At 38.0% G+C, this 59,134-nt stretch overlaps 2 protein-coding genes across 6 annotated transcripts; one reads left to right on the top strand and one right to left on the bottom strand.

Moving 5' to 3' along the window:
* Window positions 1-1,888: 1,888 nt before the first annotated feature.
* ZRSR2 (zinc finger CCCH-type, RNA binding motif and serine/arginine rich 2) lies at window positions 1,889-24,977 on the top strand. Of its 2 annotated transcripts, XM_081125651.1 has the most exons (11): window positions 1,889-2,296; window positions 2,680-2,759; window positions 6,201-6,279; window positions 9,058-9,166; window positions 9,372-9,458; window positions 12,247-12,285; window positions 12,892-13,010; window positions 17,094-17,307; window positions 20,105-20,160; window positions 20,919-21,028; window positions 23,160-24,977. In XM_081125651.1, exons 1-11 carry the CDS (start codon window positions 2,256-2,258, stop codon window positions 23,714-23,716), a joined length of 1,491 nt encoding a protein of 496 aa, XP_080981777.1. In that variant the 5' UTR covers window positions 1,889-2,255; the 3' UTR covers window positions 23,717-24,977. The 2 variants fall into 2 exon arrangements, with proteins under 2 accessions (XP_080981777.1, XP_080981778.1); XM_081125652.1 differs by lacking the exons at window positions 1,889-2,296; window positions 2,680-2,759 and adding an exon at window positions 6,868-7,018 and having other exon boundaries at window positions 6,214-6,279; window positions 23,160-23,807.
* A 1,049-nt stretch (window positions 24,978-26,026) lies between these two features.
* AP1S2 (adaptor related protein complex 1 subunit sigma 2) lies at window positions 26,027-54,678 on the bottom strand. 4 transcript variants are annotated; one of them, XR_013998059.1, is made up of 6 exons: window positions 54,377-54,678; window positions 52,018-52,196; window positions 44,992-45,100; window positions 44,268-44,405; window positions 39,735-39,829; window positions 26,027-27,526 (listed from the first exon to the last, which is right to left on the bottom strand). XR_013998059.1 is itself a non-coding variant. In XM_081126298.1 (5 exons), exons 2-5 carry the CDS (start codon window positions 52,194-52,196, stop codon window positions 27,479-27,481), a joined length of 474 nt encoding a protein of 157 aa, XP_080982424.1. In that variant the 5' UTR covers window positions 54,377-54,678; the 3' UTR covers window positions 26,027-27,478. The 4 variants fall into 4 exon arrangements, 3 of the variants coding, with proteins under 3 accessions (XP_080982424.1, XP_080982425.1, XP_080982426.1); XM_081126298.1 differs by lacking the exon at window positions 39,735-39,829; XM_081126299.1 differs by lacking the exons at window positions 26,027-27,526; window positions 39,735-39,829 and adding an exon at window positions 30,576-31,962.
* Window positions 54,679-59,134: the final 4,456 nt, after the last annotated feature.

The raw sequence follows: 59,134 nt of genomic DNA, 5'->3' as shown, positions 1-59,134 counted from the left end.
GCACCTTGGTCTTAGACTTTCCGGCCTCTAGAATTGTGAGAAATAAATTTTGGTTATTTATAAGCCACTCAGTCTCTGGTATATTGTTATGGCAGCCAGAATTTACTAAGACATTGTCATTATATGTACATTTTTATTCCTGTGTTTTGTTTTTTTAATTCAACCAGTCTTCAGAAGTGGTAGTACTTTGGTTTGGGTTTTAAGTGGGGAGATCAACTCTGCCACCATTCATTCTCAAACCACCAGTAGTTGTGATGCTTTGACCTAATCACTAGACAAAAGAATCAAGTTCACCAGATAGTTCTCTCCTCCAAAGAAAACTTTTAATCAGCATTTTTTATATTAATATGCATTCATAAGTATTTTATCTTGCTCTTTTAAGTTATAACTGTAATCTGGAATATACATAGGCCCTTGGCATAGCAATGAGGGTTGGAGAGATGAGACCCCATTGTATATCCTTGAATAAATCTAATACTGAAATTAATAGTAAATAAAAAACAAAATTTTCTTCCTGAGGATTTCTGCTTTGACCATTGAGTGACTCTTAATACCACTGTTCTACTAGAGCAAGAAAAAAAACTAATTGAAAGAGTCCAAACCTGGCATTCAGAGAGTAGACATTTTTTTTCCTTGCTGTCCTTTTATGTTTGCAGTAAACAAAAAATACATTTATGGATTATCCTTTTGTCACTTTATAATAACTAAGACTCATATTTAGTAATAACACTACATCATTTATATAAGTAAAATATTTTCTTTTTTAGATAATCAGCTATTTTCTACTGACAATTTAAAATAAAAATTTAGGCATTTTCCTATAGAAGGGGGATAAACTGAAATATACATACTTGAAAATAAGTAGATGTATTCAGGCATCAAGAAAAATAGGAAATATATGTTATATTGCAGAATAAAGATAACTTTTATTTATTGGAATATCATAGCAGAATGTATCTTTGCATTAATTTTTACATAACATTTTTATCTTATTAAATGATAAAATTAATTCTTATCAATTTAAATGATGGTAACTATAGTTTAGAAATGGAATTAGCTTTTTAAATTAGGAGTATCTTCCTAGAAGACATTCTTATTGTTATTATCTGGTGCAATTTATAAGAAATGTTACAGCAACCCAAACAGTGCTCTTTCAGAATGGCAGTAATTCTCAGCACAAGTCCTGGTCACAGGAAATAGCAAAATGCTGATTTGCATAGCTACATTCTGCGTCACTCAGGGCGTTCTGTAGTTTGGGAATATAACTTCCAAGTTCTCTACCTTCAAGGAGTTTAAGTGCAAGAAGCAGACTTGTGAAAGCAACAAAGTGCAATGTAGTGTGATGTTATGAAAGGTGAAATACCTATGCTGGGAGCGCAGGCAGGGCAAATACTAACCCACTCCTGAGGGGGTCGGATAGTTTTCACACGGATGGTGATATAGCAACAAGTTTGTCGGGAACAGGAACTGTTGCCAGGCAGTATGCCAACATGTAGCATATCTTTGGAAACTATTGTTACTATCTCGATTTTTACAGATGAGAAAACTGAGGACTAGACATTAAGGAATTTACTGAAGATCAGAGAGCCAAGGCTTGAGTTTCGTAGTCCATCCAGCTCCACAGCATGTATCTAGTTACTGATGCACTGAGCTGGACAAGATCAACTTGGAGGCGTGTTACTCCGAGTGTCTCTGTAAGGGGGAGTAGGGACAGGCTTCCTGTAGAGTTTGGGCTTCTGTTGAATGATTCCGAGGAGGAACTAGGGAAGCCGGGGCGGTTTAGTAATTGGATAGCTCAGTTAAGCTCACCTCGAGCTGGCAGGTGCGTGGAGGGGGAGAGACTGGAGCTTCGTCGGAGGCGCTGATAGGTGGGATCGCGGAGGGAGGCGGGGCCAGGGGGAGTCCGACTGGGAGGCCGAGCGAGCTGCTGCGGGTGGATGAGCAGGGCAGAGGGAGAAGGGGGTCTTTAACCTCCTGCCCGCGAGCCCTGCCACTGTGGGCTAGAGGGTGGCAGGAGGGAAGGAATACCTGGAGGGCGCGGTAGGGATTTCCGAGAAGGAGACAGTTATTTGTGCAGGGTTTTGGAAGACAAGCCACCTACGGAAACCTCCCGTTTTCTGTCTTGGGTCCGCCCGGGCAGAGGCTCGTCCCGCCTTCCGAGAGCCCGAAGGCACGTGGTTCTGTAGGCGCCTGCGCGCTGCGTCCCGAGCCCACCTTTCCCGGCAGGCCCTTGTGGGCGTGGTGGCGCTGGCAACATGGCGGCGCCCCAGGCGGTGATGCTTCCGGACAAACTGAGGTAAGTTGGACTGAGGCAGGTAAGCTGGCCGGAAGAGGGGACGGAGCGGGCCGATCCTGGGCCGGGGGGGGGTGGGGCATGTGCAAGCAGGAAGGAAAGCGGAGCTAGTTCAAGCAAGCGAGCCCCGCGGCCGCTCGGGAGGGCGCGATCCGAACTGTCACGGACACCCGTGGGCTCAGGGAGACGAGGAGGGGAACAGGTGGCGGGGTGGGGGATACCTGCGGTGCGGGCGTGCAAGGGCGAGGGATGGCCAGTGCACGTTCTGTAATCAAAACACGGGGAGCAGGATTTCACTCCCGAGCACCCGAGCAATTTCCTGTCATCGGGCGGGGAGGAGAGGGGAGCCCCACTGACGCCAGACTGTGCTTTTCTCCCTTTTCCAGCCACAAAAAGTACAGGGCTGCCCTGAAGAAGGAGAAACGAAAGAAACGTCGGCAGGAACTCGCTCGATTGAGAGACTCAGGTAACCGGCGTCTTATCCCGTTTTGTGTGTATGAATGAAATTGCTTTCCCCACTCCCGCCCTAACTGCCACAGTGTCAGAAGGATGCCAAGAACTGTGTCTGGTAAGAATCGCCGTGGCTACTGCCTCCTAGGTCAAGTCATGTTAGACCCCTGTGGGAAACAGTGCTACCTGCGGCACTGCAGAGGGGGAGAGGTCTTGGCGAGTCGTCATTCACTGATTATGTGTAAGTACCTGTGGACTGCGCAATATTACAGATGCACGCGTCATGAGTTGCAGCAGCTAGCGCAGCGCTTGCACGTACGAAGTATTCGGTGAATCTTTTTCTTTGCAAAACCAGCAGGAGTTGAGAATTTTAGACATTTTGCAAGTGTCTCACAAACTTGAGTAACATAAGAGACCCTTTGTTGACTCAAGTTATTATTAATACATTATTGAAATATATAAGCATAAAACTAGTTATGAAACTTTTACTTAACTATAAAACAATATATATACAAGTTACAAAACCAAGTGAAATTACACATCCAGTAAAAACCACATCTGCATTAATGTGATGTTATGGATGATGGGAGACAGACACAACATGAATATGGCACTGATTGGAGTTTGAAATACTACTACTAATGCTGTTGCCCTGTGGTTATTTACCATGTTTTTTTCCTGTTAAAGTACTGTGGAACATTCATCTGTACTGGCCATGTTGTCATTTGGCCTTCACATGACAGAATCACTTACATATTAAACCTGCCTGTTTAATATAATGAAATTAGTACTACTAACTGAGTTATAAAATTATATGGTAGTTATAAATGCTTATGGAAGCACTGAAATTACACTGGAGTACTGGGCTCTAATGGTTGCCATCCAGATTATCCAAAATATGCTTATTAACTTATCCTGACGATTCTTGAAGTTCACAGACTATGGCCTCAAGTAACCAGGATTCTTGGGCCTTGAGAAACATAGCCATAGAAGTTTTATTTACCATTGGAGTTGCCTAGTAATTATTTTAATGCTTGGAATATTTAGAATGGAAAGAGCAGTGTGTTTAACTGCAACTTTTGTTACCACCTCCTTTTTTTATTCATTCAAAACTGCCCCACTAGAGGCACGATAAAGCATCAGGGATAAAAAGAAAAACAGGGTAGGCTGGAGTTATTGATGCTCTTAGTGATCCCCCACCCCCTTAAAGTTCTCAGCTACCTTTGTTCATTAACCTGTTTTCTTCTAACACTTTTTTAAAACCTCTTATTTTTTCTTTCCATTTTAAACCCTATAGCTATTGTTTGTATTGCATTGATTTTTTCCCCTCCTTTGACTTTGCGGAGTGCTTTCAGAGTGAGCCTTTGTGGAGAGGCTGTGCATTGTAGCACACATTGGCTGGGTAAACAGTACCCAGAAGGCTAGAATATAGAGGTGTTCTAAAAAATTGCTATAAGAATGAGTTGACAAATGATTGATAGAAATTTCTGGAATGTTAACCTCTCAATGACAGGTAGCCTCTTTAGCACTCAGTTCTACTTAAAAAAAAAAACCTGAAATGAGCTGCCTTGTCAGCAAGTTGTAAAACTGGCATGATTCTATACATAGTTGCTTGTATAATACAATTAGATACATTTTACATGTATGATGAAATGTATGCAAGAATACACTTATGTAGAGAAAATGCTACACCCAAAACTCAGCAATCAATCACCTCTTGGTTTGAGGCATGATGGGTGATTAAGTCAGGCCACAGATGTTTTTGCATATTGGCTGTGCCCAAGCAGTGTCTAGTCTGTGGACATACCTCTGTAAGTCAGTCAGTCATAGCCTCTGTGCCAGGTTGTCTGGAGGCTCTTTATGTACATTAGTTCATTTAATTATCTGAATTATTAGATACTATTCTATGTGAGTTAGAACTTAACCTAATTTTTTTACCGACTTTCTTTTAAATTTCAGGTGTTGAGAAAAAATAAAATTTACTTGCTTAAGAAAAGTAAATGATCTAGGATGAGGTGAACCTTTGGTTAGACCTAAACTCAGTATATGTGACAGACACAAAATCTTTTTCCTTTACGCCTGAGATCTCCTGTTACATTTCCTTAAGATTGCTTTAGTTTTCCTCATTTTTCCCCTCAAATTTAATTCCGAATAGAAAAGGATATGTGTTTATTATATTAAAATTTGTTTTCCCATGTTTTTATTTTGAAAGTGTGCCAGTGTAGAGAAAGTTGAAAAAAATACTACCATAAACATACACGAACCCTTCAGATTTGCCCATTGTTAACATTAGATACATACGCACACATTTTTCCTGAACCCTTTGCATGTCAGTTGCAGGTATCATGACCGCTCACCGCTAAATAGTTCAGCCTGCATCTCCTAAGAATAAGGACCGCAATACTACACTTGCACTCAAGTAAAAGAATAAGAATTCAATGATATGACATATAGGCCATATTTAAACTTTTTCAAACCAAGATTGATTATTTTGAAAAGCCCTGCATCTGGAGTAGTCTGTCTTCTGATTAGCTTCAGGTTACACTCTTTATGCGTAATTACTACAAAGCTGATGCTGTATACCTCTTATTGCATACATTGAGGTCCTATAATGTCAGGTGGTTCCACTCCTTGTGATGCTATATGTGGTCATTGTTGCCAATCATATGGCTCCATTGTAAAGAATGTTTCCGCCTTGTAATTAGTACTTTTTTATGGGCTAGTATTTTGAGATGGTGTAAATAAATATCCTTTTCCCAGCAGGGTTTCATCCAATGTTTTTAGCATCTTTGTCTAAAGTAGTTCTTACAGGGGGGGTTGCAAAAGTGATGCCTTTTCAAATTAAGTCTTTTTTAGTCACCATTCTTCTGCAAAAATGGATGTTTTCTCCCATACCCCCACCACCTTTTTGAGTATCAGTATGGAACCATCTATTAACTTTCTAAATTTAATGTGTTATCAACAACTAATATTATTCTTTTTGATGCTCAGATTGTACTAAATTTGGGCAGTTGGAGCCTTATTATTAGAAAGTTTTAAAAATCTTGCCCTAGCCAATTTTTCTCAGTGGTTAGAGCATTGGCCCATGAACTGAAGGGTCCTGGGTTTGATTCCAGCCAAGGGCATGTGCCTCAGTTGCAGGTTCAATCTCTGACCCTGGTCGGGCGCATGTGGGAGGCAACCAATCGATGTTTCTCTCTCACATCGATGTCTCTCTCCCCCTCTCCCTCTCCCCCTCTCCCCCTCCCTCTCCCCCTCCCTTTCCCTCTCCTTCCCCCTCTCCCTCCCTCTCTTCCTCCTTTCCATGCTCTGAAAAGCAATGGAAAAAGTATCCTCGAATGAGGATTAAAATAAATAAATAAAAAATAAAGATTAAAGAATCTATATTTTTTCCTGAATTATTGACTAAGGTTTTGTTGTACTCAGATAGTTTAATAAAACATTTCAATCCCCCCAGGACTCTCACAGAAGAAGCAGGAGGAAGAGGAGGAATCTTTGATTGAACAACAAGAAGAGAAGCTGTTGGAGATAGAGAGGTCAGCACTTCTCGTGAAGCCAGTGATTTCATTTGAATATTATGTCTTTACTGATGAGTATGGGTCTTTATAACACCTTGTCCAAAATAGGTCTTATAAAATACCTGACAGGCTAAAACTAGGTGTTGTCATTTTTTTAAAATGGAAATATTTTTCACTGTTTTTACTAATTCATAAATGTTTTAGAAACAAAAACACACAACCCAAATAATTGAGAAGTGTAAAAAGTGAAAGGGCTTTAATGAACTCAACACACCCAAAGATAGTCACTGTTAAAAATGTAAGAAAGAGCCCTGGCCGGTTTGGCTCAGTTGGTTGGAGAGTTGTCCCATATACCTAAAGGTCATGGGTTCCACTCCCGGTCAGGGCACATACCTAGGTTTCAGGTTTGATCCCGGTCGGGGCACATATGGAAGCAACCAATGGATGTTTCTCTCTCACATGGATGTTTCTCCCTTTCTCTCCTTCCCCCTCCCTCCCCTTTCCTATCTCTCTGAAATCAATGAAAAACATGTCTTCCGGTGACGATTAAAATAAAAGTTGCAGTGACCATATATATCCTTAGTAATTGTCCTATTATTTCCTTAGGAAAATGCCTGGAAATGAAATGGTTGCGATCAAAGGATAAATACACATACAATGTAGATGGGCAGGTAGGAAGGGCATCCCAGTTTGCAGTCTGCAGCCCCTCCAACAGTGAATCAAGGTGCCCATCTCCCCATACCTTCACTTGCACTAGGTATTATCAATTTTATGAACTCCTATAGTCAAAAGTTGTATTTCATTGTTTCAAATGTACATTTCTTAATTAGTAGGGTTGCGTATCTTTTTATATATTTTATTACCTATTTGTAGATTGCTTGCTTAAGTCTTGCATCTTTCTCTTTTGGTATATATTTTTTAAGTTTGTTGTGTAAGCAATGTTATTACCTGATTAAGGATATTAATTCTTTATCTGTCATATCTGTTATGTATATTTTTTTCAGATTTGTCATCAGTCCTAACTTGGCTTATAGCACTAATTACCATAATTTGATTTTCATGCTGTCAACTTTTATCATTGTATCTGGCCTTGGTGTCTGACTTAAAAAGGCCTCCCCATCCCAAGATGACAAAAATATTCTGTTTTTCTCTCTCAGTATTTTTCAGGGGGCAGGTTTTTTTGTTTGTTTTGTTTTAAGTTAACCACAATAATGTGAATGTACTCATTGCTACTCACTTGTACACTTAAAAATAGTTAAAATGGTAAATTTTATGGTATATTTTGCCACAATAAAAGATAAAAAATTTTTAAAAGAAGAAAAAACTTTATAGACACTCTCTAGCTATTTAGTGTGTTCACTGGAAATGATGCTTCTTTTCTTATAATTAATTCCTGTTATCTACCTAAGCACATAAATAGGCAAAATGATCAAAATACCAAAAAGAAAATATATAATAGTGATTGGGAATATTCAGTGGATTCAGCCAGATCTGCATTCCAGTCCTGGCCCTGCTACTTACTAGCTGTGTTTAAGTTGCTTAATCTCTCTAAGCTTCAGCTTCCTTTCCTTAATTGTGGAGATAAAGTCAATCTTAGTACCTACCTCATAGAATCAGAACAATTAGATGAAGTGGTAAGTGCATAGTGCTTAACATAGTGTTAGCAGATAGGAGGGGCTGTGATAACTCTGGTTCTTATTATAGATTTCTGTTATGATGACGTTACACAGTTGTTCCTTCAACACCATGAGGATTGGGGCACCGCCTCCCTGCGCAGTTAAAAATCCATGCATAACTTTTAACATTTGCAGTATGCCAGTCTCCACCATGGCTAAAAGGCATGTTCCTAGAATCTGCAGTTGGAAATGGAATATATTTTCCCCATAGAGTATTTGAAATTGTGGTTAGGTCCCCAGGCTGGACATAAAACCTTATTTAACTCCTAATGTCACTAAAGAGATATAGAACAATTTCTTATATTTCATTTTCTGTTTCTAGATTCCATGGGGGAGTGCAATCTAGGTTCTAAACACCTGATTGGCTGATACATTTTTGAGACATAACCCATCTTTAAATTAGAAACTTGTGCTATTTGATGTCCGAGACACCATTTGAAGATAGCATCACTCTTTATAATTGGTCATTTTTAAAAATAGACTAGACACCTGCTAATTTATTTTTATAACTCCTTGTCATCTTTTCTTAAAACCTGTAGCTTTCTTCATTTTAAAGACATGATTATGATGTAGGTCCCTCCCCCCCCCCCTTCTTTCAGCAGTTTCAGTGCTTGGGGCAAACAACAGGAGTCTCTTAACTGCATAGAGTAGCAGTCCAAAGGTTTATGGTAGACGATGCCAGTTTTCCCTAGTGCTGCAATCCTGCAATTGCCACTTTTAAAATTCACAGAATAGGAAGGGTAATATTTTCTGAATGTGAAAAGCTAGATGTGGCTTTGAAACTTGTTACTTACTTTATTGGCATCTAAACATCACTGTGGTCAACCTACAGGGAAAGTTGTAATGTCATTGTTTTATGTAAGAGATGTCACAGATATGAAATGTAGGAGTAGTGATTTTAAGCTGTTAACCCTCTAGGAAGATAGTTGCTGAAATGTTGTGCTTTTCTAAGATTGTTACTCATGTCTTATGACCCTCTTGCTTCCATTTAACTGCTTTCTAGAAATGTCTTTCATGATAGTTTAATCACTCCCAAACATGTCATTTTTACTATTGTGTTTGTGTGTATTTGTAGGTTAATGACCATTTCTTCTATTTGATTACATTATCACATTGATAGGCTAAAATTACATGAGGAGTGGTTGCTGCGGGAGCAGAAGGCACAAGAAGAATTCAGAATAAAGAAGGAAAAGGAAGAGGCAGCTAGAAAACGGCAGGAAGAACAGGAGGTACAGTATTAATCAGATAACCAGTTGACTAATTAATTGGTTAACCAAAACTCATTAAGAATTATATATCTTGAACTTAAAAAACATGGATATTATCCATTTTACCAATGTTAAAAGTTTTTCATTTATTTGCCCTGTATGTTAAATGGTTTAAAAAGTGAGTCTGAAAAAATATTACTTTTCCTTCTTTTTTCCCCTCGTAAAGAGAAAGTTAAAGGAAGAATGGGAAGAACAGCAGAGAAAAGAGAAAGAAGAGGAGGAGCAGAAGCTACAGGAGAAGAGAGAAAGAGAGGTGATTCCTGTTACAGGAGGGTAAACACACTGCGTATCCTCTTAGTGAGCAGTTGTGGCAAGTGATGGGGTTGAAGACTAAGGTATAGGCATAGGAGAGCTTGGGCTCTGGGTTTTTGTTTATTTTTAGTAAAGAATACTACTATAGTTTCCTTCTGGTACTCAAATTCTTTTCATCTGTGCAGTGGTGGATACTATAATTAAGGTTTTTCTTCAGCTCTACCCATCTTACCCATTACACTAGGGATTGGCAAACTGTTTCTCTAAAGGGCCAGAGCAAAAACATTTTAGGCTTTATGGTCCATATGGTCTTTGTTGCAAATACCCAGCTTTGCCAGTGTGCTGTGAAAGCAGCCATAGATATCTGTAAATGAATGGTTGTGGCTGTGTTCCAATAAAACTTTATTGTTTTATTTACAAAAACAGGCAGTGGGCCTCTGCTTTATACTATGTACCACTCTAGAGCAAATGGTGTTTTTCTGAGGTTCTGCTGTATATGGGTTCACTTAGAAAATAGTATTTTGTATAGTTTCCACATTTATTTAATTTATAAGAGAGTTAACTGTTTATAACATCAGCAATAGTTGATTGAAAGAAATCAGGAACTCAAATATTGAGGAATTTGGAAAGTTTTCTATTATTAAGTCTTGACTTCCTTTCCAACTTGGGCTATAATACAATCACAGTTAACACACAGTTGCTCATTAAAAATATATATATATAAGGGTATATGTACATATCTCCTGTATCTTTAGGATTCTTCTTAAAGATTGATTTGGTATATTTTGTTGCTGTTCCTTAACAGTGTATTTATTTCAAAGATATCACAGCTCCTCTTTCCTTGAGTCATTCATCAGGATGTATCTTTTCTGTAATATTGCTGGGTTTGAATTGGGTAGTTAATCACTATATCATGGGGAAAAATGCATTTATTTGCACCCTAGTCGTGATGGGGTAGAAGCAGCCTCTTTGACCTTTGTTTTTTGTGTCTCAGGCTATCAGTTAATTCCAGTGCAAGTTTTTTAGACACCCTTATTTGGGCACTGCTTTCCAGATAAGGCAAGACCACACTAGGTTTTTAGGGGCAGGACAATTGTTTGGAACCTGTCATTTTTTAATAGAGAGTAATCAATTCCCATTTTAGCAGTAGGATGTTCTTCAGTTGAAGTCTATCTGGCATTAGATAAAAGCTAAGGATTCTTTTCAAAAAGCTAAGGCTTTTGTTTCAAAGGAAATTTGATGAGACATGAAGGAGAAGTGGATAAATGAAGTAGATTCTAAGCATATGTAAAGGGATATGCAATCTGTGTTTCTGCTCTGTGTTAGATACTTCTCTAGTGGACGGAGATAAAGCATCAAAAAAGAGAGTCTCTGCTCTCACTGAATTAGTTTTCTAGAGGGGAGAGCTGGATGATAAGTACGCAAAAAAGCTCATTTTAAGATCATGTGCTATAAAGAAAAACAGTGCTATAAAGAAAAACAGTCTTGTGGTAGAGTGACTGGGGTACGGAAGTACTTCTTTAGATTGCCTGGTCAAGCTTCCTTCTCCAAGGAGCAAATGTGTGAGCTGACACCTGAGTGTAGAGATCTCAGGGAGAAAAGGGGTCCAGGCAGAGGGAAGAGGCCTGAGCATGGAGCCAAAAGAAGGTCAGTGTGCCTTAATCCTAGAGACCAAAGAAGAGAGCGGGAGGGGAGGAGGTCAGGAGGGGGAGCCAGGATCAGATCGTGTAAGGCCTCCTGGACTGGAAGGAAGAATTTGGATTTTATGTGAAAAGTAATGGGAAGCCATTGAAGGGTTTTGAAGCAAGGAGTGACTTCATCTAATTTATATCTTTACCTTTAACAGGTTATTCTAACTTTTGTATAAAGAAGGGAGGTTGGGTGGGGGTGGGAACGGTGAACAAGGAGGCAAAAGTGGAAATACGTTGACCAGTTGGAAGGGAGCTGTTCTCGATAGGACATGGTGGTGGTTTGGATGAGGGCAGTGCTTAATACAGAGAAGTACACAGATATGGGGTGTGTTGAGGCAGAGTTAACAGGGCTCTAGCTGGTAGACCGAATATACAGGGAGGGGAAAGGAAGGGAGGGGAGTTTAAATCATACACTTGTAGGTTTTTAGTTTGAACTGAAATGGAGCATTTAGAGGAGTGAGAGGTAGGGGAAAAGTAGAGTTTTATTTTGAGCATTTAAGTTACTGAGAACCCTTACGTGACCAGGTAGAGTTATAAAGCAGGCAGCTAGACAGACGAGCCGTTTATGTAACACATTAAGGGGCTAGGGAAGAGAAGTCTGTTGACCATAATTTCAGAAACATGTTTAAATGCCAATGAGGTCAAATCTACTGGCATATTGCAGGACTTCCTTTGCCTTATCAAAAAGTTTGAGATTTTCCATCAATCCTAATTACTACTGTTCATATTTTTAGCATCTGTTAAATGTTTATGGTGTTTCTTCTACCATTGTGTTTTATAATACCCATAATACCTCATCTTAAAAACTAGTACGGGATATATATGCTCAAATATACTAAATATGACTGTTACTATTATAAGATATTTTCAGTATTTTGCAATCTGAGCCATTAAATGCCCTGTTTGAATAAAAACTCAATGATATACTTTGAAATCTTTTCAGAAGGTCTGTGCTGTAGAAAGCAAATTAGAAACTGAAGCTTTTTGTATGGGTGGGTTGTTAAAAATTGTTACACACGAGATTCTTAACCAGAGAAACCAGATGTGACTTACCTGACTTCCAGGTTTTCATTAGTCCTATGTTTGCACCATTTGTAGGAGGCTGTGCAGAAGATGCGGGAGCGGGCTGAAAATGAGGTATTTTCAAAACCTTTTGTTAAGAATTTGAGACTGATTTCTTTAAAAACAATACTACCAGCAATGTTAATTTTGCAGTTGGCTCTTTAAATCATGTCTGAAATATCTGGGATCACTTTTGCTACTCTGTGATTTATGCAACAAGAACCACAAAAGTTATCGATGAACAAAAGCAAATGGTATCGAATCATCCCTGTGTGCTATACTTGTTTATAGTGCTTAATGTACAGATAAGAAACAGCGCACACTCTTACCCCCGATGGACCATTTAACCTACTTCAGAGTAACCTTGATTTCTCTCAGTGAAGGTTTCCTAAGAAGTCCTTCGACCATTTTCAGAATGTATGGACAAAGGGAAACCTTGGTGACTGTTCTTAGTCGCTGCAGTGATGCCTTATAATGGGCAATGACTGGGAGCCAAGAGAGGGACACAGCTTGTGTCTCAGCCCAATTATTTGTAAAGTCTCAATTGCATGTTACAACTTAAGTGTGTATATTATTAAAAGAATTCGTCTTTATTTTTGACCAAGATATTTTAATACATTTTAAACATTTAATCTTAATGAATTTTTACACCACCAGTAAAGTCATATTTATTTTCAACAGTTGGAAAATAATGCCACATGGCAAAACCCAGAACCACCCACGGACTTAAGAATAATGGAGAAAGATCGAGCTAATTGTCCATTCTACAGTAAAACAGGAGCTTGCAGATTTGGAGATAGGTAAATTTGTTTTATCATGTCAGAATTAAGTGCCTGAAAATGAGGTTTTTGAGTTCTGTTTTTGGGGGTGACTTGGGTTTGAGCTTGAGGTGTTCGCATTCAGGCATCTGCTGTGTTCTTGCTGCTTCTCCAGTTCCCCAGCTGTCTGTCCTCTGCTTCCCCCACCACCCCTCACCCCTTCCCCCTTATAAGGGGGTTGTGAGGCTGGAATGAGTGAATGCAGGAAAGCAGGTAGAATAGTGCTGGGAAAATGGCAAGCACTCTTGAGTGTTTTTGTTATCATTGCCCTTATTCTCTGAGACACTTGTTCCCTGCTTCTTTTGCATCAGTGTTTTTGAAACAAGACATTCATGTGGAAAATTAAATGTTGATATCTTCATTCATTTAGCTAATGTTTATTTATACCTACTATATGCCAGGCAATGGTGATTTTTATAATTTGGCCTGTTTATGAATGAATAATTCAAAGTTGGTAAATAATTCATAGTGGTGAATGAGTCCATTCGAGGCAAAATCTAATTATTACTATGCATTCTGCAGAAGAAAAGATCTAATCATATCTTAGTGTCCTATTCCAGAAAGGGATATGAATAGGCAATTTCGTATGTATTCAACAAGAAACTATATGTTGTCTCTTGTGTTTATCTTATTCATAAAATTATCCATGCCATGAGTTTATTAAATAGGAACCTTCTCTCTTTCTCTTCTATTTCTTTTTAAATTTAAGCCGTAATACCATTTTACATTTTTAAGAACAGTGGTCCTCAACCCTGGATGCACATTAGAATCACCTATAAAGCTGTAAAAAAATTGTGTCCTATTTCATATGAAGTAAATCAAAGTCTTTGACACTTGGGCAGCCTTAGTTTTGAAATGTCCTCAGGTGTTTCTAATGTGCCTCAGGATTGAGAGTCCCTAATGTAGTGGGTGTAACTCCTTTTATATTTTATAGTAGGATTATATTGCCCAGAAGATCTTTGAAAGTATTCACAGGATCTGGTCAATAGTGAAAGTTTCCTCTTGAGGAACTGGGAACTAATGAAACTATTTCCCTTTGTACCTTTACAAGTATTTTCCAAATGTGTGTTCAGTCTCATCAAGAAATAGTAATGTTGATATAAAACACCCCCCCCCACCAAAGGAAAAATGTACAGTGAATTACCTTTGAAAGATAATTGAGACTCAGTATGAGTTCATATTTGTGTGGATAGTTGAACCAGATTGCATTTAAAGTCTTCCAGCTGCAGGATTCCTCACTGATGATATATTTCTAACATTTCCTTGAATTTTAAGACTTGTGGTCATCTGATTCTGGATTCTCCTTCTGTTGGGCATAAGACAGAAGGGGAGATGTCCTAAATGATTTCAAGAAATCAGTTGACAGTGCTTATTTGCGGAAAGGGGAATGGCTTGTTAGGCTTTCAAAACTCACCCCAGAGAGTCATTTCAAGGAAGCACTGACAGTAGTCAGATTAGTTTGTGAACATTTCTTAATATTTTGATAGGCACATGAAATTTCACCATCACAACTATTTTTAAAAAGTAGGAGAGCGAGTTGGATATTTTCATTGTTCAAATGATGAGTTGTGAAATCCAATTCTAAGAAATTGGCAGTTACAAAATCCAGCACCATCCCTTCAGACTAAAACACTGTGCCCCTTTTACAGGGAGCCATAGGGACTTGCTCTGGATCTCACAACTGTTCCTTTCTGTTGAGGTTTGTCACATCATCAGACGAACACTTCCATAGCCTAAGCATTTCTTTGGTTTTGTTTTTGTAATTAGTAGAGTTCAATTCTAGAACCTTTCTAGAGTTGATATTTTTTAGAGTCAGAGCTTTGAGCGGGGGTTATTTCTTTCCTCGTAAAATAACATATTACTGATGAAAAATAAAGCTTAGTTATTGGAGTAGTTATTTATACCTCACCCATTTCCAGAAGCAATTTAAAGAAAGCTCACAATCTCCTGCACTAAGTTTAATAAAATAAATCGAAATCAAAGAAAGCAGGAGAAAGTGGATTGTGAATGTGCAGTACATTTGGCCCTGGATTTGAATACATCCTAGGCAGATAACAAGCAGTATCTCTGGAAAGACAGAAATTTTCATGGTATTGGATTCTAAATGTTTCTCCCATGAAATATTATATAAAGACATTGAATAGGAAGGGGAATAATAACTTTGATAGGTGTTTTGTTAACAGTTGCATACGTAATTTTCACAAGAATATTTCTTACGGAGACCTTCAATAAATTACTACAGTTTAACTGCAATATATATATATATATGAGGACGATGGTAGTGGATACCTGGAGTGTTCCCTTGAAAAGAGAAAAAGAGGCACAGTCAGTTAGCTTTACCCAAGGGTGCATTTGGAGACCCACACCGTTTATTGGCTGTCCTTAGGGTAAGGTCATGTTTCAGTATGTGATTTTGTGCCGGTCTTACTTGACTCAAGTATCCAAATAATGGCTAAATAGTATGTCGTAAACAAGGGGTTCTTAAACATGGCTGACCTTCAGGACCAGGTGGGGAGTTACTTTGAAAAGATGGATCCTCTCTCTTCGAGGTCTGAACAGATGGTCTGGAGCAGGACCTAAGAAATCTCAGTTTTCCCCAGGTGATTCTTAGAATCACACAGGCTTGGTACCACAGCGTTAGACTGCCTTCCCAAATCTCTTTTGTCTCAGCTGACTTCGGTAGGAGCTGTAGGGCCTATGGAGATAGACCATACTCGGATTGTATGACTTATCTTCAGGCCAAGGGGACATTTTCCCTAGATGGGGACTTTGGCTCTGTTCCAGGACTCAAATGCTCATTTGACACCCTGCATCTGAATGAACTAGGGCCAAGTTCATTCAGATGCAGTAAGCCCATGAGCAGGATGTCAACCTTGTTAAATTGGTTTCTTGTTTAATTCTGCATGTGCTTCATACTTGTACAATTCTGATTCACTGCTAACACTGCCAGCCAGGTTGAATCCTTGCTCTCTGTTCTGTCGGTAGCTGTACTTGGGAAGATGGATCTCATCACAAGGTCCCTAACTGAATAATCTAGGAGCATCCTTTAGAAAAAAGGAAATTTCACATTAATGAACACTGATTGCACATTTCTGAGCTGGGCACAGTGTGTGCGGGGCATTCTGTGTGCAGTATCTCACATGGAAAGCGAGTATGAGCTAAACAGTCATTTTAGGGCCATTATTTTTTCCAACATGTGTGTAGTTCTTCAACTTTTTCCCCCCCTAAGTTCTGGGGATTTTTTTCCTAAAAATTTTGTCCTAATCAGGAAAATTTTTATGATTTGGAATCTTGAACTACATTGCCCCCACCCCCCATTTTATTTTAGGAGAAGAAAGAAAATAAACTCATATAAAAGATCCTTAAAAAATTGCTCAGCTATGGGCTGGTCCAGTTTACAAAATGAAAAGAAAATTGTTCTTCATAATGGTTAGCCTCCTTCAATGAAATAAAAATTAATTACATTTACCATACTATATAATGAACAGACTGTAGTAGACTGTGGGTTAACTCAGATCTTTTGGATCCTCTCTGACCTACCAGCCATGCAACTTGGTTAAGTGTGCTTCTCTAGGTCTCAGCTTCCTTCTTTGCAAAGTACAGGGAAATACTAGCCCCAAATGTCCTAACAGGTTGCAAGGATCAGAGGAAAAAATGTAAAAAATGCCATGAAAACTATGAAATGCTGTACATGTATGAGATTGCAATACTCCTTAGCTGACAACTCTTAGATTACCCTATTCTGTAAGCATGGGGTTAGTTGAGATTGTATAGAACCAGGGTTGTATTGTTCTCACCTTCCTCCTAAGTCCCACACAGGGTATCTGAATGGCAAATGAACTTGGAAATAATTTCCAACTTTACATTTTAATGTCAATATATTAGTGAGTCTTAGAACAGTTTTTGTAAGTGTTGAAATTTGATGTCTGAATGAGTTTTATTATTTTACAATTAAGTCAAAACAGCCAAGTTACTTGAGTCTCTGTCTCCAAATTTAATTCAAGCTCTTTAAGTGTAATTTCTAACTATTGGACTACTCAATTTTAACTTTTCTTTTATATACAGGTGTTCACGTAAACACAATTTCCCAACATCAAGTCCCACTCTTCTTATTAGAAGCATGTTTACAACGTTTGGAATGGAGCAGTGCAGAAGGGATGACTATGACCCCGACGCCAGCCTGGAGTACAGCGAAGAGGAGACTTACCAGCAGTTCCTGGACTTTTACGAGGACGTGCTCCCCGAGTTCAAGAACGTGGGGAAGGTGATCCAGTTCAAGGTGGGCATGCACAGTACGCAGGAAGGAGGAGAGGATTGGGTCACTTCCCACTGAAGTAACCAGTGGGACAACAGAACTAGGATACAGGCTTTCTGCCTGGGTAGGGGCATGTGCGATGATACAGTGCCTGGCCTGGGTCTGCCACCCAGGCACTCGGTGAATGTTACTTCCTTCCCTCGGTAGAGGTACTACATGAACTCATGTACTAGCATGAAAGTCATGAAAGTTCCTGGGTGCCAGGGACTAGATGGGAAAGACTCTTTCATCTCTTTAGTACCTTTGTGATCTAACTCTTCCAACTGGTGAATTATCTGCACAAAGTCCCTATAGACAGCCATCCTAGCATTCAGTTAAAGACCACTTATAATAGAGAACACCCTCCCTCCCTCCCTTTCTCCCCGTGGGTAGTGGGTCACCTAGAGCTACAGTGTAACACCACTCAACTTACTCCACTTAGGAAGTTTGTTGTAAGTTACATTGTTCATTGTGTTGACAGTGCCACCCCAGGTACATGTTCTTTCTTCTGGAACTACTAGAATGTAGATCTTGATATTTTTTTGTTACATTGTTTTTATTCATTGGATAATTTCAATACGGAACATAGTATTCCCAAAGTCACGGTTTGTGGTGCAGCATATGGGATGAAAAAGGCATTCAGATTGCACAGAATTATTCTAACCTGTTCTTTAAGGCAAGAGTAAAGTCAGATATAATAGCCACTGCTTACGGGACCTAGTTGTTGAGTCTACCACAGTGAAGCCTCCTACTTTGTGATTTGATCAGATCCAATCCTGAATGATTCTCTTATGTTAGGGCAGGGAAAATGTCCCATAATTTGGGAGAAGATAGGAGTAAAGCTGTTTTTTTTCTACTCATTGGAAATGACAGTTGGAACAGCCAAGAATAGAGCAACTGCTAACCAGCAGCACTCATGAAATTCAAAGCTATACTTCTTCCTACCAATTTCAAGATTAAAATTTTTTAATTTCTTTTCCCTTTGCCTTTTATTTCTGTTGTGTATGCCTTTCTGTCTTCATACTACTTCTCAGCACAACCAATAAACACTAAAGTAGAAGTGCCTGTCCACACACAACGTGCGGCCGCATTAGTGCGGTTTGACTAGGCCTGCATTCTGGAACATGTCACCTTACTTCTCCATGCCCTTTCCTTATCCTGAAAGTGAAGGGATTGGACAACATTAGTGGTTTCCCTCCTAGGTTCCCTACATTATACTGCTCCGTGAAGTTAGTGGTGGAGCCACTTTCCAAACTCCAGACCACTTAGTGGAAATCACACCGTTACCTGCAACTGGCCACCTACTAACCATAGTGTATGTTTTTTCTTTTGTTTAGAATTCTATCAGCCAAGCTCATGCTGATCACATTGGCAGTTATAAATGGAAAGCTGTTTGTTTAGTAAATTTTTAGTAGAAAAATTTCCAAAACTTCAAATTTATCGTGGAAAATTAATAATGGGTCTTTGGGAACCACTGGCTTAAGTGATGTCTAGGGTTCCTGGTGTAGCTGGTGTGGCCTCCCGAACAGATCCTACCTCTTTTTGGGTGCTCTAATAAAAATACTCTGGAACAAATTTATAAAATTAAACATTTATTTTGAAAATAAAAGCTAAACATTACTATGAATATTTGAGAACCTTTTTATACCATTATATAAAACCAAATAAAAAAATAAAATAACCAAATTAGGTATGTCACTTTTGAAGGCAAATGATCAAATGTTCATCCTAACTAGTAATAGGAACGGTGCATATTAAAATGAGAGATTATTCACACCTATCAGGTAAAAAATTATAAACTCTGTTAATACCAAGAGTAGTTGAGGATGTGTGAATTAGTAAAACCACTTCACAGGGCAGTAGTCAGTACCTAGTGAGGTTGTAAACCTACAAATCTGTACACTACTTGTGGTCATGCATACTGTAGAAATCCATACACCCACAGACATGCAGTGTTCCAGAATGCTGGCTGCTGCACTGTTTGTTGATGAAAAATTGGAAGCACCTTGGATATCTGTCATTAGAGGAGTGGACAAATTAATTTGATAATTTGATATGTCAAGTATACAGTAGTTAAAATGAGCCCTAAAGTTTATTGGATTACATCTTGAAAAAAGAACATGGAATAAATACTATTTATATAAAATTTCAGTATGTACAAAGCAATGCTATACATTATCATATATACATGTTTCTTTGCATATGTATACATAAATATGTGTATAGCTATATATACATAATAGACATATATTTCTGTGTATGTCTATATGTAACATATATATTTTATGTGTATGTGCTTATGTGTGTATATGTGGCTATGGATATTTGTGTGTGTGTATTTATGTTTGGAATGTGAAGGATAGTGTTCATGTATGTAATGGAGGAGGGAGAATGGATGGAAGGGCTTCAACCGGGTTTTTAATGTTTTACATATTTAAACATTCTCGGTCAAAAAGGAAAATGTTAGTGTTAAATCTGGGTGGTGTATAGATGGGCTGATTTCTTTTCTCAGTATTTCTGTTGTATATGTGAAACATTTCCTATCTATGGGAGGATAAATGATCTGGATGAACAGGGATCAGATAATTGGGGCCTGCAACACCACTATGTGCTGAAGTATACCTTAAATAGACATGAGAGTAGGGTAGTGCTTCGATTTTGGACTCTTCTTATTGATAACTACTTTTGGTAGTGTTGAACTAAACAAAATACGTTTGATGACTGAAGAGCTTCTTTTCTTTGGTGGTTTTTTTAAATGATAGAATTCTTCATTTCTCCTTAGGTCAGCTGCAACTTGGAACCTCATCTGAGGGGCAATGTGTATGTTCAGTACCAATCGTAAGTATTCTAAACATAAAATGTCTTCATGTTTTGTCACAGTATAGTGTTGTGATTATGGTGATGTCTAGGGTTCTTTCCACTGAATAATACAGCTTTCATATGCATGATATTTTTAAAAATGTAAACATTAAGAGCTGATATAGAAATATAGAAAGGATTTGAAAATAATACATTTGGATTTCATTCTCTGTATAAGTACATAGTTTTGAATGTTTTGTAATATAGTTATTTCTTACATATATAATTTTAATAATTAACATACAAACTGAAAGGGATAACTAGAATAGAGAATAGTAAAGTATAAATTGAAAAAGCCAGGAATTGAAGCCCCAAGTAATCTCAGTGTGCAGTTAGTGTATCATTTCTGCTCATTTTGCTGTTTGCCTGGGCCGCCGCCATGGCTAATGGGTTAAATTAACCATTGTAATAAGAACAGCAATCTTAGCTGAGAAACAATGGGCTCTGATAATGGAAAACACTTCTGCATTTTTAATGGTCCCATCTTTTGGTTTAAGAAGCTTTGACTCAAGGCAATTTCCATGCATCAGAACCTCTCAGAGGGTTAGTAAAAGGGATTCCTGAATAAATTGTGAGCTTCAGGAGCTGGAATGTTCTAATGAGTACTCTCTTAGTAGTACAAAAGCAGTAAGGTTGGTGGTCCTACAATCAACTAATAAAAGGGTTCATTAACAACAGGATTAATCTACATATTAGAGCATTACTGTAAAGTGTGTCCTTTAATTTGTGATTTAAAGGGAAGAAGAATGCCAAGCAGCCCTTGCTCTGTTTAACGGACGATGGTATGCAGGACGACAGCTTCAATGCGAATTCTGCCCAGTGACCCGGTGGAAAATGGCAATTTGTGGTAAAATACAACATGATGATTTTTCCACAGCTGTTCGGTTATATAAAAGGACATTCTTAGTGAAAAAAAAAAAAATCTTTTAATGGGCTGAAGCATAGCTTTTACCTCACGCAGTAGATAAGCCAAGATCATTGTACAAAGAACATTACATTTTAGATCTGTAACAGACCTTGTGCATCTCCTTGTGCATGACATAATTGAGGTCACAATGCACTGGTGACAGAGTTGGGCTAGAATTGGATCTTCTCGTCCTCAGTCCTGGGTTCTGTGTGTCTGACACTTTAGGAAGCCTGAGAAGTTGTATCCATGGGAAGCCACCTTTCCTTATTGAGGTTTTAGAGGTGTTTGCTATTCATGGCTCCCCTCACTTGAGCTATGTTGTTTCCCCCCATCTTTATCCCTAACAAATCTTTGGTCATCTTTGCCACCTAAAACATTACCTATAACATTCCCTGCCTTACTTGAAATACATGCTTTTGATCAGTACTTTGGTTCTAGCTGTGGGATGTGGTGAGGGCGCATTCAGTCAGACTGACTCATCAACAGTGGCCCCGAATCAGGAAATGAGTCAGTCCTCTGAGTAGCCACCAATTTTGATGGCGTCATTCTTTTTTGATTTCTATCGGATGGGCTTAGCCGAACTGTATTGCTAAGGTACCCAGAAGCAATGGGATGGAGCTATTTGTGCCTTAGGGGAGCACATCCCTGACCCTTTGCTTTGCTTTACACTTGTTTGTTTAACATCTCTTATTTAAAAATCTATAATTTATAAGGTCTGAATCTTTGGCAACCTGGTCTTAATGGATGCTGTCACTTAAAAACCATTTATTGAAGAGGGGGGAAAAAGATTTTGGAATCCCTTGCTTTGGAAAACCAGAACAACCATTACACCTTAAGTTTAAAGGCTTGGGGGCTGAAAGAAATGGAACTGTTTTCTTGTAAAGGTGGTTACTGCTGTCAGTTCCTGGCACTCCAGTATGGTGTCAGTGTGGTGCCTCTGAGGGTGTCTTTGACTCCCCTAAAGCAGGAGACTATTTCACTTGTATGTGTGTGTGTGGGGGGGGGGGGGGACATGTTTCAAAATAACAGCTTGGATTTTTTCCCTATTGACTAATGATGTTGATCATTTTTCCGTGTCCTTGTCTATCTTCTTTGGACAGATGTCTATTCAGATCCTTTGCCTATTTTTAATTAGATTGTGTCTCTTTACTATTGAATTCTGAGAGTTCATGATTTATTCTATGGACAAGTCTCTTATCAGATCTATGATTTGCAAATATTTTATCCCATTATGTGGGTTGTCTTTTCACTTCGCTGGTATCCTTTGCAGCACAAAAGTTTTTAATTTTGATGAAATCCCATTTATCTATTATTTTCTTTTTTTACTTGTACTTTTGCTGTCATATCTAACAATCCATTGCTTAGCCCCACATCATAAAGATTTTACTTGTATGTTTGCTTCATAGTTTCATGTCTTACATTTAGGACTCTGATCCATTTTGACTTTCTTTTTGTATATAATGTGTGGTATGGAAGTATTTAACTTTTAACTCTTTTACATATTTGGGAAATTTACTGCTTTTAAAAAAAGTTTGAAAACCCCCAAAAGATTTCTGAGGTGTTCAAATAGATATCACCTTTGACAAGAATCTTCCATGTTAAAAACACTTGGTAAATTTAAAAACATTAGGCCAGTGTTTACTGTAATCATTTTAAAGTGTTAACTGGGGATCTACATTGTCAGTGAGTGGGATGGTGAAACCCTAGGAAAAATTGTAGTCACCACTTGTGTCTGTTGCACTCCACATGGTAATCCAGTAGAGAAACGGGATATCCTGGCTAGTTAAGACTTCTGCTTTGTTACATTTCAGTGCCATTTGTTAGAGCACTCAAATATATTTGAAATTCTGGGGAACAAAATTGTGACATCAATTTATGTAAGCCCCTCCCCACATTTTTAAAACTTATCTTTATTGTTGAAAGTATTACAGATGTCCCCCTTTTCCCACCATTGTAAACCCCTTTTAAATAATACAAAAAGGAAAATAGATGTCACATCCAACATGAGAAATGTACTTTCTAAGGGTAAAGTGCCACCAATAAATGGAATTTCCTCACTGTGCCACTGCAGGTTTATATGAAATACAGCAATGCCCAAGAGGAAAACACTGCAACTTTCTTCATGTGTTCAGAAATCCCAACAATGAATTTTGGGAAGCTAATAGGGACATCTACCTGTCTCCAGATCGGTCTGGCTCTTCCTTTGGTAAGAACTCGGAGAGGAGAGAGAGGATGGGCCACCATGAGGAGTACTACGGCAGGCCCAGGAGGAGGAGAAGCCCCAGTCTGGCCCGTTTCTATAAGAGGAATGGAGAAGCGGAGAGGAAAAGGAGAAGTAGCCACAGGGATAAGAAATCTCACAGACACACAGCAAGAAGTCGTGACAGGCACCGCTCACGAAGCAGAGAAAGAAAAAGGGACCGAAGCCGGGGCCGGGGCAGCCGGGGCAGCCAGAGCCGGAGCCACCGGAGCAGGAGCCGGAGCAGGAGCAGGAGCAGGAGCCGGAGCCGGAGCAGGAGCCGGAGCCGGAGCCGGAGCCGGAGCCCAAGCCCCTCTAGGTCTCGGAGTCGAGGTGGGAGGAAGTCAGGTAGTAGAGACAGAACTATTCATAGTCCCAAATCCAAATAAACTGACTTTGTTTTTAAACAATTGTATATGTTATTTATTATGGTTGCTCCATACTTGGATAGAGGGCTCTGAGCTTAAATGAATTAGCAAGTCTGACAGAACCTTATGTCATCTGGAACTCTATTTTAAAATACTCTTATTCTCTGATAATTTATGCGCTTCTTTTAGAAAACCTAAATGTATAAATAACATGAATATTACTTGTAATCCTAACCCTGAAAGCTAACCAGTTAATACTGGAACATTACTTTAGTCTTTTTTTCTCTTCTTACGGGTATGTGCACATTTTTTACACAAAGATCATAGAAGGCTGCAGTTGAATATGCTTTTTCTCACACCAAATATTGTCATATTTTCTCAAGCCCTATTCTTAATGTTATTTTTACTCACTGCATAGTGTGGATCTCTTAATTTATTCAACCATATCCTTCTTGGATTTTAAGTTCTTTTAACTCTTACACTATTAAAGCATCCTGTGCAATAAACAAACAATCCTGTGGTGGATTTCCTTACTGATCATTTCCTTAGGATAAATTACATCAAGAGATATAAATACTGAAGCATTTCCAAATTGCCCTCCAGAAAAACTACATAAATTATCAATAATAAATTTTGCTATTCCCACACCCCACATTACTTTTCACCAATTTGGTAAATTTTATGTGTTTGTTTGTTTCTGTACACACTGGCTAAGTGAAACACTTTTTCTGTATTTAATAGCCATTAAATTTGGTCATTTGCCCTTTATTAATAATCTATTGGATTTTTCTACGTGCAAAAGCTGAACAGCTTGTTTTACTTTAAAATTGACTTCTACAGTTTTAAAGTACTAAAGGGTAGTCAATTTTTTTTGCTTCCCTCCTACCCCATATTTGCATTCCCTCCTCAGCTAGAGGTTTTCCATTAGGGTGTTCATCTTTTTTAATAGTGTATTGAAGAGCTCTCTATATAAAGGTAAATTTTTGTCATTTTCAGGAAAACGGGTCCCTGCTACTGAATATGCCTAGTATTAAGCAATTCTGGTTAAAAAAAAAAAAGAGAGAGTGGTTAGAGAACATTCTATTTAAAAAGCTTAAGGTACACCCGGCCGGGCGTGGCTCAGCGGTTGAGCATCAACCTGGGATCCAGGAGATTGGGGTTCGATTCCCAGTCAGGGCACAGGCCCGGGTTGTGGGCTCGATCAATGACTCTCTCATCGTTGATGTTTCTGTCTCTCTCTCCCCCTCTGCTTTCCTTTCTCTGAAATCAATAAAGATATATTTAAAAAAAAAAAAAAAAAGCTTAAGGTAAAATATTGTTACTAGATTTCAGATCATAAAAAAATGCTCTCACGCGTCCTCATAAATTTTTAATTTTCTTAGTAACCTCCTTTCTATTGACATACTTGGGATCTTGAATTTCAAGAGTATCTGGTCTTTGGCACCTTGAGATTTGGAAATAAGGATGTAAGAATACACAAAATAGTGAAGTTGACAGAATTAGGAATAGAAAATTCTTCAAGTTTGGTATTTCTGAGTGATAGCCGTTGAAAATGAGTCCTTTAATCTGTAGTCTATAAAAGGAAGTATGTGGTCCAGAATACATCTAATACAATTCTGTAATTATCCAGAGGATTCACGAATGCCAAATCATCATCACTGAATTCAGTATTTTTCAGTATTTTCCTAAATGCAGCCAAGTTAAACACAACTAAAGGCAGTACTCAGCCTGCCCCGTCCTGTAGAGCACAGAGGGAATGTCTTGGAGGGTAAACACCAGCTTGTGCTCCAGGTTATTATGAGGTGTTGGTGACTTCCCAGTGTCGATAGGTAGTGTGGCATGGAAGGGAGAGAAGAAGTTCCTAAACCGTAGACCAGCTCGTTATCCTGATAAATGTCCATCTTGAACTTAAATTTATTAATGTTTTTTAAACTTACAACCTCATTACTAATGATTCAAAAACTCCAACTCTACATTGCCCGCAGCCCATAGGCCTATTTTCAGTGAATAAATAGCAATGTGTTGGAGTCTCTTTAAGTCTACAACTATATATATCTTTTTAACAGATTAGCAACTTAATTTGATGTTAGTTGTTTCCTCGTTCTTAAAAATCTTTTTAGTATGTAACATTTCCCATCTGTAGTTAATAGGAGGTCCCTTAACTAGGCTTTGATTTGCTGCTTATGAGACAGTACTTGGCAAAATCAGTCCGTTCTGTGAGTGTACTAGCACCTCCAGTTCACGGGGTGGGGGGACCCCACCTTTGGAATACCTTTGATGACCTGGAGTTATTGGAGTTGCTCATTCAGAAAGAGTAGAAAAGTCAAGTGATCAAGTTTTAAAAGCGGCATTTATTGATTGAAAATAAATGTGCAGATAAGCTCTCAGTAGCATGGAATCCACATTATTTTTTAATGAACTTGAAGTATATGAAGACTCCTTATATCTGCCATTTATCTTGTGTGTGCTTTTAACAACCACCACATTCAATTGGAGGTGAATTTTCAACATGTTACTGAAAAGAACCTTAATATTTTTCCTTCAACAGCTCTCCATAGTTTGATAAGCTTTTGGAAAGAGAGATAAAATCACACTACAGTGGTGTACATTGAACATTTATTACAACTAATTGGCGATGTGATGAGCCGATGCACACGTGGCCTGAATATTGGTCACAATCACAACAAAGCTTAATCCAGCCCAGCAAATACAAATGAAAGTGTAAACAGTGAAGACATGTTTACATATGGAGTATATATAAAAGTGACATTGAAACAGCTTTTAAAAATATAGGGCCTACTAATGCCATTTTACCTCATTCAGCTCTCACTTTTATATGAAAGGTGGTATGTTTTTATTTTTATAAGATTTCTCATAGATAATGCCATGGAGGGGCAGGAAGCTGCTCTAAAGTTTGCAGCACTTTTAAGTGGAGGGAAGCAACAGGGGTGAGCAAAATAAATTTGGCTGCAACAAGTACCCCAGGAGGAACATTGGTACTTTAAATGAGTCAACACATTGCGGAGAGTAACATATTTTCCGTAGAATCTGTCATGAAGAATTCCTGGTAAGTCAATATTTCCATTTTATTTTGGGGCATCAAAAACGATCCAACTAAGTGACTAAATGGTTATGACCACAAAAAATTTATCTCAGGAGTCAAATGTTCCTTGGCCTTAAAAATAACATGCTCACCATTATAAAACAGTCAATCTCTGTTCTTCACCCCAGGTTTGGAATGTCAAAGAAATAATTTTTAGTGTAAAACAGCATGATTCCAATTTAGTCTATGTGTATTCCTTTTGTTTTCAGGTATGTAGGGGTCTTTGGTATAAATTTAGTTGTTTTTTTAAGTTTCAACATAGAGTTAAATTTTCTTTCATTTGATATGTCAATTCCCTTTGTTCTCATATATACCGAAGTGCTCTGGTCTTTGGTTTCGTAAGTTTCCTTTGCCAAAGACAGTAATTAATAAATGTATATTGCCTGATTGTCATTTTCATGGATATAATCAGATTAAGAGAAACAGACCTATAAGCCTTAAAATACCCAGGTACCTTTCTTTTTCTCTATCACTCTAATTCATGTAAGTCCCTTAAGTTATCAATTGATTAACCAAAATTCCCTTTAAAAAAAATTTTGTGTAGGCCTGAATGAAGCAGCTTAGCAAAACAGTAATACTGACAAGACGTCATCTTACACCATTAGCTAACATGGACATGAAGGCAGTGACCATCTACAGTGTGTGAAATGCCACAAGAAGTCATCCACAAGGGAGGAGAGTTATGTCAGTCCAATCTCTTCAAGAACACTACGTGGGGTTTCGGCTTCCTGTGGAGGGAAAACGTGAGACTCTGGTAAGCAGATCGGGGGTGGCTTGAGAATGTGACACTGACACAGGACATGCAAGTTGCAGCGAAGAATGCAGGCAGGTCATGGTATGGGCGTGTTCTGCTCCTGGGAGCTAGTGGTTATTTAGAGTTTGGTACCCGTACGTTGGAAGCTAAGGGTATTTTTGGCATGTGCTGCACACTGTTGCTGTAACACAAAAAGCAGTCAAGCCCGGCCGGGCGTGGCTCAGCGGTTGAGCATCGACCTAGGATCCAGGAGATCGGGGTTCGAGTCCCGGTCAGGGCACAGGCCCGGGTTGCGGGCTCCATCCCCAGCAGGGGGGCTTGCAGGAGGCAGCCGATCAATGATTCTCTCATTGATGTTTCTCTCTCCCTCCCTTCCTCTCTCTGAAATCAATAAAGATATATTTTTAAAAAAACAAAAAAAGCAGTCAAACCCACTGGCAATTTAAGAAATCATTGCTACTGAATTATCTATCCACAGGAAAGGTTAAGTTATCCTAGTGTTAAAATTCAAAACCTCCCCTAAATAAAAAGCAGGGAAAAACACGAGTTCTCCCAATTCTTCACATAATTTTGGTTTCCATGTGGGTTTTTTTTTTTGGGGGGGGGTGTCACATGTATTTATAGAAATGTCTTCCTCTCTGAGTTTTTACTCAGTTTTTGACTTCACTGTCTCCCCAGCAGCAAAGCTTCAGAAACTCCCCTCCCCAGGGCAACAAATAGCTTTGGTGGAGGCAACATACATAATGCTCTGGGATAAAAGACATTCTTGTCCTCTGTAACAACCAATACTCATCTTTAAACATCAAAAGAAGACAAAGCAGGCATATCTAGAAAAAATTATTTAAAAATTTCCCCAAGTGGCTGATTTTGCACTTCACAAAATAAAAAGGGTCCAAGTAGATCAAATTTCAGGTATTACTAGCAACAATTTTACAATTAAAAGGCATAGTATATTTTAATGAAGGAAAACAATGTAATTTTTAGTATCCAAGAATAAACTTACTTTTGCATCCTAATTGTGGTATAGCACAAAACAAGGAAAAAAAGTATTAAGCCATAAATCCATATATTAGATTGTATGTAAAGCACTACATGGAATAATCTTAAATAAGTTACACTTAAAACTCCATGGTCTGTTTCCTCATTGGGAAAACAAGGACCGTAGTACTTACCTTCATGTGTGGAGATTAAGGAACATAAGGCTCACTGCCTGACTTACAGAAAGTGCTCAAAATCTGTTAGCTGATACCATCACACAGCTGAAATCTAAATCACAGTATTTAGCATTTAGTAGTAAGCTAAGTACTATAAACCAACTCCCTATATAAAGTTCATATGATGACCTTTTAGTATGTTTGTATATTAAGCGAAAATGGGTAAAAATCAGCTTTGGTGAAAAAGGTTATTTTTTATGAAGTATTCTTGCCCCCCAAAATTGAACCTCAACCTAACCAAACTACAGAGCTAAATATGGAAGAAAAGTGAAACAACCAGCCAAATACAGAATGGAGGGAGTTTTACAGCGTAGGTGATTCAGTTAACAAAAACGGAAGAGGGAAGAAAGCAGAGACGTGAAAAATTAAGAGAGACTTAAGAGACATCAGCTAGATACAGTGAGCCTTGTTTGGAATCTGGTTCTAACAAACCAATTATAAAAGTACATTTTCAGCCCAGCCGGGCGTGGCCCAGCGGCCGAGCATGGACCTAGGATCCAGGCGATCGGGTTCGATTCCCGGTCAGGGCACAGGCCCGGGTTGCGGGCTCCATCCCCAGTGGGGGGCGTGCAGGAGGCAGCCAATCAATGACTCTCAGCATTGATGTTTCTATCTCTCTCTCTCCCTCTCCTTTCCTCTGAAATCAATAAAAACAAAAAACATTTTCAGTCTATGAGACTGACACAGTACCTGCTGCGCTAAGGAGGCAGGTTGTTTTTTCAGACAATTAGGAAAAATTGAACCAGGAATAAGATATTAGGAATTACTGTTAATATTATAGGGTGTGGTATACTTATCTTCTAGGGATACATACTTTGGTTTCAAAGATGATAGGATGTCTAGGGCTTGCTCTAAAATACTAAGGCAAAATGGGGGGATGGAGGCTGATGAAATAAGAATAGTAATCAGAGTATTGACTTGATGGTTATTGAAGCTGAGCAATGTGTACATGAGGGTTCTTAGTACTATTTTATTTGCATGTCTGTTTTCATGATATAACTTTTAAAGGAAGTCCAATGGAAATGATGTAACACTCCCAAGAGTGATATAAGCTACTCTCTTTCATTTTAAATGTCTAGCCTTAAACATATTTAAATACACTGAATCACATACACAGTAAAATGAAACAATTAAAAAGTAACCATTTTCATTTAACATTAAATAATTTTTTAAAATGTCATACAACCTTTAATATATGAATTAAAAGGGTGCCTACATTGAATTCTGTAGTTACCCATGTAAAAATGTCCCCCATCCTACTCCCTGGAGCTGGTCAGATTTCCCCTATGTGCTCACTGCCTGCCATCCTATATAGCATTTCTCAGCGAGAATCATGTTGATTATCAAATATGCATTATTTAAAATATTTGTCCTTTTAAAAAGGCCTAGTTTCAAAGAATTATGTACACATTTTATTCCTTTGAGATTTGTACAGATAGTACAGTAGAGATTTTTCAAATTGTGCTTAGAATATAAAATGTAATTTTCACATGTTCACTCTGAAATTGTAGCTCAAAATTATCAAAGAGTCAAATTCATAAAAACATAGAAAGTAGAATGATGGCTACCAAGGGCTGGGGGGAAGGGGGAAATGGGGAGTTGTTGTTTAATGGGTAGTGTGATGAAAAATTTCTAGAGATCACAACAATGTGAATATGCTTAACACTACTGAACCGTACACTTAACAATAGTTAAGCTGGTAAATTCTGTTGTGTGTTTTACCACGATTGAAAAAAATTAGCTGGAAAAACTAAAATGTAGAATACATTGTCAAAATGGATGGAGAAGAAAAAAGTCATTCACATGAGACATAGTACATGCAATATTTTTATTTTAGACATGCAAGGAAAGCTATTTCAGAATGTACTAATTTAAAGCAAGCAGCTGTATACAGATAACAAAAGAAGCAACATCTTGTTACAGCTCAGCGCACAGCATCCAGAGCAAACAGGCATGAGACAATGCATATTTATGCAGCATAAAAACCAGATAAATAATATATTGCAGGGAGGGGTGGAGGGGGAAATGGAAATGAAAGACCAATGTTTCCCAATGCTTTCAATGTGTTATGCTCAATTTCTCATCTGATAGCCCATCCAGGTGCCATGGTAAGAGTGGTGAGAACTGATCTGCATGCCTGCCTGATGCACATTTTCATGGTCTTCCTTCAGTGCTTAACCAGTCTGAGCATCCTTTGAACTTACTGTTTAATGACAGCTTACTTAACTCGGGCTTTAAACTCTCTAGGTATAAACAATGAATTACTTGGTACTTTCCTTTGATAATAAACTATGTTGCATGTTTTATTAAATGTATACACAATGATCAATATTAAAGGTTTTAATATTCAGAAATATAAAACCATAGTTAATAAATCATTAAGTACTTTAAATGAAGACTATGATAGAACCGTAACCAGTAAAATATAAGTATTTAAACTGAATATTCAAATTTGACTATATAAACCCATTATTAATACTTTGAAAGGGTTACTATTAAATAGGTATCGCAGATGAGATTTTCTGACATAGCTTTCTGATAGTTCTTAAAGGGACTGTTTGATATTCAATAAATGTGGCATTACAAATTTCTTAAAAACTGAATGTTTTACCTTAAATGATGTCATAGTACAGATTTTACTTTCTTGTATTTCCGAATACACTTTTATGTGATACATGAAAACACATTAGCTCATATAGACTGTAATATAGTCACACTAAATATAGACTTTCTTTTCAACATCTGAAGACTAAACCACCCTATATATTATGGCACTGCTTATTTAGACCTAGCATTTCAGCTGTTATTTTCTTTGGTAAACATTGTAATGATTACTAGGTTTTCCTCTTAACAAGATTAATCACAAGTGGTTCACAAATGACATGGATGTGTTTAAGATGAAAAAACATTCATAGGTCATATTTTTTCAAGAAGAAATTAAACCAGCTGCATGCAGGAATAAGCTATATCAAGATCACATATAGAATGAAGATAAAACAGAAAAAGAATAAAACCAGGAACAAAATTACAATTGTAAAGGTATTGATTCTGAAACATTCTATTATTATAAGATGGTCACCAAGCTGAGGATATTTTCTTTCATAAGTATATCAGCTCTCTATTTCCTCTGTGAGAGTCTGCATACACGTCGAGTAGTCATTTAGTACACTGGGACATTAAAATATTCATGACGTGGCTACAAAAGAAATGCATATGTTCTTACACACAGTATACAAACTGACCGACACAATCAGATTTCTAGAAAGTTTAGTGCACAGCAAAGAAAACCTAAATTTTTGATTTTGTTCTTTGGTTTATGTCTGAATATTTTAACTTCTAAACAATGCCCAGGAGTTCATATCCATCTTTATTAACTTTACTATATATACAAAATGATAATAAAATGACCTATGTCCTACAGAACCCTAAACTATTTTCAGTGTAAATCATCTGGTCAATGCTGAGTTAACTGAAAATGCAAGTAGAATACTCCCTCCTGCCAGTATGCTCAAGTTCATCAGGATTTTATTACATTAAGTCAAAGAATTTCATCCCTCAATGAAAATCATTATATCCTAAGGTGACCATAAACTCTTGCACAGATCCTAAAGCAAAATCTTTCCCAAGAAAAAGTGGAAAAGTAGTCACCCATCTGGTATTTTAAGTAGCAATGGAGATTTTTAATGGTTCGCTTAAAAAAAAAAACCACACCAAAAAAAAAACAAAAAAAAAAAACCCCAAAGACTAGGCCTTAGAGACTAAAGATATATTACTTTTGAAATAATCCTTTAAAGAGCTCTCCAAACAGATCTGTTAAATGTGTATGCCTGGATATGTTATGTAAAAAGGAGTTTCTCACAGGTAACCTGAGGTGAGGTTTTAAACTGACCTTAGAATGTCCGGAGATGGATTTCTAGGGACTCCAAGAACCTCCTGTAACTAGAGGCAAAATTATGTGCAGATTTTCCTGAGAAGAGGACCCATGGCCCTTCAGGCTCCTTGGGATTATACCCCCACCAAAAGACTTGTGACTCAAAAAAAAGTTTAAAACTGCTTATTTGAGTGCTTTAAAAATATCCTCATTTTAATATTTCTTCAACTTGGCACTTTGAAACGTTAGGCTACAAAGTCATGTAAATTGTTCCAATAAAATATGTAATAGATCCCTTATAAAATAACCATTAAATACAAAAGTATCTGAAGAGAAAAGCCAGTTAAATTTTAATCCTCAGATAATTTCTAAACAGTTTAAAGAGATAATTGTCCTTTCCCCCCACTCAGAATAGATTATAATAGAATAATAATATTAGCAATAAATTAAACCCCCAAATGCTTAGTTTTCTTCTAGAGGCTCTCATTTTCCCAGGGGAATTCTATATCTATATCAATGGCATTAGTGAGTCACAGTATTTAATAATACTTTTTGTCAATGAGCCTTTCAGCATTCTATGTAAAAAAATAAATAATGATGGATCAGTATGAGAGCAAAATTCCCTAATATCAGTTAAATGAAATAATTGGGACTATTCCTTGGGATTTAATGTAATTAGACTTTTCAGATAATGCTAAAATATAAATACAAACTTGACAAACTTATCATTGCAAACTGAATTACATGTCCTACTACATTTTGATGCATGTCAGTACTCCAGCACGTATTCTAGTATGCTTTCTTACACCCCATGAAACTTGCTGTGATACACATTCATTCTGTTTTCTGGAGAGAGAACAAGAAAAGTTTAAGTCTGTCAAATAACCTTTCACCTAAATAATACCAATTCTTTGAGCATTTATATTATACTTTTAATCTTTTTTTTTTCTCTCTTAATTTTATACCATGGAGAACTTATGCCCATTAAAAGAAAAGTAAGTTTCCCAAATAGGGCTGAGCACACAGCCATTCCAACCCAGGAGAGACTTACTATGAAAGAGAACAAAAAATTCTATAGAAACACTTCTCAAAGGTGACAGACCTTTCACTACCTTTAGGAAAGGGTTAGTGATAAGCCAAACTATTTTTTACAGCCAATGATCCAGATTATTGTACTTAAATAGGAAATTAGCATTCATCAATTGCGAAGAATAGTCTTCATAGAGAGAAAACCCTGTTTATTGGAAAAACACCCTTTAAGAAAAGAAACCCTAAAAAATAAGTGTATTATTTTACCACTTTTAAGTTGCTATAACATATTTTAAATAACTTCCCATTTTAGACGGCTAGGGTCTGAAAATGTGCTATAAACAAATGTCTCAATGACCACTTAATATTTAAGGTTGATTTTTTTACTTAATGATAGGTATGCCCATAATCAACCAAGGATTAATCATAACTCCAGTATTCTGGGCCCTTGGACCACACCAGTACCTCTTAGGAGCCATGGAATACTTATATTTATAACTAGGGAGGGTGAGAGTAAACTCTGTCATAACATACAAGGGGTCCTGTGCAGAGCCATACCTACTATCTTCTACCCAGCAAACTGAGTTTCTTAATGCACTAAAACGTCAGCGATGTAGACCATGTGGGAACATAGGCCAGAATGAAAATAGAAAAAAGGTTTTAATCCAGTTGTATCACACAAATACAAATCACAAGCTGCCCTTAGTACATATTCTTGGAGACCTATTTTCTGAATAAAGATTAGGCATTTATTATCCTCAATCTGAAATAGGCCTTCAATCCTGGGCAATCCTTTTGCTCATCTAGTGATTTGCTCCCCTTAATGAAGTCTATTCCAAACCCTCAACATTTTCCTCAAGCTTTCTACCTCTTTCCTTTCTCCTCAGTCCCCAGCAGCTCTCCACTAGCTGACGTAGTTTCTCAAAGCAAGAAAATGACAACACTCAATTTCACTTGCCCAACTCGTGAGGCAAAAAACAGTCTACAGCTTTCCCACGTTATCTCCTCAGGAAAGGAGGAAAAACTTGCCCAAGACCTGTGCTTGATTTGATTCCATTCCCATTCACCCTCCCAATACACTTTTCACTTTATTCTATTAATGTTCTTCATCACACTCTGCATTAGCTCCTTCCCCTTGGTATACATATGTTCAACTTTCCTTCATACTAAGAATAATCTTTCTCTCACTCCCCCTACATAGAGGACCAGATGGAGTGGGAAGTGTAGGATAACAAACATTGAGAGGAATTAAGTTACACCTGTTCTCAAAACCACCCACGTTCCCTAGAAAAGACAAGCCCATTACCTTAAAATTCCCCAGACACCCACCATACAAGGCTGATGACGCAAAGTAAACTGAGCTGGGAAAACTACGATGAAAACTGGTAAGCTAGCAATTAGCTGAGGGCTTAAGTCTTGTTGAAATGAGAACTGCTTAAGTAAACTAGTGGTATTGGATCCAAAATTGAAAACCTTGTCTGTTTTTCTCTTTCTAGTAACAATGTAGTCAAAGAGAAAGTAGTATCCTTTGTCCTTCATGTTCTAGAATACAGTTCCTGATCACCTCTCACTGAATTCTGTGGCAAAGTCCTTACTCTCAACTCTGGAACCCTATTCTGTGCCGAAGACCCAAGGGCCAAAGGGCCAGAGAGTATCCAGACTCACTCAGATCTATCTTTAGCAATGAATAAAGAGAAGACTTGAAAGCACTTTTTAAGTACCTGTTAGATGACAGGGCTCACAGTGTCAGTGTTATTTCACAACGAATTGTGAGACATTAGGAAAATCAAGTGATTTTTTTTTTACATTAAGTTAGTAATGAGTGGCAAGAGCAGTAATTGCTCCAGATGGTGTCTAAAATGGTAGAGTACACAAATGCTTCACTTTACGCGCTGAAACTTTCGTTTTAGCAAACCCTACTCTTAAGTTTTACCTAATAAATAAAAACAATTGTATACTCTTCCATTCATACAGCATTCTGTCCTTTAAAAGAACTTGTAAATTAAAATTTTTCATACTTATAAATGTACTTAGAATACATGCTTATTTTACACTTCTAGGAAAGGGTGGGGGCTCAAACATTTTTAGAGTTAATACCATTAAGTTAATGTACTGCTTGATATACCTTGAGTATCTTTTCCATAACATTACATAGAAGCCGATCTCATTTCTTTTACATACAGGTAACACTTTCATGTATGGCCGTAACTGTAATTTTCTTAACCTACTTCCCATTGATGGGCACTTGTGTACGTTCCAATAGCTTACTATTATACTGACCATGTGTCTTGGTGCATTTGTACATTTGTATATTGGTATATTTGTACATTTCTGTTTGATAAAATTCCTTGTAGTGCAACTGATGGGTCAAAAAGTGTACACATTTAACCATTAACAGATATCACCAAACTAATCCTCCAAAATGGGATACAAGTTTAAGTGTTCACGAGCAGCAAACAAGAGGCTTTCTCTCATCTCTACTAATCCAAAAATTAACAATCCAAAAATAGGTCTAATATTTTAATTTACATTCTCTTAGTAAAAGGACCCATTTGTGTCTTTTTCATCTATGAATGACTTATTCATATCTACTGCTCTTTTTCTATTGTGCTGTTGATCTATTTCTATTATATTTGTATTAATTTTTGTCTTAAAAATAATGATGGGGATAACTTAACTACATATCTATAAACCCTGCTCTAAAACCTCTTAGTGGTAAGTTACTTTCTCTGGCAGTTAACTGTGATTTTAAAATTAATAAAAGCAGAATAATTAACTTAGGAAATATAACTTTAGACTATAAAGAAAGTTTTATGTATATTTTAGGGTAATAGTATTATATTTGCCTTGATATCTTCTATTTGGATCATAACTTGAAATGCACTAAATTTAATCAGGATTTTCCAAACAAAAGATTTCTTGGAATCACTGAATTTCAAACTCTAAATATCTTTACTGAGTAATTTTTTAAGGCTAATGGGTACCAAAAAAACACACAACAAAAATGTCTATATGCAATAAAAGTCTATATATGCAAATTCTGATCATTTAAACTATTCCTCCTTTAAGAAATTATCAAATCCCTAAGGTGGATGGGGAAATGAGCAGAAAATTCAAAAGTGCTCTAACTGCCTGGAGGGTATATTCAATTCTGTTTCCAGGTAAAAACTCAATTACCTTAATAGATGTTAACAGATTTGGTGGTTGTTCAGGAAATTTAATTATATAGTGACATCCCACAAGCTTTGCTGTGGGTTACGTGCTGAACTCAACCATAGATTATCTCCCCGGGCACTGGTTATCGAATAAAAGTAATTTTGGTGAATCACAGAGGTGATTTCTCCAAGAATTTGCGTGTTCTTAAGGATGTTTGTCCTTTCATAATATTTAGGGTTTTTTTCTTTTCTGCCCCTCCTACCCTTTGATTCATTTCTATCTAGTCATTTATACTATGGACTATATACAAGGTGGGGCTAAAGCAGGTTTATAGTTCTGAGCACATGAAACAGTTTGTTCTTGTATTATTAATTATTGTATTATTTTCCATACAAACAACTGTAAAACTACTTTTGCCCCGCCCTAGCAGTCTTTAATGTAAATGCAATCTATAAATGGAATCTTTATATATTCCGTGGTGTTAAATTAAACCAGGATTTCTCAACCTCAGCACTATTAACCCTTGAGGCTGGACAATTCCTTGTTCTGGGAGGGCTGTCCTTGTCAATGTTGAATGCTTAGCAGCATCTTTGATCTTAACCTACTAGGCGCCAGTAGCACCCCACCGCCAGTTGTACAAAAATGTGTCTAGACATTGCCCAATGTCCCCTGAGGAGGCACGACTGCCCCCGCCACCCCAGCTGAGAACTACTGAGTTAATCTAATTGTCTCCGGTTGGTGGGTAAGTTTTATGTTCTATTCTGCTTGCCTGTATTTGTTAATTTTCCTATAATGGGATTTCTTTTTAAATAGCAACAGAGGAAACAATAAAAGAAAATAAAAAAGAATGTGTCAGTAGGGGGTGAAAGAACTCAAACCCTAAAATTATTCAGAAAGTACTTTTTAAAGAAAAAGCCTTCACCAACAGATAGTAGTATGCTCTTTTGCAGGCCCCAATCCCAGGGCTCATGCAGTCAATTTAGTAAATCCGGATCAGCACTGAAAAACGGAAGAACAGAAGAGAATAGAAAATGTGAGATTGCAAAACAAGAAATAAGAGTGTATTATTTAACAAAATTTTTTTCGGTTTATTTGTATGTAACTATTGTGATATAAAATGTATCTATTACTGTGAGTTCCTGTCAAATACTTTTGAAAATCAGATTTACTGACTATTTTAAGTTATTACAACTTTTCATTATTACAAATAACCCAGACTAGCAGGAGTTGGCTCGAAATGAATTAAAATCAAACAGTGGAGGCGAAGGGGGTCCTCAAAATTCTGAAAAGCAGGCAAATAAAGAGAGCTCAAAAACAAACACAGCAAAATGATGACAACCTGAAAACTAGTGACCAAGGACATTGGCCAAATTGTTCTTTATAAAATGTAAAGTGATAGGCAAGATTTGTTTGCCCTTCTGTTTTTTTCTGTATCTGCCCTTCTGTATTTTCCATTTTAAGCATTAATGTAACCATACCTCACGTATCCAGAATTTGTTCTAGCAGACCCCAATGAAGTTTACCTACAAAAAAATTAAAATATGGCCCTGGCTCGGTGGCTCAGTTGATTAGAGTGTTGTCCCATATACCAAAAAGGCTGCAGGTACAATTCCCAGTCAGGACACATACCTAGGTTTCAGGTTTGATCCCTGATGGGGGCTCATGCAGGAAGCAACCAATTGATGTTTCTCTCTTTCTCTTTCCCTCTGCCCCCCTTCTTCTCCTCTCTCTGAAATCAATAACAAACAAACAAACATATCTTCCAGTAAGGATTAAAATATGCAGGCATAAAAGACTACAGCCTGGTTAACTTTTACCCCAATTTAAAAGTAAAAGGTTTAGGCTTAAAGGTTTTAACAAATCACAGGAGTTTGTCTAAGAAGATTTACATCAAAATGCTTTTGCCTGCCAGCCGGTGTGGCTCAGTGGTTGAGAGTCGACCCATGAACCAAGAGGTCCCCGGTTTGATTCCTGGTTGGGGCACATGCCCAGGTTGCAGGCTCCATGCCCAGTAGGGGGCGTGCAGGAGGCAGCCAATCGATGTCTCTGTCGTCGATGTTTCTATCTCTCTTTCTCTCTCCCTTCCTCTCTCTCTAGAATCAATAAAAACATATATTTTTTAAAAATGCTTTTTCCTATTAAATATTGTATATATTTGAAATCATCTGTTTTAAAACAATGTAAGATTCTTGAGTTTGAATAGCATTCTCAAATATTCTTAATTAGTAAGATTTTAATTAAAAAACCCAAAACTTCATATTAAAAGACAATGTTATTAAATTCTCCAAGAAGTACTTATTAAAATAATTTTAAATTACAAAATATTTATTTTTTAAAGAAATCACTTTTTCTCCTAAGACTCTTACCTTTCCGGTTTTTTATGTAGTCCAACAGATTACTACTTCTACAAAGATATTGCATAGTACTGAGATATATCATGCAGCCCCAGCACTAAAAGAAATCAGTTTTAGCAGCACTAATTTTCCACAGAGCACCACTTTCTAGACGAGGCAGATTAACAAGTGCAAATCCAGTAAATCTATTCATAAAGTGGATCATCTCGAAGTAGAAGCAAATCCATGAGTGTAATGCTTGCTTTTGGTACCTCACTTATTTTCATTTCTCAGATTGTTTTAGTGAGAAACAATACCAACAGCAAACAAAGCTCAAAAGGAAACCCCCACAAATTTCAAAACGATGCTGTTAGTATAACAAAGAAAGGCTGACACATCTCAAGAAGCACCGATGAACACCATCATGCACCTGCCGCTGAGGGTTAAAGCCCAATGCCCAGTAGCTAACTATCTGATCTTCACGGATCAAGCAAGGACTTGGTATCATCTCACGTGCAACAGTCTTTGCATAACACTCCATTTTATCCATGCCACAAAGATGGTAAATTTAGTAGTTACCAATAAATAAGTTGGGGGTCAAAGGGACTAAAGTCTTAGACTGCTCTTTATCATAAGATATCCTCAGACAAACCTCCCCATTCTTCATTCTGGCTCTATAAAATTAAGGAGCAAAGAAAAACTGTTAAGTGCTTTACTTTACAAAGAAAAGGCACTCTATATTTCCTTTGTTATATGTATGTTAATAAAGTAAATCTAACTATACCACTCCCCCTTGCACCCTCCTCCCCTAAAAAGCCTAGCTTAAAATAGACTTTTTTTTAAGTCTATTAAAAGGGGGAGGGAGAAGGATGTTCCAAGTACAGCAAAAAATTAAAAAAAAAAAAAATAGAATGTCAATTTAGTACTCTCAGCACTTTAATGTTTTAAAAATCAAGTTAAGTACCAGTGGCACGTTAAGAAAACATGTTTTAAATTCCAACAGTCAAACATTAAAAAACTGGATAATGGACAAAATTTTCTGGGCTTTACCCCTAAATCTAATTATGTATTCACACAACTAAATTCCAAAAGGAATAAACAGAGTTCAGTCTAGAAATGGCAAAACTAAAACCCTTGTTTACTAAGTAAAATAAAAAAGGTATCTTTATTACTTAATCACAACGTCTGATATTTTAGCGATTATTTGAGTACACCTTTAAGTTCTCATTACTAACTATACTATGCTAATAGAAAATCTACTTTATCCACTACTGTCTGGCCTGTTTGCCTATAAAATGAAGGACTACCTAAAAAAATGGACTACCTAAACTATATGACATTTACACAAATTGGGTAAAAGAGAAACTTTAAAGAAATTGTTCCAAAGAAAATAAACATTTTTAAGGATAGAAATGTATATTTCACAAATTAAAAAGGACTAAAGTAAAAATCATTTACTGATTTGCATATATCTTTAAGCCAACAATTCAAAGCCATCTTTCGTGTTTATAAATAATTCAAGTAAAAAACCTGACACCAAATAGAAAAATCACAATGCAGTTGATCCTTGAACAACACAGTGTGCATGTGGGGGGCGGGTATGAGGGCCACCAACACCATGCAGTCAAAAATCCAAGCATAACTTTTGAGTCCCCAAAAACATAAGCTGTCCCTCAGTATCCTTGAGGGCTAGGTTCCAAGATCCCTTGTGGATACCAAAATCCTGCAGATGCTCAAGTCCCCTATATAAAATGATGTAGGATCAATGCATACATTCGGCCCCCCACATCCATGGACTGACTCCTAGTGGAGGGTTGAAAATAGTACAGGTATTTATCGGGGAGAAAAAAATCCACATATAAGTGGAACTGCACAGTTCAAACTCGTGTTGTTCAGGGTTAGTTTTACATGATAAACTAGGTTAAAAATCAATTAATTAGGACTTTTACAAATTTAAGGCTGCATTTAGGTAAGTGTCTTTACAGCTATAGACTAAGTGAATACTATACCCCAAATTATAAGACCTAAAAAGCTTCTATAAATCTAGGTGTTTAGACAAATCCAACAAGAAATTATCTAAAATATATGATTTATATCTATATATCCAATTTAAAAATTCCAACTATTAATAATTTGGAAAATGAAAACGTCTAGTCCAAAAAGTAAAAGGTGGCATCGGAAATCTACTCTGTTCAATACAGAGAAACATCCAGGGAAAAGGTGATATCTAAAGCAGAATGTTTAAAACATATATACCATGACAATACATGAATGGGGGTGGGAGAAATGCGAAGAACACAGTGGTTAAGATTTCACACAGCTCTGGAGTCTAAGTGGACCTGGATTTGGAATCCCGGGTTTGCCAACTGCTACCGAGGACCAGCTGCAGGACCCTCACTGAGCCTCTGCCTTACTTGTTACAAAGGCTCTCGTGACACTTTCTCAGGGCATCCGGAGGATTAGTATAGGATGCCTCATATCTAAGTGCTCAATAAGCGTTAGCTATCATCATACTTCTCTTTTGTTGTCATGGTGTCCATATAAAAACTTTTTTAGCAGTTTGTGAAATGCTTTTTCTTATATGAACAAAATATTTCAAATATTCTTCCAGAGATGTAAACATGTATCATGTATCAACATATAAATTAATCCATTTTAGGAAACAAGTGTCTTGTTACTTGTAGACTTCATGTGACAGTATGTTAGTGAATAACCTGAATAACAGGTTGGCCTGTTAACCTGAAGCCTTACTGCCCACAGCCTTAACCTGCAATGTATTATAACTCAGTCTAAGTTCATAATGGACCAGCTGCCTTCTGCCTTCCCAAGCACTGAATGGCTAAATGAAGAAAAATGGTTCGCTCCATTTTGGTTCGACCACTGAATAGAAAATGTCTTAATGTACTATCACTTGTTTATGTACAAAATAATATAAAGGTAGTGACAGATGAGAAATAGGGCCAAAGCTCTCTTCTAAAGACAAGGAACTCTAATTAATAGTTCTTTTTTTTTTAAAACTAGGGTTAGAAGAGTAAGAAAAATTTAACTTGGACCATACACATCCTATGATGTTTCTTCATTCCTACTTTCCCCAATTAAAGATATAAAATACTACTTCAAAAAGGGAGACATTACTTACTATTATAATACTTCAATAGGGGAGACACACACACACTCTCTCTCTCTCTCACAAATAAATATGGACCTATAATAACTTTTTTATCAGCTAGTACACTGAATACAATACATGCTATTAAGTAAACTTAGCATATTTGTCATACTGTAAAGTCTAGCAATTTCCCAGTAGAGTTTAAAAAACAATCCAGACACAAGGAGATATTAATACCCTAAACATAACTCTCCAGAAAAAAGCATTAAAATTGAAAGTTGAACTTCAATAACTTTATAAATGTTTTAAGGCAAATATAATTAATCAGGAAATAAACTTGGAGGAAATACCGGAATCTGATAGAACAGACTATAGTTCCATAATAATGAAATATAAAAGTGATCAAGGGAAGGGACAAATATGGAAAATCCCCAATTCTTGATTCTGGTTTTGACCTAATTTTTAGAAAAGTCTGATTAGTGAACAGAAATAGGGAGCTACTAACTTTGAGAGACTTTGAGCTTGTAGCCAGCACACCTGATGTTAAAAAATTCTCCCCAATGACATGTTTGCAATCAATTAATAAACCACCATAGCAAACTGTACACACGGGGAAGAGAAGCTATGCTTATTTCACTACTGAATAGCAAATGGCGTCAGGGTAGCCAACAAAATGCTTCACTCTTGCAGGTACCTTAACCACTGCCTTGGTAACTCAAGATCACTAAATGCATAATGCACTGTCTCATATTTTATATATGTATGGCCTAGATGATGTCATCCCAACTTTGAGCAATTCCCACAACTGACCCAGTCAGTGAAGGATGCAGAGAGATTAAGGAGAGCTGCTCTGTTTCCTTATACAGGCTGATGGTTAAGAAGTTATAATGGAGAAAAAGAGATTTATTCTTCTTCCCTTAGTTCACATTTCTGTTATAACAGAAGTGCTAAAAAATTGGATTTAAACAAAACATATAAATAAACAAAACAAAAAGACCCACATATACAGAGAACAAGTCGAGGGTTGCCAAAGGGGGTGGGGGAGGATGCAGGGATGGGTGAAATAAAAATTTTTTTTAAATAAATTAAATTTATAAAAAAAAAGGATTTAAAGCTTCCTCTAATTAAAAAAAAAAAATCAATTACCTTAATGAAAACATACTACATTTGTTATATTGAGTAGTCCCTTCTTCTTGTGCTATAAACTTTGTTTGATTAAAACTACAATTATCACTAAAGAATAGTTCCACCTGGTACTGAATTAAGGTATCATTAAGTTTTTAGGAAAAGGTAGCCTTATCTTTGAAATTTTAAACTTCAGAAATCAAAGGTACAGAAGCATCAAGTATACAATTAACCCAGAACAACTGCAGAAATTAGAAAGGGAAGGGAGTTTATTAATGGCTCTGGTGATATCATGGCAAGATAAGAATGTAATTGCTTGACAGAACATGGTTTGTTATCTAAGAGCAAAGAAAAGTACTTTTTAGTTAGTTTTCCTAACACAACACTAGAGGGTTCTACAAAAAGTCTAATTATAACACTATGATTTGCTTGGGACATTTGCACTTAATGGACATGAGGTGAAAATATAAAATTTGGAATGAAAATGCATTAATCTCAGTCAGCTCCTAATTATCTACATTAATGAAAAAAAGGGGTTATCTTAAGTAATTCAAAACAATGGATGGAGAATTTTCAAATTACTGTTAACTTTTGATGACTCTTTTCCCTTCTTAGTTTGTCTTGTAAAGGTTTAGACTCTAGTGTTTTGGGGTCCAAAATGGGACATTAATATGGCAGACCATTTTCAAAGTAAATGATCCATCCACAGATAATGGAGTTGACGTGACTGACACATATTCCAATCAATAAACTGCACATGGACACCGCATGCTGAGCATGCTTCAGAGTAAGTTCTGAAACTATAAGAATGAGGGAAGATGACCGACACTCTCTAACAAGAGCAAAACATGCTAGTATCTAGAAAACTCCAAGCTTACCTCCTGCAGCAGATCGGCCTGCTCGATTGCTTTAAGGACATTTTTCTTGGATGTTTCCTGAACTTCCCCTCCCAAAAGAAACTCATCCAAAATAAAATAAGCCTTCTCAAAATTAAAGATGATATCAAGCTCACACACCTGAAAAACAAACAAAAAATAATAATAAAAGCAAAACATACTTATCCACTATCAGCTAGTGATAAAATCTGACCAGAGTGAATCCATCTAAATTCTTTCTAAAATACATATCATTGATTTAGTCAGTTTAATTTTCAAATCTCAAGTACTTGAAAACACAATACCTACACTCCAAGTTAGACCCAACTCTGCAAGCTCTCAACATGGGCAACTATTCTACTCATAAAAACTGATATTTTAAAATGCCTATTTCCTGAGTAATGTGATTATAACTGCCAACGAACTCTAAATTCTTCACTAAGCACTTCTATATATAACTCCTTGCAGTTGGACTCCTTTCTACTTCACTATTTTAAACCTCACTCTCACCACCATAATTAAATGAGTAGGTCTGTGGGGTCAAAGCAGTCTTGGCCAATAACTGATTGACTAGGCACACTGACAAAAAATAGTCATTCTTTCCCTCTCCCATAGTTACTTTCAGACAGTCAGAATCCCCAAGACAATCAAATAATAAACTTGTTATAGAAAAGATTAAAAGAACAAAACTATGGCATTCAATTCCCTAAAACAAAATACTACTCACACTGCCAAAATACTTGTCAAGTAATTCCACGTAACGATGAATTATTTCCAGGGTAATTAGCTCATTGTCCTGGTCCTCAATAGCACAGCAAAAATACAGACTAGCATATCTGTAACAAAAACACAAATGTGAAAAAAATTTTACCCTATAATCACAGTTCCTAAATATATTTTCATATCCTATTGTGAAAGACCCCATGTTTATACGGTTTATTTCCTCTTTTATAACAGTACAGATTATTTTTCTCCTACATTACAAATGCAATAAATGCTTAAGAGAAATTTTGAAAAGTATAGGCAAGCAAAAAAGAAAAAAGTAATAATCATTCCATCATATAACCTAGAAAGAGTAACTATTTGGCTCTTCTTCCTTTCAGGCTCCTTTCTATGTATATTCTAAAACATAACTGACCCAAGTTGTTCTGAAGTTTACTTAATTAAAACAAAATACACTGCATGACTAATTCAAACTACATGTAAACAGGGAAAAAATAAACTCTCCAACTGAAGGACTTATTGATATTGAAGGTATTGTTGAAATGAAGTCAACATTCTAGAATGTTTTATTAAAGTGTAACATACACACAGAGAAGAACACAAATCATAAGTGAGTTTTCAAAGTGAACCTGCCCATGTGCCAGCACCCAGATCAAGAAACATTACTGAACCCTCCAACCCCCCTTTCCTTGCCTCTCCAGGTCACAACCTCCCACCTCACAGGTAATTACTATCTTGACTTCTAACAGCATAAAATTATTTTTAAAAAGGAAGTTTGTAGGATTGTGCAATAAACCCCAAGAAAAGAACAACAGTTCCAAGTTATTACAGAAGTTAGAGAAAGAGAGCAGAGGAAACTGGGGCCTCTCCTCAAATTTTCGTAGTTCTACCCTGTTGAACTGAAGTTTAGTTATTCACCCTTGAAGAAGACTAACGTTGGAAAACTCATATTCTCCTCCAACCAAATTAGCAGTTTAACACATGGTTATACTTAACCCAAGAAAGCCCAAACTCATTAACATACAACCCCTTCGAGGCATAGCAAATGATGACCAAGTCCTTTGAGGAGGGTTAAAAGAGCATTTCCAAATGGTTTGAGTATATTTAAGGGTTTTTAAAAAAATAAATAGTAAAAACCTAAGACATTCTAAACAAATTTCAGTTGAGACTGAGGAGCATTCAAGTGGTTTTTAGACAACACAATGGGCAATTAATGCTCAAATCATTAATGTAAAATAATATATAAATGAGCACATCTCAATTCAATAAATTCCTGCTCTTCAGTATGAGAATAACTATTTACATAACAATCTACTAATTTCAATATTATCAAAACCATTTCATCTTATCTGATTTTTCCAACAGCAAATATCCTCCTGCTTGATTACAGGAAAAAAAAAAAAAAAAAAGGCCCAAGAGTACAGGGCCTGCCAAGTAGTTGTACTGGGACAAGAAATCTTTTTCAGTCCTTTACCATCTACCCCACCAGCATCCCGTCATACACATGAATTTTTGCCATGCCCGTTCTACCTGACTTCTACATTCAGTAAGTTACTTAAAATGTGGGGGTCTCCTGCAGAGAGCAGGTGCTCGAATGCATTCATTTATCATCATAAAGGACATAACAGGGCACCTCCTCCAACTTCAAGGAAGAACTTCCTCTTTTTCCCAGCGTTAACCTGTTTCTGTTTATGTTTAAAGTGTAGTGGGATGTTATAACTCTCCATCCTCCTGAATCCATGCTCACCGAACAGTTTTGAATTTGGGGAAATTGATACAAATGACACATTAAGGTGCCCTGAATTAAGAAAACTAAAGATTAAAGGGACTGACACTGAAAATGGTAGGTTTAAAACCAGACATGACTAGCTAACATGAACAGAATGCTAAGTGATTCCATTAGAAAGAATTCACTATTAGTTTCAGGTAAAATTCTTTTTAAGATTTCTTTTTCTTTTTTTACTTAAATCAGTTTACTTTACTTTCTAAGCTTAAAGCTATACACATTCTTTGCCCCCTCCCCCAGGAGGATGCAAAAACCAACAGTGAAAGTGAAATATTTAAATTACTACAATTATTTGGCCAAAAGGATTTTTTAAAATTTATCTTTATTGTTGAAAGTATTATAGATGCTCCCCTTTTTCCCCATTGACCCCCTCTGCCGGGCACCCACCCCCCCAGCCAAAAGAATTTTTAAAACTAAATTTCATCTGGCAATACCCTATAGCTACCAACATGTTGACAGTAGATAGGAATTTAAAACAACAAATCCAATCTGATCAAATCCACAATTAAGTGAAGTTTTCATTTTATTCAGTTGTGAACAAAATAGCAGCCATTGTTTTATACAATGTACTAATGGTATCAATATCAACTTCAGAAGAAATTATCTGCCCAGTTTGTGCAAAACAGGAACAGTTACCTTCTGTTGAAAGGATGTGAGCTTTTCAAACTTGATTCTTTTTCATTTGTCATAATTTCCAAATAAAATAAATGGCTCCAGCTCCCTATGTGACCGAGTACGTCTCCCATGAAGTCATTATACAGCCACGTAGGGGTATAATCTTTGGAACATTCTATAGTTCAAAAGGCGTTTAAAGTCTCGAGAATACATATTAGTTATTTTTGTTTCTTCCTTTTGTCTTGTTTGCTTCAGTATATCCATTGCATCAACGGACTCAAAGATTTTTTTCAATGTTACTGTTAAGTAATTGAATGCTTGCACCGCCCTTACTCCTTACCCACTGTACTGCTTCTACTTACCAACAGCACTTTAACACTAGTCAAAGGTCCTCAATTGTATGAGTCATTCGAAAATATTAATTTAAATATCACCAGATTGATGTGTCTAAGCACCAATCAGTAACATTAAAGCACACACAAACAAACAAACAAAACCCCGGAACACATTATTTAAATGTTTGCTCTTGCTCAGAATGGAAAAAGAACCACCAAATTAAATGAATTCTTCATTGTAGGTGAACATCTAGTTATCAGGATTATAAGAAGGTATCTTTCCAAGAAGCTTAGGGGAGAAAGAGAAGCATAATAATAACAGATAACATTCATTGAGTCCTCATATTTTACCATTTTAATCCTCACAACAATCCTTCCAGAGAAAAACCATTGTCACTTGCATTTAGGAGACTCAGGCTTAATTGAGCAACCTCCCCAGGAATGGCAATGATACTCCAGAGCCCAAGTTTTATATTAAAAACTACAGCCAGGAACTGTATTAAATAAAGTAGTCCTGCATCTGGCTAAAAATTAAAACACATTCAAAGCAATATTTTAACAGCTTTGAAAAGAGATAAAAATTGTTTTACTTATTTAGTGAAAGATTACCAAAAGAACCTGAAGTGTACTCCCTATTTTTAGAAATGGCTTTTAAAAACTGAATAATGAGCTCATTTTGTTCTCTTAGTGCATATTTGTAAGTCTGAATATGAAGTAAAATTAATAATAGACTAGTAAGAAGAAAGGTATGTTTGGTTATTTTTAGCGAGTGGATTAAGGCTTACTCTAATTACTGGCACTCACAGAACATCTGAAAGTGCCTATTCTTATATTCAAAACACATGACTTCTCCACAGTCAGCTAAATATCAGCTGATGGTGGGTGAATGTAACTAAACTGTTCTCAATACCCACGGTGTCATTAAAAATTCTTTTGTTAGTAAAGAAAATCAATACAGTCCTCTTCAGCGAATTCTCAAGTTAGTAATTTGGAGATGCATGTATTTTTTAATTTTAAGACTTTAATCCAGTGCCTCTTCCATAACATGCTGCACAAAATAGGAAAAGAAAAAAAAAAAAAAGGATAGTGTTCTATCTTCAAAGGATCTCAAGAGCATTTATTTTAGAGATGAGGAAACAAAGGCCAAATGACTTGTTCAAAGTCACAAAACTAGCTAATGGTACAAAAGGAATAGAACTCAAGTCCCCAGACTTTCAGTCCATTTTTTCAGCTATACTAATTTTAACCTTACTCCCTTCCTACTACTCCAGATAACTGTTATGCAAAATGCTCAGGAGGGAGAAAGCGGATGAGACTACTTGAGGGAGACAGAAAGATCACTTGCTGATTTGAAGAATGACAGACAGTGCTAGCTCAGAATTTCTCAGGAGCTAAGCAGTAATTCTTTTGCTTAAAAGGTCTTCTCTTCCATCTGGACTAATCACTTGTTTATATCAACAAATAACTATGTCCTTAGTAGAACTGGTGGTTTTCAGTATGAAATGGGGGTGGTGGTGCATAGAAAAACCAATTAAATTCTAACTTTTGTATGTGCATTTTCTCTCAGTAAAGCTGTTTGTGTGTGTGTGTGTGTTTATTGTACCTTTTATTTATAGGAGCTTGATGCCAGTATCAGAGTCAGGTTACATTTCCCTTTATAGCCTTTAAAAGAAAAAATTGTGGCCCAACATGGGTGGGCTGAATGCTGCATGTAGGAACACCATTAGAGCTTTCTATCCTTCCGTTTAACACGAATCTCCATTCCTAGGATTCATTTTCTTGCTGGTATTTTCCTCCTCCACACGGGGGACTCCTTCCCCTATCTAGAAATAAGCTTAAATCTCTCACACCTTTTTTAAGCCCTGTCCCTCACTCCTAATCTATGGGTGGTTACCACCTCTTCTGTCCTTCAGATCAAAGCTCCCCAAATAATCTACATTTGCTGTTTAAATGTTTCCAGGTCTTCATCTTTCTCCCCATTTCTTCAAGAGTTCTCTCCCTACTATTTCACTGAAAATGTTCCCACAAAGGGCATTTTATGAAATGCCCACTGTAAAATCTGAGAGTCTTTCTTCACTGTAATTGAACTGTATGCAACATTTGGCACTGGTGACTCCTCTTCTCCATGTTACTGACCCTCTTCCCCTTTTCCTCCCACTTGAATGTTAGTGATGAAACACATTATGCCTAATTATCCCTCCAAGCAGACTTCCACACCTATGCCCACCCCAAGAAAACTAGGCATCTCCAAATGGAAGTCACACAGGCATCTCAACGTCAACTTGTCTACCAACTCACCATTCAGCCTGTCAGCAGAACCAGAAAAGTGGAATCGCTCCATTCCTCCCCTTTTGCTGCCCTCCTCCCTTCTAGAAGGGAGCAAGTCTTATAAAATTTACCTGGGTAACAGCTCTTTCCACCTGCTGAGCACACAGCAAGAGGTCTTCCTTCAGGAACTCATTATAATTCGGTCTCCTAACAAATTCCCCCTCAGGTTCCAGTCTCAGTCCTTTCCCCACCCATTCTCCAATTATAAAGATCTGTTAAGAAAGGCAAATCTGCTCTTTTTTCGTCCCTGTTCAAATCCTTAGCTTCCACACTTAAGATTTGAGCTGTAGCCCCTATGCCAGTCACTAACTAGCATATGACCTTGGACAAGTCACTTCTCCCAAATTCTAACTTAAAAAAAAAGTTGACGTTCCATCAACAGTAGTGGTTTTCAAACTCAAGAGCCATCTCATTGGCAGAGGGTAGAGGCCAAGTGAGCAAGTGGTATAGGACCAGTCTTTATTTCACAAGAGCACCTCACTTCCACTTGTTTCATTTAAGGTTCCATCCTTGGGGCAAAAAGCTTTTTTTTGTTTTTAATCACTTAAAAAGTAATATAATGTTATATACCAATTCACCTAAAAAAAAAAAAAAATTAACTAGATATTCTAAGAACTCTCCAAGATCTAAGATGCTATGATTTTTCCCCTAGCTGGTTTGGGTCAGTGGTTAGAGCGTTGGCCCATGGACTGAAGGGTCCCGGGTTCGATTCCAGCCAACGGGCATGTGCCTCGGTTGCAGGTTCAATCCCCAGCCTGGTCAGGGTGCGTGGGGAGGCAACCAATATATGTTTCTCTCTCTCATCGATGTTTCTCTCTCTTTCTCCCCCTTCCACTCTCTCTGAAAAACAATTGAAAAAATATCCTCTGGTGAGGATTAAAAATAATAAAAATAAATAAATAAAATACTATGATTTTTCTCAACAAGTACTAAACAAAACACTGGACACAAAATCACCCAAAGATGACTAAATTAGTTTTATTGGAAAGAGGAGTCTACAGTATTTTTAAAATTCTTGATGTCATATAATCTCTATTACTTCCTGTCATTTCTCCCACAAAATACACCACCCACACTTGGAGTGGAATCCAGGAAAGCTGAGACAAAACCCAGATTTCTCTTCAACCCTCCTTGTAGCCCATATTGTTAGTTCCCTACATATCTCCCATAGAAGAAAATTTTTCACACGCAGAAACCCTTGTACCTTAAAAACAGTAAATTATTCCTAAGGGTAGAGAAATGGGGAAAAAACAGAGTAAGTATATTTCTTTTAACATAATTAGAACAATTTTGAGAAACTTATTTTAAGGTATTAAAAGACTTTCAGATGCTAATAAAGATAAATGCATTTTTTTAAAAGCTCAGTGTTAAAAATATTTTATCTATTCTTGGCAAATTTATCTGTCAGATCTAATCACACCTCCAGCACAGCAACAAGTCTAGGTCTAATTAAGAAACACTACTAACAGATCCTGTATATACACAAAAATTTTAAGTATTTATATGACTCAAATGGTCTACGTATTCAAGGTGTTTATAAGTAAGATTCTAAAAGTCAGATGAAAGGCATGTCAATTATCAGTCATTACGTTATAGATTTTTGGGGAGAAGAGGGAGGGAGGAAATGCTTATCTAAATTCAGAGAATTACTCACACATTTTAAAATACTGATCCTATTTCCCCCCTGCAAAGGGATGAATTCATTGAATTTTTCTAAAAAAGATGATTAAGGCTTTAATTATATAATTAGCTTTAAAACAACTTCCCTGATTTTATCATGTTAGCCTGGGTAACCAAAACAATTTATTTTAGAAAATACAAAGCTTTAACTTAAAACCTTTTTCATCTAAATCCTTTTTAATCATTATCTATAAAGGTTATCTCTGAAAAATCTGTAATTTCCACATTACAAATGACCAAACATTTGATTCTGCTATTTCACCTTTCTGAAAAATAAAAATGATACCTCTTGTAAACAATCTTCAGGTCTCGCCACTCAAGAAAGCTGCACATTTTAGGCTTCCGTGCTAAAACGGTTTGAACAAGTTCTCTTGTGATCTTTTTCTTCTCTTTGTCTGATAGTGGGACATACCATTTCTGCAGTCGAAGCTTTCCCTGACGACTAAAAAGCAACATAAACTGCATCTGTTAAGATAAATAGAATCAAAATTACATGCAATACTTTGATTCAATAAAGTTAAGATTAAGATGATGTTTCACAGAGCTTTGTGGGCAGGGCATTTAACTGACAAATGATTAGTAGCCATCAATATTTCTATGCCAGTTAAAACAGCAGGAAATTCTCGTAGAAAGATCTTCCCACCAGATGCAAATCTCCCCACCCCACCCTGTTCCACCTAAGTTTGGAGCCTGCAGAACAAAAAGAAAAGCAGGCATTTAGTTGAAGTGAAAATTTTGAGGTAAAAGAAAGACAACTCTTGCAATTTAAGAAACTATTGTCTATCTGTGCTATACATTCCACACTCTCTATATGCATCAAAAGAGAATTGTTAATGTCAACTGGTTTAGGTACATTTGAAAGAAACAGAAGACCTACTATTTTTCACCCTGAAGCTGTTCTTGTTCCAGGATGAATTACTTGTAGGCAGGCTGCTATCACTTAGAATGCTTTCTTCCATTTATGCTTACACATTTTATTTTACTTTATTTTTATTTTTTTCAATTACAGTTTACATTCAATATTATTTTTATGCTCACATATTTTAAGCAAAAGATCTAAAATATTAGCCACAAATCTCATAAACGCACACTTTCCTTAATAAAAGCCTAACAGTAAAGTCTCTCTTCTCATCTCACTTTTTTAAAATTCCAAGATAAATATGCACACAATAAAGTGGTAATTTTTATGAAAGAGAATATAAACCTTTAAAAAGCCAAAATAAGAGCTACACACATTCAGAAACATTACAGAAAATACTTCATTTAAAATTTTAAAAAATAGCATTTACAGATGGAGTGGACGCTGAATTCTAGTGTATTTTACATATACTATTTTGTATTTATTTGAAATCTGCAAATCTTGATTAGCTACATGTTTAATTTTCAAGAAAAGCTTGTAGTTCAACTCATCTTAAATGGAAACATAAACATTGTTTCTAGGAAGGCAATTTAAAGGTAGAATTCAGACAGGTATTTTTTTTTCTTTTTACTATTGTAACCTCCTTTAATAATGTTGCCAGAAGTAAGATTCCAGCCTGATTCTTATTATTCACCACACCATCTTGAATTTGAACATGGGGTGGGGAATTCATGCAACCAATTTAGGATAAAATGGGCCCTAAATTTCGCTAAGAAATTATTGTCGCTTTTTGTAGTAATCCAAACAGGCATCAGCGAGATACTTAGACATTTATGTTGCGGCTATTTAACTTTATTAAAGTTAAAATTGGCTTATTACACCTTACTTAAAACACTTCACTGGCACAAAATGAACGAAGGATATTTGTGGTATCTAAGTGCCTCCCATACAAGTCCTGTTAAGCTAGCGGCATTCGAAGAGGACACCAAGTAAAGCATCGACTGGACAGCGTTGAATGCAAGCCCATTACCAGAACTTGGAAAAGAACAGACCCGTCTTCCAGGATCTCGGTGACCAGGAGGGGGGCGGGGGGTTGCTTTCGAAACGATACGGACTTCAAGGCTGCCGGCAGCAGGGTCCTACCTCCCCCTCCCTACTAACTTTATAGGATGAGTAAATAATTCATTCTTTAAAATAAATGATGTGCTAATACGGGACGAAGAGCAAGGCACAAGTCTACTCTCCCTCTGGTTAAAAACAATGCTTTGATTTTGCCGCCAATCCCGGGGCACCTCAATTCCTCGAGACTGGTCTTGAAATCAACGGGCTCGGCCGCGGAGCCGCGGATCGGGCTCGGGGCCAGTGGTCCTGGGTCCGGCCGCCTCCGACGCGTCCCCGCGGGGCCGCGCTCCATCACTGCTCCAGCCCGGGCGAGGCGACGGGCACGGAGCGGGGCAGACAATGGCACCCGCCGCCGCGCAGGGGGCGCCCAGAGTCCTCGGCCGCCGCCGCCCCCGGCCGCCGGCCCTCCCGAAAACGCTCCGCAAAACTTGAGGGGATTCCCGACCCACAGGTGCGGCCGGGCCGCCGCGGTGTCTGGGGCTGTGACCCCACATCCCGGGACGCGGACGCGGAGAGAAGTGAGTTGCGAGCATCGCGCCCCGGCTGTGGACCCGGCGGGCGCGGGGTGGGGTCGTCAGGGCGCGCGCAGGGCGGCTGGGGGCGCGCCCTCCCCTCCCAGCCCGCTGCCGGTCCCCGGCACCCCGGCTCGTCCCCCGGGACTTACGGCGGCCGCGGGCCGCGGGCGCGGCGCTGCTCGGCCGGCGGAGGAGGCGGAGGCTGAGGGGAAGCCCCTGTCGCTGAGCTCAGAAGAAGAAGCCGTGGTGCTTGTGGGGAGGGGACCCGCTTACTGGATGGAAGGCAGAGGAGGCTAGGGGAGGGCGAGCCGGCAGACCCCGCCCCGGGGGCCGGGCGAGGGAGGAGCCGGGGCTGCGGCGAGCGGAGGGGCGGGCTGGGCGGCGCGCGGGCGGCGCTGGGCAGTCTCCAGCTGCACCGGAGACGGCGCAGCGGACTGCACAGTCCGAAGAAGCCGATTGGCGGGGTCCCTACCGAAAGGGGTGGTCTGGCCCGGAAGCCGGGCCACGTGACCCGGAAGCGGCCGCTGCTGGAACCCGCGAGGCTGCGCACACCTACGTGTGCCTTCGGAACGCGCGCGGGCGGCCCCTTCGGCTCTTTCGTGGCAGGGAGACAGGGTTCCGCGGTGTCCTTTGTCGACCCCGCCGTGTTGGGTAGGGCAGATCTGGACGGCGAAGAGCCTAGTTCGAGCTCCGGTAACTCCGCGCGCCTCCAGACGGTGGGACCGGGGAGAGTGAGAGCCGGTGATGGTGATGGTGATGAGCGGAGGGAGGGAGGGAGTGCTGCAACTCTGGGGAAAACAAGTCAGCTCTGCCGTGGAGCTCGTGCACACTGTGGTTCAGAGGGCCTTTTGCGATGGTTCTGGCTCTAATCTCCGCAGTCCGGCCCCTCCTCATCCTACTGCCACATCCCCAGACACCTTTCACCCCAGGCTGTGCAAGTGTCTGCCCCGGGCTGGCCGGCCTCGCCCACGCTCGGCTCTGTGGACCTGGTGACTTACTGTCCGTTCTCTGCTGAAAAGCCCAGACAGCACCTTATCTTGGAGATCCCGCTTCCCTCGCAGCGAGACGCCCCCTCCCTCCAGCCGCTGGGCTCCAGTTCAGCCTTGCTGACGACTTGCTCTGTCTGCCACGCCGTTCCTCTCAAATATCACATCCCCTTGGAAGCCTCGCCCTCAAACCCTGTAAGAACGAATCCCTCTTTCACCCACATGCCCATTAAGCCTCTGTTTAGCGCATCTGAGAATTATATTTTCATCCCAGCCTAGTTCACTGCCTGGTATGCAACATAACTAATAAATGTGGATTAACTAATAAGGGCTATAAAATGATAGATTTGTTAAGAGCCATAGTGCTGAGCATCGTGCCTGGCACGTAATGGATATCCATATTTTTTTGAATGAAAAAATAGATGAATCATCTTGTCCGACTCATCTTTTACAGATGAGGAAAGAGGAGCCCCACGGGACTAAGTGACCTTGTTTGAGCAGACACGGATTTCTTATGTCGAATGCTATTCATTACTCGTCACCTAGGTTCTTACAAAGGAAGCTAGAAAATTGCTTTTGTTGAGCTATGCCCTTTTTGCAGAGGTTCCCAAACATAGTCGCCAGAAAATTTTAGTGGCCCAAAGTGAAAAAAAAATGCTAAGTTTTTCATGAAGCTAAATTTAATCAATTTAAAGGAATCCTTTATTAGGGATTGTGTTCTTTTTGTGCGTTACAGATAGTATGTAATAGGAGTTTGGGGCATTTAAAAATGCTCTTATTTGGCAAAATAAAAATGTATAATACCTCCTCTTTTAAGCACTATTATGTTGCTTGGATAATTTCCTACTAACGTGAATGACTAATGTATACTGGAATATTAAAGAGGTGGTCCACCCAAAACACAGAGCTGGCTTTCTGTAGGTCTTTAGGTCTCCTGCCCAAATTTCTCTCAGTTCCCTGACTAATCACGCCCCAAGGCACGTGTTAATGACCCATTTCTCCCTCACTACAAAAACAGATGCCATGCCATGAAAACTCGCCCTCTGAATCCAAACTGCTTTTTTCTTTTTCAGTACAAAACATATATTCTCAAGGGTCCTCAGATAACCACCTCCAAGTCTAAAGTCATTGGTTAGGCTCCTAATGTTGGTCTGTTCTGAAAATGAGGACGGGAGACTTGCTGATGACATATTGGCAGACTCTGGTGTTCCTAGCCAAGAAAAGGTGGGGGTTGGAGGTAGGGAGAGAAAGGAATTGTGGGAAAAATAATTAGCAGCTGAAAGCAGCTATTACATAATCTTGGCTGCTTATTAATTTAGCAGAAGGAATGGCTTATTAAATTCTAATAGCAACAGCACAAATGCAAACAACCTAGCAATTAACAGTGCAGGGCCCATTATTTTGTTAATATGTTCTCTTCTTTTGGCAACTGTATAAGAACAAAATTTATAGAAGCAGATGGTCTTTTTCAGTAGATTATAGATGGTTTATTCCTCAATCTTAGTATTAAGTGCTAATTGTGCATTTAACCCTGAAAGACAAAAGAAGCTCTGTTACTGCCTTTGTTAGTAATTAATCATTGACTTTGATTCCCACAATTTTTAAATAGTGGGCTTTGTTATATACATGTTTCTTCTCACCTAGTATCTTCTTCATGTGTCATGTTAATAGGGTGTCTTTTTTAATCCTCTGCTTTTGTTACCTGAGTGGTCCTGATTTCTTGGTTGTTAATGACGGTACAAAACTTATTTTTTATGGAAAATTAAAAACCAGGTTTTCTACTTGTTTCTCTTTTTTTTGTACAAGAGACAGTTATTACAAAACCATTTTTCATGGAACAACAACATGTAGTGTCTTGATGCAAGGCTGCCTGATGTTCCTTGTTTCAATGGCCCAGGTAGGTAAAGGAAAATTCAACAAGGTCAGAAGAGAGAAGAACAGATTTATGTAGGAAAGATAACCTTGTTCCACGTGTACAGATGGGGAAGAACTGAAGTATATCTGGTAACTTGCCTTTTAATTATTTTTTATTGAGATATAATTGATATGTAAAATTACTTTCAAATGTACAACATAATGGTTTGATATTTGTATATATGTACTGCAAAGTGATCACCACAATAAGTTTAGCTATCATCACTTGTTTCTTAAATTTAAAAAAGTGCCTGGCTTTCATGTATGCTAAATGCAAGAACTAAGGGTGAAATAGGGAGTCTACCTTCTAACAATAAAATGTCGAGACTTTTTATGTAATCTTTTTTAGTTTTCAAAAATAGTTTTAGTTTCCTGTTGAATGTGTGATGGCCATATGCTTTTATCTCCTCTCCCTCTCAAAATGCCATTAAATGAAAAAAGAGAGAGGAAGAGAGAGAGAACTATTTAACGTATGTATCTACAAGGACAATAAAAGAAGGAGCATTAGCATGAGGAAGTCAACAGGATGTCAGGGTATACTGTCGCTCATCTATAACACTGCAATTTAAGTAAAAATTGTAATATGTGTATAGTGAGAATATGAAGAAGCGGAAGTGAGGGAATGTTGAAATATTGCTAAATCCTCATGCACTAACAGTAAGAAAACAGATAACATCTTACATAAATCAAGAAATAGAATTTTTAGTAAATTCCAGAAGCAATAATGACTCTTTTTCCAGGGACTGAATCTTGAGGTAGGATGTAATAAAGGTTATTTTGGCATTTAATTTTACTGCAGGTTTTTACTTAATTTTCTTAAAAATTGTAATAAAGTAGATTTTTAAAAAAACCTTCTGTTAGTGCTTATACTGTATTATGAACTCGTATAGAGTTCCTTCAGCTAGTCGATGCGATATTATTTCTAAATTATTAAATCAAAATGTCTTGTAATGGAATTCAGTGCTGAATCAGTGTAGAAGATCACAGTAAGTGTAGAAAAGACTTCCAAAGATAAAGTTGTTCCTAAGAGAAAAGTGGCCTAAAATGAGAGTTCTTAACCAAAGCATTTCAAAGAGATAGAGCTGTCACTGCCAAAGTCCTCAACAATGAGCTAAAGAGAAATGTGGAACATATGCTCTTTCTTGGAGCCTGTTTCTATGGCTTTGAATAAACTTCAGGAAAATAATTCTTCCCTTTTAATATTGGGTAAGAGCAGCGATTCTCAGCCTGAGCAATTTTGCCTTACCCTGACCCCCAGGGGACACTTGGCAGTGTCTGGAGACATTTTGGCTGTCACAGTAGGGGTGAGGAGGAATGCTGCTGCAATGTACAGGACAGCTCCCACTGAAACAGGACACAAGGGGTCTGGGGCCACATGTCACTGCTTGAGCCAAATTAAGCAGAGACAGGGCTGAGTCATATGTGAGCATTTATTCCAATAATGCCGGCAGTATGGGAGAGCAGTCGGTCACCCTGGAAATTCTGCTCTGACTCCCCTCGCCAGTTGGCTGATCATACATGTGCGAGGGAGAAGATAACTACATGCAGCTGCGAGCTACCAGCGGAACAGGGAAAGGGGAGGGGAGGGTCTGCAGGCTGGCCTTCAGGAGCTCCAGGCCCAATAACGAGGTGGCGAATCCTCTGTGATGTTAGAAACAGCCCAGCCCATTCCTGGGACCAGAGGATGGTCAGCGTTCCTGAGGCAAACTCCCGGAGAGGGTCAGGGTCCGGGCACAACAACCAAGTCAAAGCATGTCCTGTCCTTGGTCTGTTCTCAAAATGTATTTCTTTTTACAGCCCTGCTTTTCTTCTTACAACACATCCTCCACTTTCCCAGGGTCTGTAAGAAAACCTCTTAACCATAGTTAGTAAGGTGGATAATTATTGAACAACTGTGGCTTTATTCTTATTACATGCCCTTCCCCAGTATCACCACCACAAAGAGTTATCTAGCCCCAAATGTCAAAATGCTGTTAGTCACTAAAAAGGGTAACATGCAATAACTGA

Source organism: Miniopterus schreibersii, assembly GCF_964146895.1.
Source record: "Miniopterus schreibersii genome assembly, chromosome: X".
NCBI lineage: Eukaryota > Metazoa > Chordata > Mammalia > Chiroptera > Miniopteridae > Miniopterus > Miniopterus schreibersii.
The sequence above is the reverse complement of the archived record's forward strand: the minus strand, read 5'-3'. Positions and strand labels throughout refer to the sequence as shown.

Excerpts from the sequence above, each read along its gene's own strand:
- ZRSR2 (XM_081125651.1), top strand. The coding sequence starts at position 2,256 with ATGGCGGCGCCCCAGGCGGTGATGCTTCCGGACAAACTGAG. Across the intron at positions 13,011-17,093 it reads GCTTGCAGATTTGGAGATAG|GTGTTCACGTAAACACAATT; the intron begins GTAAATTTGTTT and ends TTTTATATACAG. Across the intron at positions 20,161-20,918 it reads GTGTATGTTCAGTACCAATC|GGAAGAAGAATGCCAAGCAG; the intron begins GTAAGTATTCTA and ends TGTGATTTAAAG.
- AP1S2 (XM_081126298.1), bottom strand. The coding sequence starts at position 52,196 with ATGCAGTTTATGTTGCTTTTTAGTCGTCAGGGAAAGCTTCGACTGCAG. Across the intron at positions 44,406-44,991 it reads TTGACAAGTATTTTGGCAGT|GTGTGTGAGCTTGATATCAT; the intron begins GTGAGTAGTATT and ends TTTGTTTTTCAG. Across the intron at positions 27,527-44,267 it reads AGGCCGATCTGCTGCAGGAG|GAAGCCGAAACCCCACGTAG; the intron begins GTAAGCTTGGAG and ends TTCCCTCCACAG.